This window comes from Suricata suricatta, chromosome 2 (genome assembly GCF_006229205.1).
Source record: "Suricata suricatta isolate VVHF042 chromosome 2, meerkat_22Aug2017_6uvM2_HiC, whole genome shotgun sequence".
Lineage (NCBI taxonomy): Eukaryota > Metazoa > Chordata > Mammalia > Carnivora > Herpestidae > Suricata > Suricata suricatta.
Genome location: NC_043701.1, coordinates 140,673,044 through 140,743,399, shown reverse-complemented (window position 1 = coordinate 140,743,399; position 70,356 = coordinate 140,673,044). Strand labels below are relative to the sequence as shown.

General features: G+C 52.0%; 2 protein-coding genes and 2 long non-coding RNA genes across 6 annotated transcripts in view; 2 read left to right on the top strand and 2 right to left on the bottom strand.

Moving 5' to 3' along the window:
- SH2D4B (SH2 domain containing 4B) overlaps positions 1 to 9,551 on the bottom strand; it is a 90,456-nt gene extending 80,905 nt beyond the window's left edge. Inside the window, exon 1 of the mRNA XM_029915695.1 lies at positions 9,354 to 9,551. Coding sequence (XP_029771555.1) covers positions 9,354 to 9,551 — 198 coding nt within the window. The remainder of the gene's footprint in view (positions 1 to 9,353) is intronic.
- A 2,226-nt stretch (positions 9,552 to 11,777) lies between these two features.
- LOC115272686 lies at positions 11,778 to 16,472 on the top strand. Its single transcript, XR_003900415.1, has 2 exons — positions 11,778 to 12,110; positions 16,283 to 16,472. It is a non-coding gene; the product is annotated as an uncharacterized LOC115272686 (long non-coding RNA).
- A 9,747-nt stretch (positions 16,473 to 26,219) lies between these two features.
- TSPAN14 (tetraspanin 14) lies at positions 26,220 to 69,603 on the bottom strand. 3 transcript variants are annotated; one of them, XM_029932040.1, is made up of 9 exons: positions 69,585 to 69,603; positions 53,444 to 53,541; positions 38,037 to 38,087; positions 36,110 to 36,256; positions 34,414 to 34,584; positions 32,438 to 32,563; positions 31,276 to 31,320; positions 29,051 to 29,170; positions 26,220 to 27,975 (listed from the first exon to the last, which is right to left on the bottom strand). In XM_029932040.1, the coding sequence occupies exons 2-9, from the start codon at positions 53,522 to 53,524 to the stop codon at positions 27,904 to 27,906; spliced, it is 813 nt and encodes a 270-aa protein (XP_029787900.1). In that variant the 5' UTR covers positions 53,525 to 53,541; positions 69,585 to 69,603; the 3' UTR covers positions 26,220 to 27,903. The 3 variants fall into 3 exon arrangements, with proteins under 3 accessions (XP_029787900.1, XP_029787902.1, XP_029787901.1); XM_029932042.1 differs by lacking the exon at positions 69,585 to 69,603 and adding an exon at positions 67,203 to 67,281; XM_029932041.1 differs by lacking the exon at positions 69,585 to 69,603 and adding an exon at positions 62,749 to 62,765.
- Positions 62,914 to 63,599, top strand: LOC115285600. Its single transcript, XR_003905600.1, has 2 exons — positions 62,914 to 63,176; positions 63,357 to 63,599. It is a non-coding gene; the product is annotated as an uncharacterized LOC115285600 (long non-coding RNA).
- Positions 69,604 to 70,356: the final 753 nt, after the last annotated feature.

The following is a 70,356-nucleotide window of genomic DNA, read 5'->3' as shown; positions in this document are numbered from 1 at the left end:
CCAGATCGTGCTTGCCATTTTTGGATTATAAGAGGTAGCTTGCAAGGATCTTCCTTTACCCAGCACGTCCTTACCAAAGTGTCCGGCCACACCAGCTGGATAGAGGACTTCTAGCATCTCTCAAGTAGATGCACACAGTAGGCATTTACTATGTGTGGGTAGAATCAACTATAAACTGTGATGGTTAATTTTATATGTCAACACGGGTAGGCCCTGTGCCCAACTGTTTGGTCAAGTACTAGTTAGATGTTGCTATGAAGATTTTTTGTAGAGGTGATTACATTTATAATTGGTTGTACTAGTTAGATTAGCTATGAAGATTTTTTGTAGATGTGATTACATTTATAATTGGTTGACTTAAGTAAAGCAGATATAATGTGGGTAGGACTCACCCAACCAGTTTAAAGCCTTAGGAGCAAAAAACTGAGGTTTCCCCAAGAAGGAATTCTGCCTCAAGACTGGAACATAGAAATCCTGCCTGAGTTTCTAGTCTGCTGGTGTGCCCTGCAGACACAGACCTGCCAGTCCCCACAATCAGGTGAGCCAATTCCTTAAAATAAATCTAAAAGGATAGACAGACAGACTGATAGATATAGAGTCCTAAGGGTAGGGTCACTTCTGATGAAATGGTGCCTTTCAAGGAATCCTACAGGGAGGTGGCTGTTCCAACAGCTGGTGTGTTCTCTTTATACAGGTGCTTTTTATTCTAAGCCGTGAACTTTAATCTTCTGGGAAAAACATACAAACAGAAAAGAACTCCATGAGGTGAGAAATGCGCTTTTGTTAATATTTATTGGGGAACTTAAACAAAGCAGGCTCTACGGGAGCATCTCATTTAATCCTGCCTACAGATCTGCAACATAGACCCTACTGTCATCATCCCCAGTGTACATAAAAAGAAATTGAGGCTCAGGAAGGCCTGAATAACTTGCTAAGGTAAAATTAATTAGTGGAAGACACCTACAGTTGGAGAGTGGTCAGAGCCACTGAACTGGGCCCCACTGGCCACAGTACCACTTCTGGCACAAGTGATGTGAAAGAAGGTTGGCATGGTGCGGGTATCAGGCGCAGTGTCAATAATGCCAGGCTGCTCTATGCAGCCTGAGTCAGCAACACACTTGGGGTCAGGTCACACTAAATCCCTCACGCATACACTCGCTTTAACCATGAGTGTAAAATGACTGCTGAAGTGTCCCCCCAAGCTCCAGGCCACATTCTTTCAGAAGACTTGGCCTCTCCTGTGAGAAGAATATGGGACAAATCCAAGTACTTCCACCAAGACCATAATGCCCCATGTACATTAGGACTTGGTGTGATCATCACTGGGAAATCCGCAATGCTCCACCTTCCACCCCACCTCCCCTCAGTATGGACACGGCCCAGTCATGTGCTAGGGAGGTCTCTGGACCCCATTATCTGGACTCTGCTCCTTATCAGCCCTCTAATTTATATCTGGAACAACATCTGAGGCACAAAATAATTTAATCTGTAAAAGGAAGGGGTACACATGTACCGAAAGCACGGACCAGATGTCCAAAGTCTTTAGCATCTCACAGAGCCCGGCTGCGAGAACCCAACCATGAAAGCCAGAAAATAGACATATCAGTGAAATAAAATAAAAATAAACGGCCCCAAGGCCTAATGTCATGTAATTTTACAAGAACATGGGAGAAATAGGTATGAAAATGAACTTGAGGAATTTCGCCCCCAAAGTCGAATGTGAAATCTGGTTCCAATGGGAAAACCCTAAGAAGCTTCGTTAATTTTCATGTGAGAAAAACCTGGAAAGCAGTAATGCTAGCCACTCAGAGAGATTAGCTGGTGGACAGGCAGTGTCTGCAACCTGTTCCTCTGATCTGGAGCTGAGACCTGGGATCGGGTTACAGGGAGCCACGAGATAAGCAGCTGGTGGCCTTTCTCAGAAACTGTCCGTGCTGACCTCCAACCCGGAAGGGGAAGCAGGGGGTGGCAAGCATGGTCAGCCCTGATGCAAGGGGAGAGAAATTAAACCTGAGCAGCTCGCCAGGCATCCCGCTTTCAAAAGGCAGGACACGGGCTTCCCTCCATCCAGAGCAGTGCCGAACTAGGTCTGCTCAAAGCCCTTGACCTTTGGGAGCGGCCAGGAAAGAGCAGGGAGCTACCCAGAAAGTCAGGTTCTCTGCTGGGCCACTGACCGCTGGCCGGCTGCGTGGCTCCAGGCATTGGTCTTTGGTATCTGCCCCCATCCCAGTGGGCCCAAGCTCTTCAGGAACCTGCAGAAATCTTGGAAAATGACAAGCACTCTGTCCTTTATATGTCCCCTCCAGCCGTTGTAGGAGAGGATCTCTTTCTCTGGATCCTCATCAACATTACTGCTGTCAAACTTCTTTGACATTTGCCTATTTTAGTGTTATGATTTGCACTGGTGAGGTTTACTAGCAATGTTGGGCTTTTCACTTTCTAAAAGCGCTACCACCAGAGATGGGGCAGGGCGGGAGGGTCATGGACCCTGGTGCCACTTGTCAGATGGAGCCGCCTGTCAGCACCGTATCGCTGGGCTTGGGGAAGGCAGGAAGGAAAGGGGGCCAAGGCAGTGAGCTGCAAAGGAACCAGAGGCCCCAAGCAGAGGTGGCTTGGGGACTTTGCGAGGTGGCTCCTCCATCCTCCACTTAGAACCCCTCCCCTCCTGCAGATGAGGAGAGAGCTGCAGGGAAGCCGTGTCACCGCACCACCGGGAGCCAACTCACCAGCACAGCTGTCCCACCTTTGTCTGCCACCTGCCGGCAGAACATGGGGCTAGCAAGCCAGAAAGTGGGGCCCCATTAGTCAAGTGTGCAAACCTGGATAGAGCACCTACGGATGGAAGGTTTCACTGTTCAGGCTGGTGGAAGAGAAAAGTCTGGCCCCAGCGCTCCCCCACCCAAAAGTACCAGCAACGTGAATACGCACACACACACATGCATGCACAGACGGCTCTCAGAGACTATCCAAAAATTCTTGATTAGGGGCACCTGGGTGGTTCAATCAATTGAGCATTCAACTTTTGGTTTCAGCTCAGGTCATGGTCATGAACCCAGGATTGTAGGATCGAGCCCCATGTTGGGCTCTACACTGAGTGTGAAGCCTGCTTGGGATCCTGCCTCTCTCTCTCTCTCTCTCTCTCTCTCTCTCCCACTACCACTCTTTCCCAATCTCTCTCTAAAAACTTTTTAAAATAATGAATAAACAAACAAATAAATAAAACTCTTGATTATACCAAGAAAATCATGAAGAAAAGTATTTTAAAATCCTTATATTTGTCACCTTCAGGACAAAATCTTTTAGCCCTGAAAGAGATAGGTAAGAGGGGTTCATGTACATTTTCCAAAATAAGTTCTATTTTTAAACATTTATTTATTTTAAAATAATTGAAAAATAAATATTTATCTATTTAAGTAATCTCTATGCCAAATGTGAGGCTTGAACTCACATCCCTGAGATCACAAGAGTCACCTGCTCCACAGCCAGGTACCCCCCAAAAATGAGTTTTAAAATGGCATATGCTATTTCATATACATTTTCTAATAGACTCTCTGAAAACAAAATGGTACCAAAAGAGTGGAAGGAAGAAAAGAAAAGGATAGAGGCAAATATACACCAAGAAGATACAAGGAGGAAAAAAGTCTTATCGACTAAACTAAAATATAAGTCAAAATCCTAAAACAAGGAATGAAACTGAAATGAGTTCTAAGTCTGAGAAAAGGTAACAGAATTGCCATTACTTCTATGTTATTATAGATCGTATTTCAGCTCCTATAATCTATCCCCAAACACATGTATATTGTGACTTTTATACTTTCACTGAAGATTCTCGAGATTTAGAGGAGAGGTCACACTGCAGGGTATACAGGTTTCCATTTAAAAAAAACAGTCCTTTGGGGCACCTGGGTGGCTCAGCCGGTTAAGCATCCGACTTCGACTCAGGTCATGATCTCACAGTTCGAGAGTTCGAGCCCCGCATTGGGCTCTGTGCTAATAGCTTGGAGCCAAGAGCCTGCTTTGGATTCTGTGTCTCCCTCTCTCTCTGCCCCTCCCCAGCTTGCTCTCTGTTTCTATTTCAAAAAATAAATTAAAAAACAATTTAAAAAATTATTAAAAAAACCTTTAACACCTGTCCCTCTGGTCCAGCTCCTGTGACACAGAACATGTACAAGCCATGCACCCACATCCCCCAGCCGTGGCCAGATGCCAACACCAAAGCCAACAAGGTTCGTGGCCTCACGGCGCTTTCAGGCTAACAGAGGAGACAGTCCATGAACAAGCAAACAGATACACATTAGAGAAAAAAAAAAAAAAAAGAAGGCAGCAAATCCATAGAGAGAGAAAGCCGACCAGGGGCTGCCAAGGGCTGAGGGGAGGAGGGGATGGGGAGCGAGTGCTTCATCAATAAAGGGTTTCCATTCTGGGATGAAAATGTCCTGGGACTTGATAGAGGTGGGGTTCGCACAACATTTTGGACATACTGTCACTGAAATGGACACGTTAAAATGGTACATTTTATGTTGTGTGTAATTCACCACAATTCTATTATTTAAAAGACATTAGTAGATGCAGTAGGTTCTGTAGAGAAAACGAGGCAGAGTGGTGTAAGACAGAGACCAGGGTGGGACTCACGGAGAGTGTGTGGTCAGGGAAGCACTCGGCCGCATGAGGATCTGGGAGAGAGCATTCCCCCAGGAGGGCTATAGACGGGTGGAGATTAGGTTGGAGAGGGGGTGCAGGCCAGCAAGAAGCACTCTATCTTCTCTGAGTGCACTGGAAGCCAGCAAAGCAGGGAGATGAATGGGCCAAGCAGGTATGACGACATTTCTTTGGCTGCTGTGTGGAGAAAGGGTTGCAGGGCGTAAGCAGGAAGCAGGGGGACCACTGAGTACATGGCTCCTCGAGGAACATCTGCAGGAACGTACAGGGTTCCAGGCAGGGCCCGCATTCAAGGTCAACACTTCCATGGTGGGTGGGGCTCAGGAGAAGGCACCTCATTGAGGCTAGGAGGGCCCAGGCCTCGCAGGCAAGGTTGCCATGGTCACTGGATGGTTCCCAGGAAACAGAGAGAAGGCAGATGCCCCAAGAAAAGGAGTGTGTCACACAGCTGTCCTCGGGCCCTGGACCAGGCCCACGTGGGGCACCAAGGCCGGAACAGATATGCAGCAGGACTGGCTTAATTATGACACATGGAGAGGATGCTGAGGAGGGTGTTTTAGAGCTGCTTCCAGTTGCTGCCCAGGCTAAGCCAACAGAGAGAGGTGGGCTTAGGATGGTCGCAATGAGGAGCATGGAGGCAGAGGGGGCTGGAGCAGGCCAGTGAGCCGACACAGGCAGACATGGGGATTTCTGGCCCGGGGCTGGCCAGGTGGGAAGGACAGCCACCTCCCTGAGCATGCAGGGTTAGTTCACAGGGGTGGCCAGGGTCAGCCACATTCAAGAAGCATGCAGGAAGCGGGGAGGGGAAAGATATGTGGCTCCCAGGCAAAGGATGTCCAGATGGATATAGAGGTGGTCACAAAGCACTCTGACACTGACACAGTCGATCACGGCAGAACGGACAGGTCCGGGTGGGAAAGCATCCTGGGTCGTGGCGGCAGTGGGAATACGCCTCTCCTGGGTCCTTGTCCCACACCCAGCTCCTCCCTTAAGAAACGGGGATGACGAACAAGCACAGAAGGGGCGGTGAGGCTCCACACCCTCTGACGTGTGGTGTGGGCTTTTGTGGAGAAAGGGCACCTAACAGGGGAAGAGAGTGGGAAGGCCGTGGTAGCGTTGGCTTGGCTTAAATCTAACAGGCACCCAGTGTTAGAGGGTGTCTCGCTAGAGTCCTGTCAGACATCAGATTTTGCCAGAAATGGGACGAAACAGCAAACACAATGGTAGAAAGCATCGAAGCTGAGGGTCAGTATCGTCCACAATGGGGTGGAACATCAGGAGATTCTCACCAAAATATGAACCTGCGTGGTCAGCAGGGATGATATGTGCACAGCCGTGACCATCACCTTCACCCCAGCTCATTTCTGTGTGGACCTCCAAGGTGTGTTCAAGGATCGAGAAAACCCCCGAGGTTCTGTAAGCTAGAACCATCTAATCCCAGTGTTTACTACCGCCCTCTCCAGGCACAACTGGATAGTGGAAACGTTCTCAGGGACGGGGTGTGCCATGCCTGGCCCCGCCCTCCAGGCCTGAGCCCTAGGGACAGCAAGGTCAGGTCTGCTAGGAGCTAGAAAATAGCCCCAGGAAGAGACAGTGGGAGGGAGGCCTTAAGGGACAGACAGGACGGGGGCCATGGGCAGGAGCAAGCAAGGCATCATTCCAGGCTCATCAGGCCTGAGTAAACTGTGCTCCAAGATCCCAAGGGGCACACAGCTCAACAAGGCAGATCCTTCCCTCTGGACACATGCAGGGTGGAGAGGTAAGGAAGAGAGAAGATCCAGCCAATGGAGCATGTCTCCACTTAGTCCTGCCCTGAGCCACCAGGCGGCTGCTGGACCCTAAGCCTCACTCCCGGCACACCAGTCTGCTGTGTTCCCTGTGATCTGTCCACCCCCAGTCTCAAGGGCCAAAGCTCTATCTAGTTCGAAAGTCAGCACTTAGTTGCAATGCACAAGAGGATGAAGACATATTCACATATTCACTTATATAAATGAACAAATGAATGCATGCACAGATCATTTGTTGAATTAAAGTCCGAGTTCAGAAGTGAATGAATGGAGGGGCACCTGGGTGGCTCAGGGGGTTAGGCATCCGACTTCAGCTCTGGCCATGATCTCATGGTTCATGAGTTCAAGCCCCTCGTCGGAGTCTGTGTTGACAGTTCAGAGCCTGGAGCCTGCTTGGAATTGTGTTCCCCCCGCCCCCGTTCTGTCCCTCCCCAACTTGTGCAGGCTCTCTCTCTCTCTCTCCCTTATTCTCAAAAATAAACACTTTTTAAACATTAAAAATAAAATTAAGGACCTCCTGGGTAGCTCAGTTGGTTGAGCGTCCGACTTCAGCTTATGTCATGATCTCGCAGTTCATGGGTTTGAGCCCCGTATCAGGCTTTGTGCTGACAGCTAGCTCAGAGCCTGGAGCCTGTCTTCTAATTCTGTGTCTCCCTCTCTCTCTGACCTTCCCTTGCTCACACTGTCTCTCTCTCTCTCAAAAATAAAAACATTTACAAACATTTATTTAAAAATTTTAATTAAATTTAAAAAAGAAGTGAATGAATGGAAAAAAACATCAGTCACCAGACCCAAGGTCAAAGTCAAGGGATGTTCTTCTCAACTCCACTTCTTAGCATTTAGGTGACTTTGGATGGATTGAGTCACTTCTGTGAGCAGTGGCTTCCCCATCTGAAACGGGGCCACTGGGCTTCAGGAGCACTCAGTGAGGGCAGGCATCTGATAAACATATGACACTCATAGGTCAGATGAGGGTTTATTGAACCCTTTGGCATGATCCCTGAACAGGCAGCAAGCTCTGTGCCTCCCAGACCCTTACAGCAAAAAAATTCTGCAGCCTTCCGAGGCAACGCCAGCCCCCCAGAGCTGGCCACGGTCCGCCCAGGCACTTCCGCAGGCAGGACTGACACAAAGAGCTGAGATTTGAACATGATCCTGACCTGAAATACACACACTCCTCAGTGTGTTTCCTCCTCTTCTCCGTTCTTTATAAATCAGAAAATTAATTACCCAGAAAAGAGTCTTCTGCACCAGAAACCCAAATGAGTTTAATGTATAATTTACACATGAAAATGTAGATGTCAATGTGTGACAAATTGCCATAAAAATGTTTTTGCAGTTAAATTTTTAGGCATCTGTCTTCCTCCCAAAAGAGCCAGCCTGCAGACGGTGTGAGGCCCCAGGGCTCAGGCCGGTGGGGCCGGAAAGGCAGTCTGTCATCCTCACCAGCTTGTGACGGGGTGGTTGCCAGGGCAGCCCAGCCCAGAAGGTGCTGGCCTGGGTACCAGCCACGGACAGCCAAGTCAGAGCTCTCCCCCTTGGGGTCTGTCCTGTGTCTCATTCAAAACAGGGATTTAACTGCGTGCCAGCTCTCCATTAGACCCCAGGATGGAAGACAGAATGCAGCATGATCTCATGCTCTGGTGGCTTTGGGACCCCTGGGAGAACCAGGCAAGCGGGTGATAAAGGATAGACAGCGTGGCGAGTCCTCAGGCAGGGGCGGGCACCACACTCTGAGCACCTGCGGAGGAATGAGTTCTTCCCTGCACAAGGAGCATGCCCCAAAGACTCCAGGGGATGGGGACTGGTCCTGGAGGAGTTTGCCAGGAGGCTGAAGGCAGGGGAAGGCGGTGGGCGGGGGGAGCGTTTCCAATAAGAACTACGTGTGCTAGAGGCTAGATAGAGCAAGCCTGTTCCCATGGGTGTGAGCGGGGTCTATGGCACATGGCAAGGACGGTCCAGCAGGGAGCCTGAAGTGGAGAGGAGGAGCCAGGTCACCAAGGTGCCTGCACGCGCAGTCCAGATACGGGCCTTGGTCCTGCATTGAAAACTTGAAACAGATCAAGTCTATGCCTCACTCTGCTGAACAGTATGGAGGCCAAGGGGAAGGTTGCTGGGGGGGGGCAAACGAGAGGAGGGATGAAGGGGCTGGGAAAACTGCAAAGTGCAGCGTCCACAGAGAGTACACCCCCAGCAGGACCCCCGAGCCCCGTCCCAAGCCTCAGCAGCCTGACAACCTTCATCACAGGTGCACCAGTCCACGGGCGCATGACCGCACAAAAGCCACCTGAAAGGCAGGCGGGGCTCCTGTGTCTTCTCCGCAGCTGCTACTGCCATTTGGGGCTGGTCATTCTTTGTGCGGGACATTCCCTGACACCCTCTCTCCAGAAGCCCAGCAAGGCTCAAGGCACAATCCCAAGCATCCTCTCACCTGAAAACAGGGAGGAGAGGCAGATGCGCTGTGCTGGCCCCCGCTGAGAGCCACCGTGCTCTGTACGCACAAGGGAGGGAGGAATTGTGTGACCTCCTTGCACCCTGGCCCTCCATCCTAGAACCACTGGAGAAGGTCAAGAATATGCTCTCTCCTTTGCCAGGCAATCACCAATCATGTCTGAGCCCAGACCGAGATCCCAAAGGTGTCTTCCTAGAACTTGGGCCTCCCTCAACAAGATAAAGCAAGTCCCCAGTCCCCAGCCCCATCAGGCACTCCGGGGAGCCCCCTCTGCAGCCTTGGAGCCTCACAGACCTGGTCAAAACACAGAGGCCGGGGGAATGGGGCCAGACACCCACCCGACAGGGCTTTCAAGTCCCCACCCTCGTCACACTAGCGCTCGCTTTAAAGAACGCAGCCCAGCCTCAAGAACTTTTCCACCTCCTGGGAGGCTGGGGGTTGACTGCTCCAGTGACGCCCAGCCACGTACCTCGCTTGACTTTCGGGGGCCTGAGGCCCTCTGCCTCGGCCAGGGCCTCCCAAGCCTCGTGCTCCCTCCAGCGTCGCAGCTGCTCCTCTCGCATTTTGTAGAAGAGGATATGCTTCTGCACATCACTGAGCTCGGCCAGGAGTTCAGGGTCGATGTACATGTCGTGCAGAATCTGCTGCAGCATGATGCCACCTGGGGTGCACACACCAGAAGGGCAGCCAGCCAGGGAGGCCCTACCGGATGGGGCACCCCAGGCTACTCCTCACCCCTGGCTCCTCGCTCGGGGGCCGCTCGGGGGCCACTCAGGGGGGCCCCTTCTCTGTGCAGCATCGTCACTCTGCCTCAGCTCACAAAACTCATCTCCTATGCCTAGGACGGCAGCAGGGGCCAGGCAGCAGGAAGCCAGGAGGCAGCTGGGACCCTGAAGGGGGGCGGGGCAGGCACCAAGAGCAATCTAGTCCTTCTGAAGGGTCACCAACTGTCACATCCCAGCAGCGCTTGTAGCTCGGGCTCCCCTGGGGTTCAGGGACAATGGGGAGGGTCAAAGCCTCCAGCTCTGCAGGACAATGCCCGAACCCGGCCCTGCCTGGGCCGACAGGTGTCGAGTGATCTGTTAGTGGAAGGTAACGATGACACCAGCTGTATCGATGACACTGCCCTGGCCAGCCAGGAACCGATCTCTCCTCCGTGGGTAAGAAGAGGAGGAGGCAGCTCTGCCTCCTAATTCCATGCCTTTTGAGCCAACTTCAAACGGGCCAGAGGAGCCAGCCAGGAGTTTCTAGGCTCCTCAGCCTCTCCCTCTTCCTGCTCCACCTTGCCAACTTCTTCTTTCCTAGGACCTGTGGCATCCCGAGGTAATGCGTTTAAAACTCTGCCTTCTAACAGTGTTAGAGCCCAGCAAGAAAAAAAGAAGAAAAAAATCAACAAGGACAAGGAAGGGTCTTTCCCAAGAAATCCAAGGACACCAAGGAGGCCAACTTCCTCTCTGCTTCCCCATGATGAGGTCCTAAAACTGCATCTGCCTCCAGGGGTCAGTTTTGGTTGCTGCTGTTATTGTTGATCTTTTTGTGTGTTGCAGGAGTCTGGAGATTACCAAACAGAGAGATCCTGGGTTTTCTCCGTGCCCTGAATCTGAAGCACCCAGGACAGAGTGGGATGTTGCGTTCACATGGGGAGCATGGGGCCCAGGGGTGCTCAGAGCAACTCACAGCTGCCCCCATGTTCCCACAAGGAAGCCGGGCTTCAGCAGGTAAGTTACACCTGCCTATGCCAGAAGCTGCTGCCTTGGGACTCTACCAAGTTTTCAAATTTGACATCCACTGGCAACTGTGAATCTTCTGATGGTTCAAAAATGTAACACCACCAGGAGAAAACAACTGAACAGGGTCTGGCACTGTGGCCTGGTAGGACTGGTGACCTTCATGTCTCCTTCCCTCCCCGTGGGGGCCAAAGGTGGATCAGGCACCCCAGGGTGACAGAACGCACGTGTGAGTGGGTCCTGTTCTCCCTCTGCTAGGTTAACACACAGCAGGAGGATAATCAAGCTGTTGGGATGAGTTTAAAGGCACAGGGTCAAAAACAAGTGTGAAGGGCCAGGCTGCCCCTCCCCCAGGTCTAGCCGGCTTGCTGCAGTGCGGCCCGACCTTGCAGCGTCCGCAAAGAGGCTCTGGCCAGCAGAAACTTGGGGTCCCATCCCACTCTCTTCTCTGTCATCCCAGCTCTGACATTCTGGTGTCCTGGTTCCCTCTCTGTTTTACACCAACGGCCTTCTCTTGCCCGGGGCACAGCTCTCTGAGCCCCAACCGTGACTGCGTGGGAGCACCCGAGTCCAGAGCAGAGACCAGGGGAACAGGGGCACGAAGGGGGACCAGCCTCCTGCTGGCAGCCTCCTCCTTTATTTGGGGAGGCGGACGGCAGGCGCCTACAGCGAGAGCAGGGTGGAGAGGACGCAGAGCAGGAAAGGGCAGACTGCGTGTGCGCCTCCGGGGTTGGCTCTGATGGCACGGTCGAGGTGGCCATCCTGCCGGGAGAGGAGGAGTGGCGACCTCCGGAAGGAATGACCCCCTGCTAGCGCCCGGTTTCATGCCGCAGGGGGCACGGTGCTCCGAGCCAATCCCAGGTCGAGGGGGCAGGAGGCCGAGGCTCGAGCGCCTCCTGGGCGCCGCGGGATCGGCTTTCCGGAAAGACGCGCTGGCCAGGAGCGGTGGCAGCTACACTGCCCACTCCTCGCCACCCCCCAGCCGCCCTCCCCCGCGGAGGAGGCCGCTCGGGCCGGCCTGCGGCACCCCCTGGCGGCCGGTGTGGGCTCCGCGGGGAGCCGGGAGCCAACCAGCTGGGAGCCCAGGGGACCCGGCGCGGAGGTGACGCCGGATCTGGGTGGAGGGGCGGGGACACGGTGGGTGGCTGTCAATGGCCGCCACCCCAGGGGCAGGGGCCAAGCAAATGAAAGGAGTACTGGCGACTAAAACTAGGCGGGGAACCCCTGAATCTACAGACTGTTGTCTGCCGCTTTTCAGAGGCTCTTTGTTTTCATTGCTCATTGGCCGGTGTTTAATACTGCATGCTAACGCAATTCCTTCTGGGGCGGGAGTACACGCAGGCAACGCCGCGGAAGGGACTGGAAACCACCTGTAAGGCCTGGGGGTGGGATCTCCCCAGTACGGACCACTAACCTGTCACAAAGGATGGGTCAAGCTGTCTGCTTTGGCGAGGGAAGATGTCTACGGCAGATAAAACGAAAACGGTACGTGCAGAATATTGTGCACAGTGTAATCCATTGTTTAAATTCTGTATGTGATTACTTTTGTGTCACCAAAAGGAACACACACGTGGTTTCTTGCTTTCTCCTTGGAAGGGGAAGGGAGACCACTATAGACAATTCTGTATTGTTTTAAAGTAGATGACTGAAACTAATTCTATTTCAAATTCCTAAAATGTGCTTCTAAAATATTGGTCTTCCCCCTGCCTCACCCCCACACCCAGGGCGGGAGGTGCAGGCAAAACCAGAGGGCCTGGCCAGGAAGGCTACAGTGTGAAGATGGATAAACCAAACATGTCACCAGACGTGCTCAAGCCCCTAAGCCTCTTGGGGACGTTTCTAAGCTCTGGTACTGGTGCCAAGAGGAGACCGGAAGAGCAGGAGGCAAGGAGGACAGTCAGCTGACTTTGGCCAAAGTCTAGGAGAGAGGTGATAAAGACAGTATGGGAGCAGCCGGTGGGGACTAAGGAGAAAAGACTTGGGAGACATTCCTTGTCCCTATCAGGTCATCTCTGCATCTGCTTAAAATCCTTGTAAAATTTAAATCAGATCATGGCATTCTCTGCTTGAAACCTTGCACTGCCTTCCATTTTACTCAGAGTCCAAGCCCACGTCCTTACAGGGGCCTGTCAGGCCCTCTGGCTTAACCGACTGAGCCACCCAGGCGCCCCTGTCAGGCCCTCTGGGATCTGCCTCTCCACACCCCTTCTCTCCCCCCATTAACCCTCCCAGCCCTCTCCCTCCGCTGACCTCCTGCACTTTCTACAAACACCCCAGGCATCCTCCTCCTCAGGGTCTTACCCCAGGCTCTTCCTTCTGCCTGGAAGCCACAGGGCTCATTCACCTCCTTCACCTCTTTGCTCAAACTTTTACCTCCTCTGTACTCTTGATCTTCTCTTACTCAGCTCAATTCTTTCCCTTATTACTTTCTTTGTAAAATACCACTTTATTTATTTTGTATTTTTAGCTCTCTCTCCCTATTAGATAACAAGCAGAGCTTCACCGATGCCCTCAGTGCCTATGACACTGCTTAGCGTGCAGCAGGTGCTAGATAAATACCTATCACAAAAGAGAATGGGGGTGCCTGGGTGGCTCAGTTAAGCATCCGACTGCAGCTCAGGTCATGATTGCTCGGTTCGTGGGTTCGAGCCCCACGTCAGGCTCTGTGCTGACAGCTCAAAGCCCAGAGCCCACTTTGGGTTCTGTGTCTCCCTCTCTCTGCCCCTCCCCTGCTCACCCTCTGTCTCTCTAAAATAAATAAAATGCTTAAAAATAATTGAATAAAATAAGGAAAAGAAAATGAAGGAAGGAACTGTCAAGGTAGAATTGATTACAGCCTGTGCAAACACTGGGGAGGTGTCCCAAACAGGACTCTGGGTGAGGTTGCTGGAGACTTGGACGTAGGAGACGTGAGCAGATTGGTTAAATCTATGGAGCATTACGTAGAATGATGGTCCTGCTATGGGCTGCTTGCCCTGGCCGTCCCCCTCCCCGCCCATGCCCTAATCACAGGGTCCCTTGAAGGCAGAGTCCAGCGATGGCCAGAGAATCCCATCATCTTAACCCCAGGAAAGCCTGGGCGCAGCCACCACAGAGGGATCGGCCACAGGAAGGTTCTCTCATATTCTACTCACCTCCCCTGGCACAGACACCTGGGGAAGCCACCTCCAAGAGCACACTTAGGATCTCAACCTGGTCTCACTTTTGCCATCCAAGGACTCAGTGAAAGTCTACAGTGGTTTCTGCCTTGTCACCAGTTCAGCTCCACTGAAAGATCATGGCCATGAAAACCAACTTTTAACTCCTCTAGTAAAGTGTCCCTGAGAAGTGCAACAACAACTTAGAAAATGCAGTGTTAAAAAGATCCCATCCACAGTGAGAACCAGAGATGAAAGACTGGGAGTGGACTTGACAAATGGATTTGACATACGGGTGGGGACCCATATGCGGAAAAGTAAAACTCCTCCCCGAGGGTGTGCCTAGGAATTCTGGGGGTATAAGAACACACACCACACTCACAGTCAGAAAGATCTAATGCCAGAAAATGTCTAATTCATCTGTCAGTCAGCCTCAGGTATGGCTCCCAATAACTCCCTGCTTCATGGTATTTGTGACCTAGGGTAGCATGTGACCCCATAGCATATGACATATGAGCCCACACATGTCAGCATTGGTCTGTGCCATCCATAGAAACTGCCAGAATGGTGCTGTTACTTTTGAGATTAGGGTATAAAGGACATTCTGCTTCCCCTTCGGGTTCTCTTTCCCTCGTCACTTTGGGACAGCCATGTGACAGGTGAGGAACTGCAGTCTCCCACCAGCAGTCACGTGAGCGAGGTTGGCAGGTGAAGCTGCAGCCGGGTCCCACACCTTCCCTGCCACCTCACCAGAACCACCCAGCTAAGTTGTCACTAGATTCCCGACCCTCAGAAAGGGTAGGAGACATATTTCTTTTATGCTACCCAACTTTGGGATGATTTGTTATGCGGTAATGTATAATGAATACAATATCAATTTATACATCTCATACAATTTCAGGCCAAACCTGGAAATTAATTGCGAAGTCGGGGAGAAGCATGATAAAATGATTCCCAAGTTGGACAAAAGAATGAGTAGATGAGAACGGCTTAGAAGACACGGAGGCATATTGAACTCTGCACTGCCCAATTCAAACCTATCAAGCAAATATTTCTGTTCTGACGTAAGAACAGGCAGAGTGAAGTGCAAAAGTCCAGATGCAGATCCAAATATATACGCAAACATTTAGTGCACAATCAAAATGGTAGCTAATATGGGGGAGGGGGATGAATATGAGTTCAATAAACAGACCAGAAATAATTAGCTAGATCCTTGTCTGTTACCTGTGATCCTACCAGGACATCCCTCAGTGGTCACGAACTCTGGGATTTCTTTGGCACACATAAGGGTAGTTACTGCGGCATGAGTCATAAGAGCAAACATTTCAAAGTAATTGATGGGTTCAGCATATGAGGTCTGGATTCGCAAATCATGGCAGGGCTATAGGATAAGATGCTATCCGGCCATTAGAACTGTGACTGAGAAGAATATTCGTTGGTGCAAAGGGTGCTCGTTCTGTGTTGCTAAGGCAGTAAAGTAATATGTGTGGTATGGTCTCAGTTTTATGAGGGAGGAGAAGAATATTTTAACCCGTACCGCTTTCTAAGAGTAGCCTAGGCAGGTCTAATTAAAAGGAAAGGCCTGTGATGTGGGAACCTCACCAGGTCTGGATACGCACATTTGGGAGGCTGCACTGGGGCGAGCCGGGGGGCTCCGCGTGACAGGCCGGACATCAGGTTCCACAGGAGCAGAGACGGCAGGGGCAGGAAAGAGATGGTTGGCCACACTACCGCAGGCTGTGGATCCCCATGTCCCAAATCTTCATCAGAATGACTTAATTCTCAAAAGGCTTGCCATGAGATTTTATGGGAAAGAAACAAAATAGCAAACCAATGAACCCCTAACTTTTATCCAATTCTGCCAGGACAGAGAAGGGACAAAGCAGAGACCACTAAGGGACATAGGAGTTGGAGGCACAAGGGAGCATGGGTCCCTGGAATTAGCAGAAATCAGGAAAGGGGGTTTGGAGCCACTATGGACTGGTAGGCTCTGAGCCCCTCTGAAGGGCAAGGGCCGCCACACTGACATTGGGAAGTGAAAAGGCAGCGGTATAGACAGTCACACAGTGACGATCACCGCAGCAGAGCCCAGGCTTGCAGCCAGCCAGGCCCGACCCCTGGGGCAGCGCTGCACGACTGCACGACTCCTTTTGCTCGCAGAAGTGGTCAGGGAACGACACGAGGCTTCTGTCAGCATTAAACATGTAAGGGGATGCGTGTCAGCGTCAGCCAGGCACACGGGAGGGGACCGTGTGAGCTCTGTTTCCCTGTTCCTTAATCTGGGACCTGGTTCTTCGCTAACTTCGTGAATCAAAATATGAGGTGGTTGTGGAGGGTCAAGGCCGCTAATCTGTCTGCCCAGCAAGCTTCCCCAAATGCCTTCTGGTGTCAAGAAAAGTCCTGAGTCCCAGACACATGTGTGACTCGCGCTGGGGACTGATATACCCACACTGGGAGAAATGGGCTGACTTTCTGCCACTCTTCTGACTCGGGGCTGCTGGCCTTCATGTTTCCCCACAGGGGAGAAGGTCTACGTGCAGTAGCAGAGAACAGGGCCAACATGCGGGGAGAAGCTGAGAAGTGACAGAGGGAACACCCTGGCCATGTGAAGTCCCGTCCAGGCCCCCAAGGCCCCGCTTCCTCTCCGTCTGGGAACGTCCCCTTGTCCCTCCCTGCCCTGAGAACCAATAAACCCCCTCCTTTGGCTTAACCTTGCTTGAGCGGAGATCACTGCAACCCATGTGTCCTGACCACCCCAGTGGCTTGGCTGTCTCTGCTTTTGTCTCACCAAGGACGCTTCAGGGGCGGACAGCACAGGACGTCGCGAAGGTGAGGCACCTGGGGCAGAGCCTCTCTGAGGGCGCTCCCCGAAGGTCTGCTTCTCACAGGAGTCCTCCCAGACCCCAGGTCTCTCCCTGAACACTGCCCCCGTCCCATTCCTCTGTGTCCCTCCAGGAATCCGGTGACACAGCAGAGAAAGAGGCGGTTTCTAGAGGAGGCTGAGTCCCTCATACCTGCCCACAGCTAGGGGAGCGGGACACCCTGGGTCCTCGGGGTAGAGGGAGTGTCGGGTCAGCTGCCACCTCGGCCCCTGCCATCTGACACAGACAGCTGACCTACACTGCCCACATCCCTCCCCGCTAAATCTCTCCTAAAGCCCCAGTCCTGCTCATTAGAAAATGCTCCGTCCAAATTCCCCTGGAACAAGGCCACTGAGCACAAATAGAACAGATTGGCCAAGTCCCAGCCCAGGACTGGCTTTTATTAACTCTAAGGGCAGGAGGCAACTCTGGAGCCCCCAGATCCGCACAGTCTGTCAGCACTGCCCGGGGCGCCTCTCAACCCCACACGCAGTCACGTCCAAACCACAGGCCCAGCCACCCCAGGCCCGAGACTGCCCTGACCCTCGGAGAGAAGCAGAGCACTTGCCTTGTAAGCGGCTTAGAACTCCAGGCAGGTTCTCAGACACCAGGAAACCCTGAGCGCCCACCCCACCCGTCCTCACGCCCCATGCCTTTGGAGGAGCACCCAGGGAATAGTGGCTAAGATGTCTTACTCGCCCACTGTGTGGCAGCAGGCATGATAGGGCTTTCCTACTCTCTCTCATTTACTTCTCAGAGCAAGATCATGAAGCAGGAAATTGTAGGATCCCAAGGTCAGCTAATGGATCCAAGACTTAAACCCATCGTGCTGAGCCCGTAACATGTTCCTCCCCTCCCAGCCCGCACACCCGGCTCTTGTTCTGAGCTGGCCAGTCCTTCCCAGGGCCATGCAGCTGTGCCAGTACCTCCCCCGTGGTCAGCCTGGAGGGCGCAGAGAGTTCCGTGGGCCACGCGCCCCCTGATCTGCTCTCAGGGGGCATCCCTGGCCCCAGGGAGCCCAGTCACCTGCCCAGCGTAGTGAGGCGCCCACCACCTCCAGATCAATGAGCAGTGAGGTGGCTGAGCAGAGGCGGTGAGCTGGGCAAGGCCTCGGTCCCTTGCAAAAGGAGATTCTGGAAGTCAGGAAATCCAGGTCCGGTCTTCATTTCCCTAAGCGGTGGGACGTGGGACAGGGACCACTGGTGTCCTCCAACATTAGACCTTCCTCTTCTTTCCGAGCATGGAGCTAGACTTTTGTCAGCCCCTTGTCCCGTTTTGCTTTTTTAAATTTTTTTTAAATTTTAATTTAGAGAGTGTGTGAGTGGGGGAGAAGGGCAAAGGGAGGGAGAGAGGAAATCCCAAGCAGGCTCCACACTCAGCAGGGAGCCCGACACAGGGACTCAATTCCACATCTCCAGGATCATGACCTGAGCAGAAATCAGGAGTCGGACGCTCGACGGACTGAGCCACCCAGGCGCCCCTTTGCCAGCTGCTTGTAATTCAACGTGGCATCTGAGTTCCGGCCAATGGGGTGTGAACACAGGTGGTATGCAGGCCACTCGGGCTTCACTCCTAAGACTCCCCCCTCCCTCCCTCCTCACCCTCTTCCCCACCAGCTGACTAGAAACGACTCCAGAGACCTGACATTTATTTTCCAAAGCCGCCAAAGTGCAGGAGAGTCTTGCTCTCAGGGATAGTCTATTCTGACTCCACCCTCAAGCAACGGTCCTCAGGTCCTCGAACTTGAGCGTGCATTAGAATCATCTAAGGACTGGTTACAAAGAAATTACTGGAGGGATGCCTGGGGGGCTCAGTCATGTCAGGATCTCACAGTCCGTGAGTTCAAGCCCCTGCATCAGCTCTGTGCTGACAGCTCAGAGCCTGGAGCCTGCTTCTGATTCTGTGTCTCCCTCTCTCTCTGCCCTTCTCCCACTTGCTCTCTCTCAAAAATAAACATTAAAAAATTTTTTTGAAAGAGATTATTGGGTGCCATCCCCAAGTTCCTGACTCCACAGGCCTGACTGGGACCAGAATGTGCACTTTTGACAGGTTTCCAGGTGACACTGCACCTGTTGGTCTAGGACCCCACCTCGAGAACCCCAGCACCGCTGCCTAAGCTGCAGTGTTGGAAACACTATCCCCATTTTACTGCACACACGGCACGGGTTCTTGGCTCCCCCATTAGCACTGGGCTGCTCTGCGGATCCCTTACAGAGCACCTATTACAGATTCTCTTTTATACGAGAATACCACCAGAGCCCGCCAAGCCCCTGCGGCTTCCTACAATCACTCTGCGATTCACAGGGAAGGGAGGCAAACTCACTTCAAAATGCAGTGATGCTTGCAAAGCGACTCAAATGCACACCTTACAAACAAGAGTCCTTCCAGGAATCGTGCGGAAGCAAAAAAGGGAAAAAGACCCTGGAATCCGTCCCAGTGGGGGTTCCGCGGAGTGAAGCATTCAAGGACCCCTCCTGATCAGATGAGGGGGCTGGCATTCTGTTGGCTGCGAGGGAGCTGATCGCATGCTGGGAAGCCAGGTGAGGTCCACTCTCTTGGATTTGGCTGTTGGGGGAGGGGGTGGTGAGGCCCTCAGCTGAGATGGGGGAAAGTAGAGGAGAACAGTTTGGGGTGTAGACAGGACCTGGTACTGGGGGAAGAAGACAAACTCGGTGTTGGACGTGGCTCCTGATGTGTCCGCAGGAGGGCCCAGGGGGACAGGGCTAAAGCAGTTTTGCTGACACGTGGACTCAGGGCAGCAGACATAGCCTGAGGACCGGCGCCATCCCTCCCTGGCCAAGAGGGCAGCCAGTGCCCCCAGGACGCCTCCCACAGTGGCTGACCTTTACTAAGGGCACGCAGGGGATGCTCCAGCCCCCAGAATCCATTTCTCACAGTGAGAGATCGGCTCGTTTGGATTCCCTGCCTGGGTCCTATTTTTATGTTTTTTATTTATTTTTGAGAGACAGAGAGAGACAGCATGAGCAAGGGAGGGTCAGAGAGAGAAGGAGACACAGAATCCGAAGCAGGCTCCAGGATCTGAGCTAGCTGTCAGCACAGAGCCGGATGCGGGGCTTGAACCCATGAACCCTGAAATCATGACCTCAGCCGAAGCTGGACACTTAACCGACTGAGCCACCCAGGAGCCCCCTGGGTCCTATTTTTAAAAGTGAGCTGTGCCAGAAAGACTAGAGGTGGAAGGAAATCTTTGGAATGAGCAAAAAAGATTCTGGGTGTCTCTGGCAGAAAACTCCAAGTTGTTTAGAGCACATTCTTCCGGTTATCTGACTCTAGGCTTTCGTGACCTTTGAGCTGCTTTACAACTTAGTTATGAGTTAATGCAAAATACTTCTTGTCTATGGATGTGCGTAACTGGACACAGCTGAATGAAGCCCAAGTAAAGCCGATCCCAAAAGTCCTTTTCCACATAGATCTCCGTGATTTCTCTTTCGAACCAATTGTTAATCTTACCAGCTTCCTCATTTAAAGGCAATTTTTGACACGTGCATAAGCAATGTTTTGGGTGGGGGGGGCTATCTCTAACCAAAGGCTCACTCAAGTCAGCCGCCTCTCTCAGAGATGGGAAGACGGGCAGTGGTCCACACAGCCCCAAACCCACTCCCAGTCCCACCTGTGTCACCCCCACCAGGAGGCAGGTGTCCAGCCTGGACTCCCATACCTCCTGGGACAGGGTGCAAAGTCCCTCCTAGAGGCCACTCCAACTCTTTCCATATAGGACTACAGTTGTGATTTTAAAAAGCCAGAAAAAAAATCTAAAAGCCCCGTGTTTGGGGCTTTATCTCCTGCAAGGCCAGCTTCCGGGCCCTGTCCTGTTTCCCATCCCAAGCTCCTCGAACCCCTTTCTGCCCACGTCTTTCCTCCTGGGCCCCCTGAGGGCAGGCTGTACCACCACGCTGGCTGTCCCATGGGCTGGCATGCAGACAGCCCGGGTCCCCTGTGAGGGGGAGGCCACTCGGCTTCCTCTGGGAGCTCCAGGGGCGTCTGGAGTAGCGCTAGTTTCTGGCAGGACCCACACTCCAGGCAAGAAGCAACACCCTCCCTTGCCCCTCCCCACCCCCACACACCTGTATGCACAGAAAGCAAACAGACCTTGACCTCCAAATGCCTGGGGAGTCTCCCTACAGACCTCCAAGCCTTGTTCCTAATATGACAGAGGGTCCCTCCACTTCAGCCGGGCTGGAAGCCTGAGCTGCGACTTACGACCCAGGCAGCTCAGCCTGGGGGTTGGGGGGAGGGGCTGGCAGCTATGGTAACTGCCCTTCAATAATCTTATCAGCAGTCATTTTGAAGCCACACACTGAGTAATCCGGACCTATGTGAAAACCCTCTACCCGCCTCATCTAATCCCCAAGACAACCCCATGTAGGGTATTATTATCCCCACTTAAAAAGCGGGGGGAGGCTCAAGGAGGTTCAGTGACTTGCCCAAAGCCACGTGGCTAGTGAACAGTAGGTGGCTGGGGAGTCATGCTCCCCCCCTAATTAACTGAATATTCCCAGATACTCGGAGACATAAAGGTAATCATCTCCATGTCACAAATGAAGAAACCAAGACACTAAGTTTTAGTGGGGGTTTTTTTGAGCCCAAACTCAAACTCAGGCCTCTTCCTGCCACAGCACGCGTCCTAACCCAAAGGAATCTGGGTCCATGATTTTCCTTCCTCTCATGTAATGGCTTTGGTCTCACCACCTGGCGGGTGCACGGGAGATGGAAGAGCCCATCCCTATCGCCACTGGGGACGCACTCCCACAGAGCCAAGACCTCCTCCTCTTCCCCCCAGCACTCCCTGCCTCTGGGGAGGTGGGGAAGTGGCTGTGCAGGCAGGCAGCGCCCAGCGTGGGGACTGCCCTTTTCCAGGAGCAGGATCGGCCTAGCCGCCAGGGGGCGACAACGAGGCAGCGAGCTGTCCGGACGCCAAAGCCCCATCCCAAGGAACCAGGCATTCAGGGAGATGCGGCTGCTCCTTGACTTGGCAAGTGGCACATCCTAGAGCCTCAGCCAGGCTGGCACATGCCAGGCTCGTGTCAGCCCAGACTCCACAGCTCCCCGCCTGTGCAACCTCAGGGGTGGCACTGAATCTGAGTGCTTGTCCTCACTTAGAAGCAAGGATGATGCCACAGAAAACAAACACTTCCCACTGGACCAGCCATCTCCCAAGGCAAAGGCAGATGCCTAGGGCTCCCGTGCCCCTCTTGCTCAGCCTCTCCTTGGAGCTTGAGCTGTTATAGGGCCACAGGCTACGTACTGGGAGGAGTCCTTGGGGAGACATCAATCACCCCCTGGCCCAGAGCCAGCCCATCCTTCCATCACAGATGCTCGTGATCACCGCACCCTCACACCAGCCCTGGCCTGGCAGCAACTCCCATGGCCCAGCCCCCAGGACCCGATCATTACAATGTCAGCCCACCTCCCTGGAGAACTCCTTTAAACACTTGTTTTTCTTGCAAACCCTTCTAGGAAGTAATTAACAACGAAATACCATAGTTTTTATAAGCCCTTGTAATAAGAAAATACCACACCAACCAAAACATCCACCCACAGAAGCATCATGACTGTGGCCTCCTCGATGCCCACCCCCTTCCACAGAAGTCTGTTGTCCGGTCATGTGGTTTAAGTGGGAAGGACAAGCCCAGGGGCCCCCGGATAGGAGTGGGACCCTTCCCTCAATGGCTTCACCACCATGCTGTCCCCATCACAGTAAGGTGTGAGGGTATCTGTGACGGGTGTTCCCTCCCTCTGCCTTGGCTGATGGGGACACCATGGAAGGCACAGGACAGAATAAAAGAAACCAGATCCTGTTTGCGTCACTGAGCCACTTGGATCAAACCAACCCTGAAACTCACCCCACCTCTGGACTTTCCAGCTTCAGGAGCCAAACACTTCCCCTCATTGTTTAAACCAGTTTGAACTGGGTTTTCTGTTACCTATGACTGTAAACATACTCCCCTGGATAGAGCAAGGTTCATTTGCGCACCAGCAGTCCTGTGATGGGCAGTGCGACTGTGAAAATGCACCGTGGATGGGCACACGGTCGAGGACAAAGATTTCCGAGATATATCAAGTGAATCAGTTGTTGAATACCACTACATAAAGTTGGATTCTCATTTGTGTGAAAAAAGATACTTGAACATGCATAAACATTGTCTTAAGGTGTGTGTATGTGTGTGCGTATGTGTAATGACTAGTTGGGTTTGTTGTTGTTGGTTTTTTTTTTGTCTTTATTTTATTTTGAGAGAGAGAGACTGAGAGTGAGCGGGGGAGGGGCAAAGAGAGAGGGAGACAGACTCTGAAGCAGGCTCCAGGTTCTGAGCTGTCAGCACAGAGCCCAATGTGGGGCTCCAACCCATGGACTGCAAGATCATGACCCGAGCTGAAGTTGGCCGTCTAACTGACTGAGCCACCCAGGCACCCGGTGTAATGACTAGTTTTAAAGTCATGGGAGGGGATAAAAGTATAATCCAAGGTGATAATTTATTTTTGGTAGTTATTAAACCATGCCTTTGAAGCCCCTATGGAAATACGAGATGCAGAGCACAGGGAGAAAGTGGAGTGAAGACATGGTCTCAGACTTTTGTGAGGACTGCTTTACTTTCCTCCTCCTCCAAAGTCAGGCTCTCTAAAATTCGCACTTCGCCAGGCCAGTATCCACTTAAATGTGGCCATGACTTTTTCTAAGTTATCCCACAGGCCTTATTCTACAGCGCCCACTGCAGGATTTCCTGAGGCAACCTGGAGACCCCAAAAGCACTCCGAGAAAGAACATACCTTTATTCCGCAGCCTCAAAGGAGAAAATGCCGGGTCTCGCTGAATTCTCAAAGAGCTACAACAGCACCTAGGGTGAATGGCTCTCTGGATTTAGAGAGCGCCCAGAAGGATGAGAACTGCAGGAGGCCCAGGGGCCCCGGAAGGCCAGGCAGCCACCTCCCGAGGAACAGACACAAGCCTGTGGAAGCGTCTTTACCAAGATCCATCATTTGGGACGAGTCACCACAGTTTAGGGGCAGACAACCTAAAAACCCTGTGGACAGACACCATGCAGGACCCTAGAGCTGGAAATGCCCACCCAAGAACATGATACAGCCATGCCACTCACCTGGTTTAGCTGAAGGCCCTGCACATCCGGGTGACAGGGCCAACCAAGCACTTGGTGCCTGGGCAGGACCTTCCTAGGACAGGAGGATGCCTTGGGTGCTGGGACCACTGCAATAGCACCTCCCCTTTCTTTCTGCCTCCGCAGTCCATGCTCTGAGGCTGCTGACCAAGCGCAAGCAGGTGGCTCCCAGCTACCAAGACTGAAGCCTTCTCTGCTGGCCTCTGACCCAGCCTCCTCTTCCGGAGATCTCTCTCCCTGGGGTCCCTACATGCAGATGCCTACACTCATGCATGCCCCTCACCACCCCTACATTGTATCCCTTCGAGAGAAGGCCATGTCTGATTCCTCACTGCCCAGCACAGAAAGCCATCCATGGGCTTGCTGGGTGGACAGCAGCTCTGGCCTTGCAGAGAAGTGAGCCTGCTGCCCAAAGCCAAGGCCTTAGGTGCAGGCTGGGGCCGAACACCTGGAAGAGCTGTACCTTGGCTAAGGCTGAGCACCATATTCTCCCAAATCCAAGTAGAGAGGCACGAGCAAGCCCTCCCCTGCCGTCTCCAAATGCCTGCCGACCTACGACAAAGCCCTGTTAGCTGCACAATCTTCAGGAAACTGCTTCTTTCTGGGCTTGCCCTTGGTGTAGCTCTGTTCATCAGGAGCCTGACATCCAGAAGTCAGGGCTGGTAGACACCAAGCCTATTCTAATAGGTACAGGTTCTGAGGGCCAGGCTTCCAGAGTCCGAATCCAGACCTTCCAGGAATTCCCCTGTCTCGGAGCCTCACATTTTGGGCACAAAAATGGCTTCCTCAGAGCTGTTCTGGTGACGGAATGAGTTTTTTAATTGTTAGGTACCTGGAGCACTTCCTGTGTTCCAGGATCCGTTCATTTTTGTTATTCACTTGGGGAAACGGAGCACAGGCTTCCGCTCAGCTCCCAGCCCTGCCCCAAGTTGGGCGGCGGGAACGCCCAGAGACTGGTGAGCTGGGTGGTGGCAGGCGAGGCTCGCTGGAGGTGTGACAAGGATGGGCAGGACAGGGTCAGAGGCCTAGAGAGCCTGGGCCACACGATGCTGAGGAGGGGCTGGTCCAAAGTACTGGAAGCTACAGAGGCCAGCAGAGGCTGGTGCCTGGGCGAGCAGCGTTCAGTCCAGCAGGGCTGCGGCTGGGAGGGGCACTGAGAGTCCAGACAATAAGCTTCTCTGGGAAGGAAAGGAAGGCAGGCCAGGGGGCCAAGGCAAGCCCCCTGAGATGGGGGAACATGACGGTGTGAGTGGGAGAGGAGGTGGGAAAAAAATAACACAGCTAAGTCCTGCAAGGATGTGAGCAAGAGGGGCAAGGGAAGGCCAGGGAAAGGCCCGGAAACATTAAAATCAGAGTACATGGGGGCAAAGAAGGGAAGTGCAAGGGTCACACTGGCCTCTACCCAGCGTGGGAGGGCGGGGAGTGAGCGGGGAACAACCAGGAGGCTGCACAGCGACTTCATGCAGAGGCCAGTTCGTCGGAGACGGCCACACGTGCACTGCTTCCCCAGTTTCCCTTCTCTTCTCTCACCCAGCCACCCAGAGTCCAAGGAGATGGCTGAAACAGCCAAGTTTTGTAAATTAATTGACAACCAAACTGAACTCTGAAGAGTTACAGCTGGACTTCACCCTGAGCTGGGCTGTGACCTGTAAAGAGACTAGCAAGGGGTCCAGCCACCAGCTCGATGGGATAGATGGGATGGCAGGAGCCGCCGCTCTTGGGGTCCACACACCAGCAGCAGGAGCCTGGTGTCACCATCTCCCCCGGGGCAGGAGGGGTCAGAGGTACGTGGCAAGGTGGGCACTGCTGCTAACCCTTCACAGACGGGCCAGCGGGTCCAGGACAGCAGTGCCCAGATTCCGACCCAACGCTCCCAGGCACTTTTGCCCAGATCATACTGCCCGGGGCTGCACAGAGAGAGGTTAATGCCTTTCCCCCAGGTCCACAAAGTCAAGGCTCTGCCTGGAGCTTCTAGCTGGCTGTAACCAAGCCACAGCCAGCTTGTTCCGGTTATAACCCCTGTACAAAAGATAATTGAAAGTGACACATAGACTCTAAAATATCACGGGGCGCCTGGGTGGCTCAGTCAGTGAAGTGTCTGACCCTTGATTTCGGCTCAGGTCAAGATCTTTCAGTTTGTGAGATCAAGCCCCACATGGGCTCAGTGCAGAGTGTGCAGCCTGCTTGGGCTTCTCTCTCTCTCCCCCTCTCTCCCTGCCCCTGTCCCATGTGTGCTCTTCTCATGCTCTCAAAATAAATAAACAAACTTAAAAAATATCTAAAAAAATTACTCAATGAAAATTACTTCAGATGGTGCCAACCATCAACTGGCTTTACCATCCACAGTCCTGTCGTGCCCAGCCACGCCCAACCCCCCTGGATCCCTCAATGGCCGAGCTTACCACGGAGATACTTAAGGCCATCACAGCGTCACTCAAAACAGAAACAGCCAAGACAACAGCATTAATACAAAGATATATTCCATAAAAGAGTTTGGCAGTCAAAGAAAAGCATTACACTTCCTGAAAACACAAGCATCCGTCTTCCTCTAGTCTACAGAGAAAATTGTAAAAAAAAAAAAAAAAATCATAGCATCATTAACAAACACCCACCAGGATACACCACACTAGCATGTACACTTCGCGAGTAAGTGAAGGTAGCACTCAATCCCTGAACGATGAGGACAGAACTGGTACGAGGTCCAGAGAAGCATTAGAAAGTAGCCCAGAGATGCACAAACGCCCCAGCTATCCCTGGGGAGGGGGTGGGGGGCACCGTTCAGTACATCAGACAGACTTCATTTCCATGAGCAAGCCCCAGGATAGCCCTGCCAGGAAGGGTGGACTTGGTCACCACAGATATCCTGTTTGGGGACAGTGGGGGGAGGGGAGGTCATCACAAAAGTTAGGAAAGAAAAACAAACCATCCCGAGCTTATGCACAGCTGCGGGCTGGGGTCTGCAGCTCTGCACAGGAGCCCGGCTAGTTTCACTCCGGGGGCGGGGGGGAGGCAAATGCCAGGCCGGCCAGCGGCCCTGACCGCGTGGCGAGAGCTGCCCTGGTCAAAGGTTCCGGGCCGGCTCTCTCTGGCTGGGGCTCCTTGGCCTCACGGTGGGGAGGGGGGTTCAGGATTCAAGTTCCGGATGACAGTTTCAGTAGCACCAAGACCAGAAGACAAGTGAGGCCAAGCGGGGGAGGGGAGTGGGTGGTGGGTGCTGGGGGGTGCACGGAGTAAGGGGGAGCGTGTGTGGGCACCTGGGTCACTAGGGATGAAAAGGAGAAGTTGATGGCATTGGTTCTTGAGACACTCAAAGGAACTGAAAGGGATGGCTTCAGTCCCAGACACCGTGTAAGGCTGCTTAGAGGGAATGCCAGAGGAAATGAAGAAATGGTGTGAGAACATTCTTATCCCTATAAATAAACTATTTACATGCTTTAAGAAAAGAGCCGACTCTCCGAGGAGAACGCTACCCATGCCCCGTGCCATCTGGGCATAATGCTGTTGAGACTCAGGGCAGCAGAGGAGGCCCTCCGTGGCACCGGTCCACACATGGCTCAGGCTTACTTGAACGTGGCTGAAGATCCTGCAAACGTCCCCGAGTCGTGCAGACACCACAGGCTCCACGGGCACTTGTGCTCCTCCCCCTCCCCAGTTTAGGCGGCACGCTTCTGCCGCTGTGAGAAGCCTTGTCCGTGTCTGCTAGTCCCCCCAACCCATGTCCCACTCACAGCAGATGGCAGCCCTCCAGGCCAGCACCGATGACATGAGTGGGGAGGCCAGGGTGCCCTGCAGACACACCTGGTCTCCAGGAGAACCGACTTGGGCCCTCTTCACAGCCTCAGGAGCTTTCTGTCCCCGAGAATCACCACCCCTGCTTGAAGACATGTTGTCTGTCCCTGGGTAGACCCCATGTGTCAGGGTGGGGGAGGGGTGTTTGGTCACAAGTCTGTGCAGGTTAGAGGGGAGCCCCCTCGGTCTTCAGCACTAGCACACAGAGGCAGGAAGGTCATGACAACACTGATACCGAAGACAGGGCGCCGGCTCCGGCTGGGTGCATCCACGTCCTCCCTCTGGACATTGAGTTGTCAACAGTGAAGGGCTCTGGCCTCCACAGCGTGGCTCAGCTCTGCTCGCTCACCTCTGGCCCTCAGAAGTGATGGCCTGCCTTCACTGCCTCAATGTCCGAGATCAGGGTCTTCGCCAGAAAGATGCCAAATATCTGAAACCAAAGCCGGCAGAGGCTGTCAGCCTGGGGGCCTGACGGGAGGGGGCGGGTGCAGAGGGCAAGGTGGCCCGAGGGCCCTGCACTGCAGGCCAGTCCCACACCCACACTGCAGACACTCAGGACTCGGCAGAGAGAGAAACAATAGGGTCTGTGGCAAAACAAGACCTCCCCACCGGTAAGAAGTGAGCCCTGGTTCTGTCTTGCTATATCCCAAGGGCCTAGAAGGGGCCAACGGCAGGTACCACGGAAGCAAAACGGACACTTCGCTCTGCCTCCCACATGACCATGCACGTCACATCCCATAAGCTGGGACACACTTTGTACCCGACGTTAAACCTAAAATAACAGAGCCAACTGACTGGATTGGATTCAAAACAATAAATCTTGATATTTCCTGTAAAGCTGGGCTTCATAATAAAAACAATGTTCTCCCTGATTTTAGCTGTGCTGATATCTGATGTTGGTGACCAGCATAATCATGTAGGAAGACTGTTTTTCTACCAGGGACAGGCGAATGTGAACTCAGAGAACTTCAGAATGCTGCTTTCTATTTCCCCTTTAAATTCTCGCTGTGGTTTGGAGGGAATGAGCCAGTCCTTCTGAAGTCTGACTTCTTTGCCTGTTTTGCAAGTAAATTTGGTCTTTCCTCTTCTGGATGCTTCTGTGTCTAAGCTTCCCTTTGAGATCACTCAACGCACATTACTGGAATGAAGGAGGAAGGAGTGTGCGGATGGCTGGCCGCCCCGGGGCCACTTCAGTCACCCTCTTCATGGCAGTGTCAGGGCCAAACATTTTCTAAGCAATGCACTTTCCCCACAGGAGCGGCGGCCGTCCCAGTGGCCACCTGGGCGCTGCCAGCGTCTCCTCCCAAGCCCTGGACACCCTGGGGAACTCCTGGTTCCTCCGAGACGTGGAGTTCTTGGCTTTCCCCCACCTATTCTCCTGCAGCCGCCAGCCGGCCTACTCCCCACAGGGCCACCAAAGTCTTTCCAGGCCTAAAATCTGGTTCAAAGGGAACAGGCACAGCCCACAGGGACAAAGGAAGCCACAAAGGGCAGGGGAGACGCACCTGTAGCAGGGAGATGGCGATGAAGACGCCGGCCACGATGTAAATATTGCGCGGAAGCCAGCCCTCCAGCGCCTGGATGCACCCTTTTGTGAAGATGGACTCGTCCCACTTGCTCTTCAGCTGCAGGGAAACACCAGTGACCTGAGCCCAGCACACACAAGACGTTCCCACTCCAGGCCCCCAGAGGGCTCCCGTGGCGGGCAGGGCGAAGCTGGGTGGCAGCCAGGGTGCTGGAAGGCAGGCGCCAAGGACAAGCAGAACTCCCCAGGAGAATCGTGCCTGCTTGCCTCGGTCTCTGCCCCCTCCCCAGGCAGGGTGCTTCTTGTGCCCTGCCCAACCGAAGGCTCCCCAGCGGTGGGCTTCACCCACACCTGTCAGGGTCTGCCCAGACTGAATGACGGACTGGTTTGGCACCCCTCCAGAGCCCACACTGGGAGGGCGGGGAGGGGCCTGTGGACTCCGAGAAGGAAGATGCACCTTTAGAGAAACTGGAAGGGCACTCAGCATCTTCTGAGTCAGAGGAGGTGGCTGGAGGAGGGGACTGTGGCTTCCCAGGGTGTGCCACCCACCCAGGTAAGCCTGGCTCCAGGAGCCAGAACCAGCAGAACAGTCATAAGCAAAGGGGCTCCTTCCGGTACTGACCCCTTCATGGAGACGCCGGCCACCCAGGATGTCCCCACGGTACACACAGCCCACCCTCACCCCTACCCACACACATACAGCCTCACCCAAAGCACCACCAATGGAACAGTCATTCATTTTAGTGGTGGGAGGGGCTCCACTACATCCCCCTCTAAAATTCAGATATTGAAGTCCTAACCCCCAATTCCTCAGAATGGGACTGCATTTGGAGACAGTGTTTAAAGAGGTCATAAAACCTATAACCCTAACCTTAACCCTAACGCTAACCCTAAACAACTCTCAGAAGAGGTCTCTGAACTGCAGGAAAATAGTCACACACTCTTGGAATGTCCCTAACCCGAACCCTAACCGTCATTCTGGCCCTAAACCGAACTCTAATCCTAGATCTGAGGAAAAAAATACGGAGATAGATAGTTATGTATAAAAGACAGATGTGTTTATCTATATACACGTATGCAGTTTGAATATTACTCAGCCATAAAAAAGAATGAAATCTTGCCACTCGCAACAATGTGGATGGAGCTAGAGAGTGTTATGCTAAGCAAAATAAGTCAGAGAGAGACAAACGCCATATGAAAACAAGTGGGGGTAATACACTGAAATGAGGTTAGCAGGGTGGGCCCTAATCCAATATGACTGGGTGTCCTTATGAAAAGAGATCAGGACACCAAAAGACAGAGAGGGAAGACCAGGTGGGGACACAACAGGAGAAGACAGCCACCCACAAGAGGCTTCTGACCACCTTGTCCACACCTTGATCTTGGACTTCTAACCTCCAGAGTTCTGAGAAGACATATCTCCGTTGTTCAAGGCACCGTCTACGGTACCTGATTATCCCAGCCCTGGTGCCGCATGCAAACAGCATTGAAACAGACAATGCAGGGCACAGGCCCATCCCTGTGCAGTGGGGGTCACCGCGGAGGGGGCTTCAGGCCTCCCAAACTGGAGGTACACATCCCTAGTGTCCATGACCAACAGGAGGGGTGCCTCTAGACTCCCCAAGACCCGTCCTTTGGAACAGCAGTCACTCCTATCACCAAAGACCACTGAGCAAGGTCTGGGCGGTGGGGAGGAGGGAGGGAGGATGAAGGGGAAACTCTTATCTCTTCACATCCAAGTGCACACCCGCTGTGGCCTAAAGAAAGCTCTGGAGGACTGAGCCTTTCTCCCGCCCGGAGACCCGTCTCCCTCCTGAGTGTCCCCACTGCCTCCACATGGCGGTGAAACCAAGCCACGTGCTCCTACAGCTTCATCCTGAACCCCTATGTAACACACACCTCTGGGACTCCAAGGAGCCATTAAAATGTAGTGCTTGTCCCCCAAACTTTCATCTGATCTCCTTCCCCTAAAGCAGCAACTGCTGGGTTTTGTGACCGCAGCTCCTGGGGCTTGGCATCACACCCATCGTCGTTCCCGTGAATCTGGGCACCAACTAAGGAGGTGAGTATCCTACTCAGCTCGGTCCCAGCTCGGATGGCACCTCCCTTAGTGTCCCCACTCCAATTTGCACTTGTGCTAAATCAGGAAGCTGGACCACAGGGACTAAACCTCACAAACGCAAAGCTGTGTGCACAGGCGCTCACCTGGGTCCTGACATCATAGCCACACTGCGTGTTCACAACTTTTTGCTGTAAGAGAAGTGGGAAACAATTGGTCATTTTTGTTCTCTTGAGAAGCCAGGGGTAGGAGGCTCTAAAAAAGTCACAGCCAAACATCAGTGAACCCCTGCACAAATTCCATTATAGCTCACGTCCTGCAATCCCGATGCCAAGTACCATTCATGCCAGAACACAGGTTGGCAAACTATGTGTGAAGGGCTAGATCATTAGTTCAGACCTACCTATGTAGCAACCACTCTGCTCTCGTAGCAGGAAAGACGATGTCGACCATATATAAAGGAATGTGCATGGCCGTCTTTCAGTAAAACTTCACTTATGGGCACTGAAACTTAAGTTTCATACAACTTTCATCTGTCACAAAATATTAACCTGCTTCTATTTATTTTCAACCATTTAAAAATGGCTGAAACTATTCTCGGCTCACAGATCATCTGAAAAGTCAGAGCAGGCTGGATCTGGTCCGTGGGTCATAGTTTGCCAATGCCTGCGGTAGGGGAGCAAAGTTCCACTTGCTCAAAAGTTTTGTGGTCACAGTGGACCTCCGGCACTGGCCGTGCAACCTCAGCAGACCCAGCATCCCTGGGCTGGGGTGTCAGTAGCAAGGATACCCTGCCTACTTGGAGCCCCGGGGCCCAGGACCAGCCCACGCACTAGTATGTACAGTGCATCAAGAGCTGGAAATGGCTCAGTTCTGCTCAGGCTCAGCCGAGGCAAACATTCAGTGCTCCTTCACAGGTCACCCCATGAGCCCCCATTTCTGGACCCCAGGAACCAGGGCTGTGGACTGGGAATGGAAACAGGTAGGGGGTACCGCCACCGCCCCTGGGCTTCCGTGCACTGGGTGTTTTCTCCAGAGAACAGGGAAGAGGGCGGCCCAGTCACTGCATTTCATCCAGGCACCCTGAGCGACAGCCCCTCGAGGGAGGGACACCACCGGTTTTCCCCTGCCTCACCCAAAACACTAGCGCCAGGCAGGCCATGCAAAAATGCTCCTGGGATTTTACACAGAGGATTTCAGAGCAGTGGTGCGTGGATGGAGCACAGGGCACTCATTCAGTCTGAAGAGAAGCACCCAGAGCCCTGAGAGAGTCGGGAGTCCCCCATGCGCCCGGGTAGGCCGACTCACCGCGGGGTCCGGCACGCAGCAGGAGAAGGGCACCCCGCACTTCTCGCGGCTATAGCTGGCGCCGCTGCAGTTGAAGTAGACGTTGAGGTCCCAGTCTTCAGGGCCATATGCACCGCAGCACTGGTTCTAGGGTCACAAAAGCAGAGAGCCATCGCGGGCTCTGAGCCAGGTCTGTGGCCGCCCACAGGGTACCAGGGATGAGAGGTTAAGCGCACATCCATATACTGCACAGAGAAATCAAGGCCTGCCCCACTGACCTCCCGTACACAGAGAGCTGCTCAGCGTGGGGACCCAAGTAGCCCTCTAACAAGGAAACCAGGAAATCTTGGCCATGATCCCAACACGCAGGACTGGCTCCCCCTTCCCTCCACCTGAGCATGGCACTCAGGTCCAGACCCTCCTCCCCCTGGACCTTTCCCCTCCTCACCTCCCCTCAGCCCAGAGCAGACTCCTCACTTTCCTGAGGCCACTCAGTCCCTCTGCCGCCATTCCCTGGCACCCCCCGAGGGACCCCCTCCTTGTGGGCAGTGAGTGTCTTCCTCCCAAGGAAATTTCCAAGCTGGCCCTAGCTCCTTTACGTGCCTCTCTACAAAAAACAGCTGCTGGATGTCTACTCCCAAGGACAAAACAGTGACTGGGGTCTGGCCCTGACCTGGGGTCTCTGCCCTTGCCTTCCCACTGCCCCCCCATTATCTGGTGTTCTTACAAAGACCGTCACCACTCATCTAAAAAACTAAAACTGAATGTACAGAAAACAGTACAGTGAGGTCAATGTCATCCCAAACCAAGAGCAGATTCTGTCCTTATGGCTGGTGTGGGTATGGCCGTGATTGCAGCAAACACACAACTAAGAATTCCAGTCCTCTTTCTGTCTAAAATAAATGCCATCTCCCCCACCTCACAGCTGCCTTAATGATCGTGACTATTTCACCGGGAGGAAGCTCCATAATGTACCGAATACTCCTCTCTGGATAACTGATTTTCAAGAGGAGAGGACAGCAGTGGTGAACATGGTGATGCCTTCCAGGCCAGAGCAGAGCGAGAGTGCCCTGCACACAGGACAGACACCTGCACGCCCGCGGTGATGTGTGAACGTCAGAACCGCACCGTGAGGGACGGACAGTAGGAAATGGCTGGGAGGCGACCTTGCAGATGAACGCAGGTCACTATTACGACATAGGAAGGGTCTCTGGTCAATGGTTTTGCCAGATCCCAGGACACATGACAAGGGGGTAAACAGATTTTAGCTAACATGAGAGTAGACTATGGTTATTTTTTAATACTTTCTTATTATTCTCTTCTCAGAACCAAAGTGTTTCATAAGAAGTCCCCGAGGAAGCGAAGCTTCCTGGCAGAGCATAGGCCGGTGGTGGGGAGTGGGCTCCTCCCAGGGCAGGGATGGCGGTGCTCCAAGCCTCCAGGTGTGGCTGCACGGGGGGGACTGAATGCCAGACGAGGAAAGGCCAAGGCCTGGGACAGCTCAGACACTCCCCTGGGGACATATTCCAGGGAGGTTACATTCCTCTCCATCTGGGGAAGCTTCCTCCAGGCAGTGCTGGCCTCTTAAACAGGAAGGGGAAAAGGTCCCTGAGAGGAAGGGAACAGGAATAGCCTCAGACGGTGAGTCATGGGCCAGAGGAGGGGGAGTGGGGGAGATGCTCCACCCCTCGGTACCCACAGGGCCTAGGGACCTTCAGCCGCCTGCGTGGCCAGGGCTTGAGAGATCTGGGCCCCTGGGAGGGCAGGGTGGCCATGGGAGCAGCTGGACTGCCCGCCCAGTGCTGATGGCCAGGAGCACACTGCAAACACGCCTGCACCACCAAGCAACCATAAGTGCAGCTCAATGGACCAGAGGCAGAGGCGGCCCCTGTCAGGGCCTCCCTGCACTCCTCCCCCCCACCCCCCCACACCACCCAACCTAGCCACGACGGGGAAGCCCACGCTCTACTGGGGAGGCCAGCATGGGTGGTGCTTACAGCTTTCTGGAGGGAGTCGATGAGGTTCTGCAGGTCAATGTCGTCCCGGTAGGATCTGATGTTGCTCTCGAAGAACTCCCGGAACCGGTCCCTCACCCAGTCCTGGAATAGGAAGGCCAGCACGGCCACGGCCAGCTCCAGGAAGAAGATGAGCACAATGGTGCCGCAGAACTGCGTGGGGACAAGGGTAGGACAGTCAGCACACCTCCAGCCTCCGGGCCAGGTGCTCATCGAACCCTCGTCGGACCCAGCACCACAGCCTGCTGCCAGAACACCAGCGCTGGAGCCCCGGGAATCCCATGTTCCTGGCTAGCAACCCTGCCCCGCGTGTATATGGAGATAGGCATCCCTACTCACATCCCTGCAGCTCAGCTCAGAGTCAGATGAGGGAAAGGGCGAGAAAGCTCCAAGCCATAGTGTCACCCACTTCTCGGGAAGGAGCCTCCCGTCCCCCAGCAGGAAACCCCACCAGGGAATGAGTGGCTAACCTACTCCACCAGGCTAGCAGCTCCGTTAGGGCACAGCCTGGGCCCCAGACACAGTATCTGACCACTCTCCTCACACACGCAACCATCCGAGTTGTTCGAAATCTAACCTGTCATCCACACTGCAGGGACAAGGACATGGAGGCTCCCTCGAGCGTGTGGCTTGCTTGAGAGCACACCGCTCACGCAGGACACCTGCGCTCCCTGGCAGGACTCTCCACAACTCCGGAGCTGCCGATGTCCCCACAACCTACCCTGCAAGTGTCAAGACCTTTCCAGAAGCACAGCGCTCCTGGCCACGACCATGGTGGCATCCCGCAAGGGTCCACCGCAGCCACGTGCCCCTCCCATCAGGCAGACCTCCAGCCTACGGCACGAGTGCTCCCCCCGCCATGGTCATCACTGGTCACCCTGCGCTCATGCCACGGTGGGCAGAGGTCTCAGAATAAGACAGAAGGGAGAGACCCAAGAGCGCACACACATGTACACACATGTGGAGGAAGGCCCTCCAAAACAGTCTCCATTCACACAGAAGGAAGATACCAAACAGAATATTTTTAATAGACAACAAAATAGGGGAGAAAATAAAACAAACACGTGTTCTGCTTTTTAAATTAAGCCCAAGGAAGAGATGCTTGATCTAATAATTTCAACAAATAATATACTGCAAAACATGATTATGTGTTTTCCCCACCAGGTGCTATTTAATTTCAACTAAACGCATTTCGGCATGAATTTGTATCTAAATATAAAACCAAATTCTTAGTAACATGCGGTTCTGCCAGGAAATGAAGGACTGTGCCCTGCACATCCCAACAGATTCACACCCCCTGGAGGAGGGAAATGATTTCCTAACTTTACTGGCAACATCTTTTGATCTTAGCCAAGAAGGGCAAAAGTGAGCAGCCAACAAACAATTCCTTGAGAAGTTCTGAGGGAAGTAAAAAGCGAGGGAGGAGAAGAGGAGCCCCCCCGCTTGGCCACTTCTTCCCTCTAGGAGCCGAAAACCAGAGCGGACCAACTTCTCCAGTACGAGGAGCTGGCTCACCTGAGTGTTCCCTGAAATCTTACCACTAGGTGGACAGCAGAGTCCCAAAGGCTGCCTCCGGCCCGCACTGCTGTGCCCTCTCCGACCAGATACAGTACAAGCCTGCCCAGCAGACCCCGCACCTCCAGCCCCCCTCTCCCACCCCGCATCCGGGGCCACTCACAAACTTGAGCAGGCAGATGTTCTCCCGCAGGGCCCCCACGCAGCCAGCGAACCCCAGCGTGAACATCACCACGCCCACCATCAGGACCAGCACCACAGGGTCGATTCCATGCAGCCGGGTCACTTTGGTGAGGTCGGACAGCACCCCCTGAAAGAGGCAGAGAAAGGAGGGCAACATCAGCCTCGGGGAGTCAGGGGTGCCCCGGCGGGGAGGGGGGCTAGGTTGTGTCCAGAGCTAAAATGAGGACAGGGACCTGTCTTCTGAGGCTCAGTCCTCCTACTAAAAGCCAGACCAGAGCACAGAGATCACAGACTCCTGCCCCAAGATCCCTGCCCACCTCGGCTCCCAGGACCCTCACATGGAGCATTCCAGGGCTCCACCTTGGCTGTGAATTCCAACCAGGCGGACCCCACGCTTTTTCTGTAGCCTGCAGGGTGCCTATGCCAGACCTGGAGTGGGGAAGGGGTGCCTGGGGAACCCTATGGCCTTTGGTCAAGGCACCTTAGGGCCAGAGCCTTACACTGGCCTCTGGCCATTTGGCAGCTTACTCTGCACTCAGTTCATGGAGAAGCCCACTATTCTGACAGGAAAACAGCTTCAGGAGGAAGACTCTCGTGGAGAACACCCACCAGAGGCAGACGAAGGCAGTGCTGGCCATAAAACCTTTGGTGATGATAAGAGGTGGCCTACATCTGGACTATCCAAAATGGTAGCCACTGGTCACCCGTGCCATAGAGCACCTGAGTGGAACTGAGGAACTGAATTTTCATTCGTGTGTCATTCTAACGAATTTAAATACATCCAGTCACGTGTGGCTGGTGTGAACCACAAAGGACAGAGCACTTAGTGCTCCAAGAGTCAGAGGAACTGCTGCTGTGCAGGCGGTGGCCACATGGTGGCACTAGGAGTCATGGTTTGCGCCAGGCTACGGGGTTTATCAGTAGGGCAAAGTGACATTGCACCTCAGCTCCTGCCCCTTAGGGGTTCACAGGCCACCTTGAAGATGTCAAACCCAAAGGCAGGCCCTTTTCAGCTCCAAAGGCCATGGCAAGAAAGCCCAGAGATCTAAGCGCCCCTGCCTCCTCCTCCGGAAAGCAACGGGAGGGTCCACTGAAGGAACAGAGGGTCCTGGGCCTGAGCCTCAAGAGGCTGCTCTAGTTCCCAGGCAGAAGCCTGGCTCGGTCCACCTTGCTCCTTCTCTCTCCCCTCTTCTGCGCTCCCTGTAGTGAGGGTCCTCTCCAGCTCTCTCACTGCCCCCCCAGTACCCCTCCCCCCGCGGAGCAGAAAGTGGTACCACAGCTCACGGGACTCATCCCCCCCTCAGTTTCAATGCCCCTGTCCTTCCAGACAGTAAGAGCCCGCTCTCCCTGCCTCACCTCTCTTGCACAGGCAGGGTAAGGAGGTTAACACGTATGTAAAGACCTGCCCCTGCCCCACAAGGCACCCAGGGGGCGTGTGTTAACACAGCCCTGCTCCTTGATCTCAGGACAAGAACCTCAGGAATGAATAAACATAACTAGGTTCAGGGACCTGCTGGCTCCCAGAGGCATAGACAAGAGCAGAAGGTAGCCCCAGACTGGCCCTGGACACAGCTGCAGACAAGCCCCTGGGCTGTCTGAGGCTTCTGGGAACAGGAGAGTAGGCTCCCCACCTCCATGGAGCTCAAACACCCAACCAGCCGGGCCCTGGCCTCAAGCAGCGACCCCTACCATGGGGAAGGAGAGCCAGCCACAGGACCCTAGGAGTTTTCATCATAAGCCCAGGAACTATCTCCAAGAGCTGGCTCTGTGAGGATTAATGGCTACAGACCATACTCATGTGCAAGAAACGTTTGTCAGGGCGGAGTCTGGAGGAAGGAACAGCTTCTGCTGAACCAACCTGGTCTGGGCTACCTGACCCTCGGGGGCCCCACGGCAGGGACACCTACCTTTTCGCTCCATGCCCACAGTCCGACTCCAAGGAAGACAACTCCAGCCAACTGGAGGGAGGGGGGAAGGAGTGAGAGAGGGAGAGAGTTAGTCAGGTCCCAAAGCAGCCCCATGAACGTGCTTCTTAGAGGAGCGTCCACACTGCTAGTCAAGGGATGCTCCCGGCTCCTATCCATGCAGGCGGAACGGGGGCGAGGCAAGCCCTCCGTCCCTGCAGACAACAGGAACTCCACTCCAGAACAAAGGGATGGCAAGGCTTTTTGGATAACCCAGACCTACCTTCCCCAAATATCTGGACAAACCTGAACCCCAGTGGCCCCCGTGCTCCGGAGACCAGAGGTGAAGATCTCAGAGCAGTGTCTGTCCTGCAAAGACTATGCAGTCAGAGACCTTGATCGGGCCCTGCCCTGTTGCTTCCATCCTCTGAAAGCCCACCAACTCATTTCAACGCAGAATCTAGTGTATAAGATGATGTCGCCCTCTGCGACAGCTCCCGGGGTGCGTTCATAGGCTCCCAGAGTGGGTGAGCCTCTCTCCATAGGACTGGGCACAACCGTGGGGCATGCAGAGCCTGGGACAGCTATGCTCTGCACATGTGGGCCCCGTGATATTAGTTACTGGGCTATTAGTTACTAAATTAAAATAGGTCTTTGCTAAACAATGCATTCTCCCCAGAAAGAGCGCCCCCCCGCATATACCACACGGTTCCTAAACCAGAGAAGATCTTCCATACGACACAAAACAGCTGGTCTCTGAAAATTCAGCTGCCTATTTTTCTGCGTAAGTACTTTATACCATGCTGGCATCTGGCTGCGCTCGTGATAAACATCAGGGCTAGGTTTGTCTAGGACTTACCTTTCCAAGGCATATTCTCACACTTTAAGGCATTCCGGCCTCCTTTGTGTCCGCCCCCGCCCCCCTTCCGGCCCCAGGAGGCAGGAGCGGGAAGGAGAGGCCCTTTAAAGAAAGCTCCGGGAGGTCTCAACCTCTTTTGAATCACAGACCACCTTCAGAAAGTGCTTACGTGCCCAATATTCTGGATGGAATTTCAGAGAGTTCACAGACCCCTCGCTGCTGGTTCCCACAGCAGTCTGTGGGCCCATGTGCGGACGCCCTGCCTGGCCCTGATCTGTCTGTTTTACAAAGCAGAACAGAGGCCCCGGGAGGGCCAAGATCAAAACACCACACTGTGGAAAAGGGCCTAGATCCCGTCATTCAACAAGTACTGCGCGAATACATCCTAGGGGCCCAGGGGCCGGGCGCATTCTCAAGTCCTGGGGCCTTGCAGGCAAAGCGGGGGGCCTCACACCCCAGGGACTGACACACAGTCCCCGTGTGCTCCACCCTGGGTTTTCTACTTTTCACTCCTCCCACTTAATCAGCTAGTTGCTGGAGGCCTTTGTTCTTCTTGATGGGGTGCGTGACCACATCCTTTCCCTCCCGAGTGTCTTAGGCTGCCGGGCAAGCAAGCCCAAAAGTGACCCATCACTGCCCACTGAACCCTGTAGGCTCCCCTCCCCACCATTCTTCAAGGTCCCCAGTGACTTACCCTCTTGCCAGACGTGGAGGTCTAGTCTCTTTATTTTTTTTTGCTTTATTTGACCTGACCAGACAGAGATGGTTGTTCCCTCCTGCCTTAAGGCGCTCAGTGTAGGGGGGGGGGGGAATGAAGCCCTGTCATTCCTCAGTCTCCCCCGCTGGCTTATCCCCTTCCACGATGGCCTCAGTCAGGGACCCCTTGCCCACCCTGCGTCTAGATGAGGCCATAATTCACATGGCCTGAAACACCATCTCTACATAGCTGACCCGCAAATCCCAATCTCTAGCCATAGCTGCTTCCGGATCAAATACCTTACGTCCACCTGACTTGTCCACATATGACGAGTGACATTTCAGTCCTAACATGCCCGCAAACGGAGCCTTGCTCTCCCAGCCCCAGCCAACTCTTCGCCTTCTCATTAAGTGGTACCACAGCCACCTACTCCATGGTTTAGATCAGAAGACCCACACCTCACGCTTGGTGCCCCTTTCTCCCTGACTCCCATTCACCCTGGCCTCTCTTGGTGCCACCTTCAAAATACACAGTGTATCTGACGGGCTTTCTCCCTGACTCTCTGCTCCCACCTGCCCATGCTCCACCCCTGCAGGTCTGATCCTGCAGGGGCCTCCTCACAGGTCCCTAAGCACCTAGAACAATCCTTTAAAAATTTAGATCAGGTAACTGCCCTCCTCAAAACTCTCCAAGTTACTTCCTTTTACACTTAGAATAAGATTCAGACTCCTTGCCATGACCCACAAGGACCTAGGCAGTCAGGCTTTGGACCACACGACTCTACTCTCCAGGCCACCCTGGCACTGTCATTGTTTCTGCAACCCACCAAACTCATCCCTTCGCTCAGCCTAGAATGTTCCTCCATGTCCCTGTCACACATCCTCCCTCACTCCACTCAGGTTTCCTCACTTCACCTCCTCAGAAACACCACCCTTCACCATCCTCGGGGGACAGCTCTCCATCCTTCAGTCCTGACCTCCCTTCCTGCTTGACTTTCTTCGTGGTACGTCCCCTAGACCACACGGGCTGTATGTCTGTCTACTGTGCCTCTTCCACTTAAGCCCTGAGCTGCCTTCTGTTTTGCTCAGGGTTGTATCCCAAGAACTTGGAGAAGGACTTGGCTATTTGAGGTGCAGGCTGGGCACAACTGAGTGAGTCACCGGGGCTCCAAGACCAGCGCCATCCTTGTCCGTGGCCTCCTGCCCTCCTCCCAGACATGCTCTGGGGTCTAATTCCCTCCAAATGCATTCAGAGCAAATGAGAGTCAAGTCAAAGCCCAGCCTGGCCCAAGTCCATGATCAATCCCTATGGAGACATTAGGATCGGGACAGGGCCTGGAGGCTTGCCCTTCCCTATGCCCCTGCCAGACGCTTTCCACGAAAGCCTATCTACCACCTGGCACCATGGGCAAAGGTGAGAGAAGTCGGCCCTCAAAGGCCCCTGGCTGAGTCTCGGCCAGCTCCCTCCCACTGAGGCACAGATTCCCTTCTTTCACAATGACTGGGAACTAAGAAAAGGGCTCATGGTTTGTTCCATTCTGTTTTAAAGAAAGAACTAAAGTTAACTTGCACCAGAAAGACGGGAACCGGCAGGGTGGTGGGATCACATGTCAAATCATGGGTTCCGTGAACACTGGCCCCAGGCAGGAACTCTGGGAGCCAATAGTCTTTCTAGAGATGAGGAGACTGAGGGAGGACCAGACAGGGGAAGTGGCCTGTCTGGGAGCTCACCTGACAGCCCCGTGAAAGAGCCAGACCAGGACACCTGCCAGCTTCACCCGGCTCCCAATGGGGCCTCTTCCCTGGGTCTCTCTGGGGCAAATGGCCCATGGGGCAGGGCTATTGTCCCTGGCTGCCAACCATCTGGGGATGACAGTTCAGCTGGGCACTTTCCAGACTCCGACTAACCCTTCTTTATCTCTCTTTTATGACCTGATCAAATTCCCTCCCAAAGGATGGGGCCTAATTCCTGCTAAGCCCAAAGGGAGGCCGGCCTTAGACCGTGAGGTATATACACTGCTGCAGTCACCATGCCAAGTAGGGCCGCTCTTCCTGTGTTACACGCTTACTACACTTAAAGGGCCCCTTCCACACTTCACACCGCTGGGACTACTACTCCATTTTTCAAACCAGAAAGCTCAGAGGCAGAACAATTAGGTTCTTTGCCCAAAAACACACAGCTGGCTGGTGGCAGAGTCAGAACCAAACCTGGGCATCTCTGACCCTCCTGCCAACAACATTATCCCCCCACCCACAGGGCGGCCACCCAGGCCAGAAGGAGCAAGCAGCAGCCAGAGCCCTCCACCTGGGCACAGGGGCCCAAAGGCGCGGGAGTTCTGAGGAAGGGGCTCTGGGCTGTGCCACTCTGAAGCCAACAACCCGTCTCCTCAGGTGGTAGGGATCATCCTGTGTCCCCACTAGATTGGGTGGCAAGGAGCAGGGCCTCCCTGGGAGCCACTGTAAGTACTACTGACCTCTCCACCCTAGGCAAAGGCTCCCCGCTAAGGAACAGGTGAGGGGACCTCTTGGGACACTCCAGGTGGGAAGCCACACAGAATCCATTCACAGCATAAGCAAGCCCGTGGCACCTCACCTGCACACATTCAAGTGCCAGTGGAGGTGTAGACACCTGGCCAGACGCTGCTGGACGGGAGGAGAGTTCCAACACCAAGCAGCTCAAAAGCAGCCCCTGTTCCCCCACAAATAAGAGGCCTTAGCCTCTTGCAAGACTGCATTTCAGTGTGTGTCAACGTACTTGGGCAATGCTTGCGGGCCCCAGAGGCCTCGGTGCAGTGAGCTCAGGCCCAACGCAACCCTTTCAGGCTCTGCCCCACTTGGCCTCTGGTTCTTGCAAATCCCCTGGCTGTCAGGGGCTGACATTCACAGGTATGCCTGCAGGAGTCCCAGGGAAAAATCCAGAAGGAAACCCCAGAGGAAGCCAAACTCAAAGCAGACCAGACCCATGTTCAATAAACAGCACAAGTCGGCTGGTCCTGGTTCTAGTCTCTACTCTGCAACTTCTGGGAGACAGGACTTCACGCCAAGCCCAGGGGCTCCTATGTGCCTATGACTTCCTCTGCAAAATGGGGACAACCCCTCCCGGGTCACAGGAGGGTTCTAAGGACCACACGTGACATGCTTACCCCAGTGTGTGCAGCCAGTCCAACTGAGCCTGGCCCTCCTGCGGGGGAGGGCAGAGGGCAGAGCAGAGGCATTGAGGGGCCTTCCGGATGCTACCGGCATTTGCCGGACTGAGGACTCTCTGCCCCAAAGGCCCAGTAACTCAGCTCGAGACTCTGTGCTGAAACAAAGGCCTCCTTTCCAGAGGCATCTGTTTTATTGGGTCTCAGAAGACAATGGTGAATCAGAGTTTAGGGAAACAGGGTCTCAGAAGGCTTTTTAAGCAAAATAAGAAAGAATGATGGAAAGAAAACAGGACAGAGAGCAGAAGCCATAAGAGAATCTCAAGCTGTTTCTAATTCAGCCTGTGGCTTTGAGCAAGCTATCCCTCTCTTGGACCTCAGTTTGCCCATCTGCAAAACCGAGCAGTTAGGAGGCCGATAGTCTTCAAAGGCCTGTACACCTCCCACTGCCTAAGCTTTGCCATCATAGATCATGAAAGGTGGAGACCCCCATGGTGGTTCTGGCGCTTTCCAGAACAGATTCTGACTCCAGAGCCGGTGAGTTCTGAGAAGCCAGAGATCCTCGCGGTCACTTGAAACACTTAACGATACAAGTTACTGGCCGGAAAGAACGCCAGAGGACACACACGCTAGACCCAACCTCACCCAGGGAGCCCAGGCTGCTGAGGGTGAGTCTCAGGATTAGCTGTGGGGTTAGGAAGCCTCACCCCCTCAAGACTGTAGCCACTCTGAACCCTCAGCAGTGCAGAGATGCCACTTTCAAGTAGTCCCATGTGCCAAGAATCTAAACTAAGCCACTTCTCAGAGGGAGTCTGGAAGGTGTGGGAGCCGGAAGGGATGCGGGAGGCCAGCTTCCTCATTACAGAGGGAAGCGGGGCCCAGGGCAGGATGGTGCCTCGCGAAGGGTCACACAGCTATCACACACCAGCTTTTCCTCTTGCCGGAAGGGCGGTTCTGAAAATAAGAAGCATGTGTGCCCTTCCCAGCACAGCCAGTAAACACATGCTAGGGGCCCCAGTGAGGAGAAGTAAGGACTACCCAGGACTCTGGGGGCAGTTTCCACAGATGTCTCTGAGTTTCCTGATAACAGACAGCCCACCCCCACCAAGCCCCGCCCAGGAATCAGACTGTGTCAAGGCCTTTGAAAGGAAGGAAGGAGGAAGGGCAGAGTCATCCAAAAGAGGTTATAGGCAGCTCTCCAGGCAACAGAGAGAAGGAACCCCAAGCCAGCCTCAGCCCCACCTTCTCCCAAGGCTCTGCCGTTGCTGGCACAGCTCAGTGATTAACAGTAGGCAGAAAACCAAAACACTAAGGCCAGCAGTTGACATTTCTGTAAAAGGCCAGATAGTAAATATTTTCAGCTTTGTGCTGGATGATCTCTGTTTCAACTACTCAACTCTGCTTTTATAGCAGGAAAGCAGCCATAGATAATACGTGAACGAATGGGCAGGGCTGTGTTCCAATAAAGTTGTATGTGCAAAAACAGGCAGGGAGCCAGGCCTGCAAGCCGCAGTCTGCCAAGTCCTGCACTAGACTATCACCCTAGAACCATCTGGACGTCAAGACGAAAGGCAGGATTTCCTTTTGCTCGGCCACACGAACCCTAGAGCATCCCTATAATTTGTGTCTCCAACCTGGCATTGTTTTTGTATTACCTGTGCAGGTCATAGTAACCTGAAAACTGTGAAAAATCACAACTGATACAGTCCCACAATGGAATATTATACAACAGTGAGAATCAATGGTCTGCGACTACCTACAATGGCGTGAATGAATCTCACACACAATATTTAACAAAAAATGCCAAACTCAGAAGATACTACACTGTTAAGGGGGTGTTATGGATTGAATGTCTGTGTCCCCCAAATTCCAATGTTGCTGCCCTAATTCCCAATGTGATGGTGCTTGGAGGTGGGCCTTCGGGAGGTAATTAGGGTTAGATGAGGTCATGAGGATGGGGCCTCCGTGATTAGTATCCTTATAAGAGGAAGAGAGACCAGAACTCTCTCTGCCCTGTAGACACAGCAAGAAGGCAGATATCTGGAAGCCAGTGAGAGAGCGTCCCCAGAACCCAACCAGGCTGTCACCCCGAACCCAGACTCCCAGCCTCCAGAAATGTGAGAGATTAAACTTCCGTCATTTAAGTCAGCAAGTCTATGGTATTTTCTTAGGGCAGGCTGACCTGACCAAGAGAGGATTGCTTAAGTGGAAAAACTGCATCTAGCATCTAATCAAAAGCTACTAGAAAGGAGGGCCTGGCTGGTCCAGTCAGTACACCTTGCTACTCTTGATCTCAGGGTTGTGAGTTCAAGCCCCATGGCAGGTGTGAAGCCTACCTTAAGAAAAAAAGAAAAGGTACCAGACAGGGAAGAAAGGAAAATAAATGTGCTCTCTAACAAGGACAAATATTCAGTAACTAGAAAAAGCCACAAACATGACCGAGAAGATGGAATTAGCTAAGATTTTAAAACAGATATTGTAGGGGCACCTGGGTGGCTCAGTTAAGCATCCAACTTGTGATTTCAGCTCAGGTCATGATCTCATGGTTCCTGGGTTCAAGCCCCATGTGCAGATCCGGGCTGGTGGTGCAGAGCCTGCTTTTCTTCCTCTCTTGCTCTCTCTCAAATTAAATAAAAACTTTTTAAAAATATTTAATAATTTTTTTTTAAATAACACAGATATTGTATATACTCTCAGGAACTTAAAGGGAAACATAAACATAATTAGGAAAAGAAACAGAAAACAGAAGATCCAAATGGAACTATTAGAAATAGAAAGTACAAAACTGGGCATGAAGAATTCACTGGATGGGTTTAACAGCAATTAGACGCTATGGAAAAAAAGATGAGTCAAGTTGAAGACAATGCAATAGAACTTAGTCGAACTCACGGGCTGGGGCTGGGGGGAGAACTGAACAGAGTCTCAGCGACCCGTGAGACTCTAAGGGGCCTGAGAAGAAAAAGGGGAGAAGTGTATATTTGAAGAAATCATGGTCTAAGTAGTCCTAAATCTGATGACAGCTATAAACCCACAAATCGCAAAAGCCCAATGAACTTCAAACAGAATAAATAAAGAAAAGCACACCCAGCCCCTATCATAATAAAGCTGAAATCCAGGAATACAGAGAAACTGTTGGAAGTGAGCCAGGTGGGAAAAGACAGGACACATCACATACAGATTATGCATATACAAGGTATTTTAACCAAATGAAATGAAAACCTATCAAAATACGTGGGATGCAGAAAACAGACAGCATCAAATACCTATACTAGGAAAGAAGATCTAAAATCAGTGATCTAACCTTCTACCTTAAGCAGCTAGGGAAAAAAAACAAAACCCCAAAGTAATCTTAAAGTAGGTAGAAGTGAGGAAATAATAAAGACAGCAGCAGAAATCAATGAAATAGACTGGAGACAGATGGCGGGCATGGTTGAAGAGCGATGTGAATATCCTTAATACTGCTGTGCATGGAAAAGTGATTCCAATTATACATTTTTATGTGTGTTTTACTACAATTTTCAAAGGTAAAATTTAAAATAATTTCTAAAGGGGAGCCTGGGTGGCTCAGTCGGTTAAGCTTCCGACCACGGTTCGTGGGTTGGAGTCCCGTGTTGGGCTCTGTGCTGACAGCTCAGAGCCTGGAGCCTGTCTTCAGATTCTATGTCTCCTTCTCTCTCTGCCCCTCCCCCACTTGCAGTCTGTCTCTCAAAAATAAATAAACATTTAAAAAAATTTTTAATAAAATTGTTTTAAAAATCTTTAAAGATATCGATGAAACTAAAAAGAGAACGGAGAAACGTGACCTAAAAAAACCACAAGAAGTCAGGTGAGAGTCTGTCCTAAGAGTGGCAGAAAGCAGACAGACAGCGGCCTGAGGAAGGGGCACAAGGGAATGGCAGCAAGAGAGCACAGGAAAGTTTCTCAAGTGCTGGCAAGGTTTTCTGTCTTCACTGGGGGGATGGCGGTTATATGGAGTACACAGCGTCAACTCACGGAACTGTACTCAAAGCGAGCATTTACAGCTCAATAGAGGTGATATTTGAAAAAGTGTTTCTGGGGGAAAAAAAGAAAAAAGAAAAAGGCACAACCAAGATAGGAAGAGAGCACTCCACACACAAGACAGACAGAGCAGTTACACACACCACCAGCTACTCAGATTGGACACCACCCGGTGAGCACGCAGGGATCAGGGGCCATACGCGCTGGGCAACGATCGCAGGGCCCCGTGAACAGCCCTTCCTCAGAAATCCCTGCTGTGGCCCCAGCCTCCCATGTGCTCGGATGAGATCAGGAGCTGAGCCCTACAGGGAGGGAGCACCAGGCTGTTCTGGTGGAATCTCGGATTAAACAATCTTGCCCTCTGACTTGGCAAGTGCCAATGTAGAAAAATACACACTCACATACCCCATGTGCCAAGAGATAACGCAGTCTATTTCCTATGAATTGGGGCAGCCCTTTCTAGAGAAGCAATTTTGCCAGTGTAAATATGTCAGTCAGGTTAAAACAGCGTACACACCTTCTGACCCATTTAATCTCACTCCTGGGAATCTACCCCAGCAAATAATTTCCCTGTCCTGCCCAAAGGGAGGAATCTGTATTATACCCAACTAATCACTGCATCCTTATCTAGGATAGTAAAAAAAAAAAAAAAAAAAAAAAAAAATTGGAAACAACCGAAATGTCCAATATGGGAATTTCCAAAAATACAATCGGGAAGACTCGGCGGCGGCCCAGAATGATCTCGGCTAGGTGATGCTGATGTGAAAATGCAGACCTCATGACCTCAAAGACGCTCTCACAAAGATGGGAGACCGCACGCGACTGCAGGCAGGACGGGCCTGAGGAGGGAACTCGGTAAAGCGGGGGTGCCTTGGGTAAGCTTCTAGAATTTCCATGCAATTACAAGTTTGTTAAATAAAATGTGAAGAGAAAAAGGGCACCGCTTCTCAGCAGTGAAAGCGAAAATACACTGCGTGTATTATTAAAACACTAGACTTTCCCTTTTTTAAAAGTTTATTTATTTTTGAAAGAGAGAGAAAGTACAAGTGGAGGAGGGGCAGAGAGAGAGAGAATATCTCAAGCAGGTTCCACACTGTCAGCACAGAGCCCGACGCAGGATTTGAACCCACAAACTGAGATCATGACCTGAGCCAAAGTCAGACATTTATGTGAATGAGCCACCCAGGCGCCCCTGGATTTCCCTTTCTGATTGTACCTAATTACCCGGAGATAGAAGCGGAGAAACCACACTGAGACCGGGGGTCAGGCCTTGGGGTCTGGTGTTACACGGACAGAGTTCTGCTCAAATAAGAGCAATTCTCCATCAGCCAGAGAGATCCAGGGACATTAGCTCACGCAGGATGTGGGGAGCCTGCTATCAAAGGAGGAGCACAGTCAAGTCCAGACACAGAGAAGACAACCCTCCACCCACAAAGAGGCTGGGGGCAGGGGGAGGGAGAAGACGGGTTTGGTCCTTCCACAGCAAACTCGTGTTGCCTCTCTCGGGCAGGGTGACCGCATGTCCTGATGTGCCTAACAGTCCTGGGATACATCCGTTCTTCTGGTAGAACTGTTACTAAGCTCTCTTTCACTCTTAGAAGTTTCCCGACTCGAGCCATAAATTACATGTTCAGCCTCCTCCCAGGAAGCCTTTGTCACTTTGAAGGCAGGTTCCTGAAGCCACGCTGGTAACAGAGTACAGGTGCCCATGACTCTCCTCCTCTCACTGCCCATTGGGCTCGGAAGTCAATTCTAGTCCTTCCAAGCAGGGAGGCTGCAGCCCAGACCTGCCCGGGTCTCTAAGGCGGCCAGTGGCAGGGGGCTCTCCGGTCGTGTAACACAGGCTTATTGTCTGTGCCACAAGGGGCCTTGGTTCTCCACTTTTAATCATCTCTGAAATAGATCCAGGCAAGGGCTTTATCTAAACCTCTACAGACTGAACTCGATGCTGCAGTGGGAAGCAATCCAGGGGCCATAGACATCATCTGTATCTCTCCAGAGGATTCACTCGGCAAAACCAAGAGGGCTCAAATTCTTTTTGGAATCAAGTGGGGTGAGAACAAAGAAAAGGGCTCTACCCAGTGCCGCCTCCAGGGTATACCTGTCCCAGCTGCCCCTCCCTTGCAGGGCAGAAGAGACGAACTGTGGGAAAGTATACACCATATGAAAGGTAAATGCCATAAAGATTTGTGAGAGCATGGCTCAGTGGCACTCAGTACACAGCACTGTGCACTGTGCACTGCCTCCGTCTTGCAAAACTCACACTCCGTACCTACTGACACAAATGCCCCACTCTCCCCTCCCCGGCCCCTGGCCACCAGCATTCTTCTTTCTGTCCCCATGCCTCTGACTACAAGGTCCTGCACATAAGTGGAATCCTACAGTATTTGTCCTTTTGTGATGGGCTTATTTCATTTGGCATTATGTCCTCAAACTCACCCATGTGGTAGCATGCATCAGAATTTCCTTCCTTTTTAAGGCTGAAAAATATTCCATTGCACATTAGGAGCACACTTTGTTGATGTATTCATCTGTCAGGAGACACTCAGATCACTTCTATCTTTCAGCTGTTGTGAAGAATGCAGCTATGAACACAGGTGTGCAAACATCTCTCTGAGACCCTGCTTTCAATTCTTTGGGGTCTATTCCAATGGTCGAATTGTTGGGTTGTACGGTACATCTATTGTTCACACTCTGAGGAGCCTCCATACTGTTTTCCAGAACGGCTGCACCATTTTATGTTCCCACCGATGACGCAGGAGACTTCCAATTTCTCCACATCCTCTCCGACATCTGGTTTTGGTGTGTGAGCGTGTGTGTTTTAATAACAGCTATCCTAATGGGTGTAAATTGGTATCTCCTTGCGGTTTTGATTTGCATTTTCTTAAGTCAAAATGATATTCTGCACTTGAAACAGGCCTCACTCATACAACCAAAGAATGACTACAATTAAAAAAAAAAAAAAAGGTAGAGGGGCACCTGACTGGCTGGCTCAGTCAGTAGAGGATGTGACTCTTGATCTTGGGGTCATGAGTTAGACCCCCATATTGGGTATACATACATACATACACACATACATTTTTTAAAGATTTTTTTAAACATTTATTTCTTTTGAGAGAGAGAAACAGAGCGTGAGCAGGGGAGGTGCAGAGGAGAGGGAGACACAGACTCTGAAGCAGGCTGCAGGCTCTGAGCCCTCAGCACAGAGCCTTGCGGGCCTCGAACCCATGAGCAAGATCATGACCTGAGCCAAAGTTGGACACTCAACCAACTGAGCCACCCAGACACCCTACATACAATTTTTTTTTAAGGAGAAGGTGCTAGTGCCCTCACAATGCTGTGCTGTCTGGCGGCACTGTTTCCCGGACCGCCCTGTGAGGAGAAGCGCACGAGGCCCGGCCCCACACTCGCTTTGTACACGCACATCAGCTCCATACGAATTTCTCACCCCAAGTGAATGTGAACAGTCCCTTGGAAAAAATCTCAGTCCCAAACTGCTGGGAGGGAGCTTAAAAAAAACAAACAAACCAAAACAAACCAAAAAAAAAAAAAAACCCTAGTGAAGGCGACAGGTGTGTGTTAGCACACAGATAATTCTGAATGGGGCCAAGTGCCCAGTAAGACCTTGTGTTGGTTCCAGCACCTAGAACTAACTGGTCAAAGAAATGACAGGTCGCTTCTGCATGTCTGAACCCGCCTGTGGGGCCCAGGTCTGCCAGCAAAGCCGTAGTCCTGTCTCACTGTTCGCTGTGAATTCATCAAAACAAAATAAATACAAAAACTCTCTGGGCAAAACAACCTGTGCTTTGCTTCAAAACAATCGAGGGTGACAGGAGGGAGATATAAACTACAGAAGACTGGCTAATGAGTTGGTTAACTGTTGAAGCCAGGTGATGGGAACATGGAGGGTTTGTTAGGCTGTTCGATTTTGGTATTTTCTCTATTTAAAAGAATACTTCTTGGAGGAGGCAAAGTTTGGCATAGGATTTATACACTTTCAGCAACCTTAGGAGGCAGGCCACAGGGCTGTGCCATCGATACTTCACAATGACAACGCAAAGACTACTCAGCATCACTCAGTGCGGCTGAAAGTCCAGACTGGTACCTGGGTGCCCCCCACTGCACCCACCGTGCCCTTCCCTGAGGGCTCTGCACCCCACTTCTCAGGCTTCACCCCCACACTCACACTCCTGTGCAGAAGAAGACAGTAAATCACACTACCAGGGACCTAGCAGGGAGGCGTTGGGCCACCCTCCCTTTCCCAGCCAAGCTCTCTCGTGCCTCGTCTTCCTGGCGGTTCCTTTCTGTCCCCTCCTGTTCAGCGCCAGTGCCCGCTCACTGAGAAACAGACTGTCATCAATCGGCAAAGCGCCCGTAACGCTGTAGTGCCCTCCGACCAAGCCGACTTGCTACAACTGTGGATTCACGAACCCTATTCAAATCTGGGGCTGCCGAGGTGTTACTGGGAAAGGTGGCAAAGCTTCCTAAGAGCAAAGATTCTGTTCTGGGAAGAGTGTGAGCAAACAGGGCATTAGTAGGCCCTCGGCAGAGAAGTGACAAGTTTCACTCTAGCGGAAAAATTCAGGATGACCTTCAGAGGTCAAGGTGCCAGAAGTAGCAAGCACAGCCTGGGGGTGGGAGAGAACAACACTGACAGCAGGGCGTACTAGTGTCCCAAGCGTCAGACTGCCTGCCTGCCACATGGGCCTCCACCATTCACCTGCCCCGTGGGTGGGGCCACCAGGTGGGGCGGGGCCGGGAGCACTGCCAGTCCAGGAAGCCACGATCCTCCCATTAGGAGAAGCCCAATGAACCACATCAAACGTCCTGTATTGCCTTCTTTCAAGGAAAGTGATGAAGTTGCTGGCGACAGGCTGTCGGAGCACAGAAAAAGATGTGGGGTAAACAGCCAAGCCACTAAATCCCACCCTGTTTCTTCAGGACCAAAAAAAAAAAACAAAAAACAAACAAACAAACAAAAAAAAAACCCCAAACTTTGATATAAGCCATCAGGAGATGAGGCTATAATATCAAGGGTGAAAGCTGGGAAGTCTTACGTAAGTCTACTTTGTTCTCAAGAGTTCGAGTCCAAACAGAGCATGCCAAAATCCATAGGAGAGGCAAAACATGGCATCACGGCCACTTGTTCTGTCCCTCCCTCTCCACCTGCCCCCACACAGATACTGATAAGCAATGCTTGCTTAAGGTGCATGATCACATCCCTCACCCACCTGCACAGACTCGGTGTCTGCCTCTCCCTGCACCAAGCCCGCTGGCGACACACACGTGCTAGGATACCTCTCTTAATGCCTTGACCATCTCCAGCCAGTGCTCGGTTTTTCTGCTCTTCTTTTAAGGCAGAGCCCTTCAAAGGTCTGTCACGAGTCACGGTCTCCACTGCCTCACATCCCACTGGCTCCCTGGCCAACTCCAGGCGGGTTTCTATCCCCCAGAGCACACGGCAGGTCTGGTCTGGGTCACCAGCAACCTCCACTTTGTCAAAGCCAATGCCAATTTTCTGTCCTCATCCTATGTTACCCCCTGTGGCACAGCTGACTGGTCCTCACTACCTGAGAGGCTTCTAGAATACAGTCTCCTGTTCTTCCCTCAGCCCCCCCCACTCACAGCCGACTCTGGAGCCGACTCTCCTCTGCAAGGTCCCCTCTAGCATCCCAGGACTTGATCTTCATACCCCTCCCTCTTCCCAGTCAGCACACTCTCCCTCAATGACCCCATCTAGCCTCTATCTGATGGCAGTGAAGTCTTTCATCTCTAGGATGGCCACACACCTAGGAAATGAACATCTCCATGTGGCGAAGAGACCATGCTCACACTTCTGTCCCAAAATTCTATCTTAGAACACGGGACTACCATCCATCCCCTCACTCTGCAGAATCATTCCAAAATCAGACCCAGCTTAGAACCTAAGAGTTACTAAAAGTAGAAAAGAATCCCAACTATCTACTGAGAATTATAAGGTCCTACACGCCCTGGTTCCTTCATGTCTCTGTCCCCACTCATGTCCCCTTCTCCCCTGTACTCACTGAGCCGCAAACACGAGCCCCAAGTCCCTTGCCCCTGCCAAGCGCATTCCTGCCTCAGGGCCTTTACAGATGCTGCTCTTCCTGCCTGTAGCTTTCTTCACAGACCCCCACCAGCTGCTTCTTCACTGTACTCTGGTCTCAGCCCTTAAGTCACCTCCTCAGAATGCCCTTCCCTGACCACCCTAGCTAAGGAGCTTCCCCCACTCTGTTGCTCAATAGGCTACTGCCATTACGGGTTACACGCAAGCGTGACAAGAAACGGGGCTTTATTGCCTTTGTCCACTCTTGCTTCCCAGAGCCTAGAAGAAGGCCTGGCCCATAGTCAAAAGTGCACTACATGCCCTGCTGCCCATGTCTCATGGGGAACATCCCCAGGCAAGAAGTGGGAAGACAGACGTGCATGTGAGCCAGAGCTTCAAACGTTCCTAAACCTCCGAGGCTCGGGTAGGGGCCCATTAACCTGGTTTTCAATCACCTTGGTCTTGCCGGTCACTGTACTTAACAGTCCATGTTATAATGGACTTGTCGCTGCTTCTGCCAGGGGGCCGGGCTCATGAGCCCTGCCCGCCTTCTCCTGCGCAGCCTCACCAGGGGCCTGGCAAGGCAACAGTTGGCGAAGAATCATGATCTACTGAACCAAAGACGGAGCGGCCGCTCTCGGTGACTCACCCAGAAGACGATGTTGTAGCTGAAGAGGAGGTACTTGTACCAGCAGCTGACCTCGGCGTTAGAGTATCTGTAATAGTGCATCTTCCGAGAGGCAGGCTCTGTGGACAGACGGGGGAGCGATGAGATGACAGGGTCACGTGCGGCGACACCTCCCCCAAACCTGCTCCCGAAGAAAGAGCAGAGGGGAAGTTCACACACAGCCTCCAGAAACCTCCCCAGACCATCTCCCCTGTTCGTGCACAAGCCCAGGCCTCAGTTTACGCTCCTGCCAGTGACAGACTGGGCACAAACCACGCTCCTTCAACTCTCCAAAAACAGCCAAAAGAAGAAGAGATTTCGGAAAGAATGGAGAATGCAGACGTTTAAAGCGTCCCCTGAATTCCAGGACTTCCCAAACATCTGTCCCCTCATCTGTCCCTTGGGTGTTGATGGCTCTACTTCTCGGCAGAGGAAACAGGAGTGAGGAAGGAAGGTTGTGGGACTTTGCCCGAGGATGAGACAAAAAAAACCCGAAAGGGCCCAGGATCTGAACCCAGGAGAGCGGGGTCCACAGTTCACGTCCTCTCCACCCACCACTACCCAGGGCAGAGGGGCCAGGAGCAGAGAGAGTCACCAGAGAAATGGGGGCGGGGGGGAAGGAGGCACTGAGAGGCACACCTGGAAAGAAGAGATGAAAGGCACACATGATCTAACCGAGGTCAGTAAAGAAAAGTCAGAATTAAGACTCCATATCCGTTCATCTAACATTTTCTGAGATGACCTTCCAAGCTCTGTCTGTCCTGATAGAGGTGAGGAAGGCGGAGAGACCCGGGAGCCTACAGCAGCCAGCATTCACCCCATGCCCCTCTCTCCTCCCTCTCCTGCTTAGCCTGCCCTCCAACTCTCCCACCACCACTGTTTTGGCCTCCGGAGGCATGAGTAAAAGCTCAGACTCCAGAATGCTCTGTGAAATGCACAGAGGGTGAAGTGGGGAGCACTCTTTTTCATCTGTGTTCATCCCCCAAAGCCACTCAGAGAAGCCTACAAAAAGGAGGGTACCCTCAAAAAGGGAAATCTGAGGACCTGGCCCGCCTTTCCAACTTTCCTTCTTGAACCCAAAAGCCATTCAAGTGGGCCCCTAACTCCCCCACCACCCCCTGCTGCCAAAGCAGAGACTGAGTGCTGAGTGGTGGGGAAGGTGGTGGGGGGCGGGGGGGACAGGCGGGCACCTCGGGCTGATCCTCAGGCAGCAGGATCTGGGGTTCACGGGAATGCGCACCCCCAGGCCCCCGTTCACCTCCCACTTCCTGGGGTAAGAAGAGGGGCAAATCATAACAGGGCCCAAGGCAAAAACAAACAAGGCCACTCTAGCAGTGAGGACACAACCCACTCACAACTGCCGAAAAGATTCCGGCTACTGCCAACTCCCTTCCTGAGTGGCAGCCTCAGTGGCCTGGCCACGGAGTTCGTAATGTTCTGGGAAAGTGGTGCCAAGCAGGGACATGAAAACCACAGCCCTCTGGAAATGGGTGCTGTGCCGGCTCAACCCTTCTGCCCACAGGGAAGAATCAACAGGCGCTGAAGCCTGGACACCACCATTGGCTCGCCCTCCTCCCTCTGGGAGCGATGGGCCAGTCTGGCCTGTGGGACCTCAAAACCCAGCCAGGATGCGGCAGTGACCCTGCAGCTCCACCCCCCCCCATCCCCACAGTCAGAAGAGCTCTATCACAAAACTCCCCTCAGAGGATGAGGATGAAGGTGATCCCAGGTGTCGAAGGACACCGCTGGGTCCAGGGCGCACAGTCCGGGCCATGCAGGGCAGCTCCAAGGAGACTACCAGGGGCTCTCAAGCTGAGAACCCTTCCTTCAGCAACACGACCCAGCCCTCGGCAAGTTCCTGCCCTCTCAAGGCCTCAGCATCCTCAGCTCAAACTGACACGTATGCTAAACACAGATCTCAGGCTCTCTGCCCTGCGGGTTCTGAGAAGTGGGTCCGGGCTGGGGCCCAGGATCTGCATGTTTGACAACGTCTAACTTGCCTGATGTACTAAGCATCAGTCTGGGCACCAAGGACCGCAGTCCCTCTGGGGACCCTACAAAGGCAGAAGGATCCTGCTAGCTGTGGGGACACAGGACACAGACTAGGGCTATGGTAGTGACGGCTCTTGGTAGGCAACGAACTAAAAGGGAACCAACACTCACCTATTTGTGTTTCACAGGTTACAAAACCCCCAAAACACTAGGTTTTTATCCAACTACAGATGACTGGCTTCATGCCTATAGGGGAAAAAAACTAAAACACTTTTTTTAACCTAAAACTCAGGTAAGTTTCTCATAGATAAACAGGCAACTTGGCTGGAAATGCCCCAGAAGGCAGCAAAATGTTCAAAGTGGTAGAAACCCTGTTTCTTTTTATGGACAAGACAAGCCTGCTCCTTAGAATTGTCCAACACGGCCCCCTCTTTGTGGTATCTAGAGACACCTGGAAAGTGGATGGCCCTACGCTCCGTGGGACTGAAGCCCAGAGCCTGGGGAGGACTACTCAGGCATGGCACCCAAAGTCCTAGAGGGTTCTCCTTGGACAGCATTTAACCTAACCATGGTCAGGCTCTCGCTCGAAAGCTTGAAGCAGTAAACAAAGCCAGTCCCCCTTCTACCTCCACAAAGAAACCAGCCAATTAGCACATGTCTGCATGTTTTCCACAGTATTGGCAGCCTCACCCTGGCCCTCTGCTTGGGGCCTTTGGGAAAGGATTACCCAGAGCTGAAACAGGGCCAGTTAAGCCTGAAGGACACAGAAAGGCCACAGGAATTTCATGGGCATGCAGGCCCTGGAGGGGAGAGTTGTCTGCAGGGCACCTGGCCTCCCTCACCACAGGTTCTACCCTCTTTCACATGGCCCCAAAGGCCTCACCTTCCAAAGACACACAACCAAAAAAAAAAAAAAGCTCTGCTTTCACAGATGTCGGGGTCCAATCCCACACCCAGAGAGTCTCCACAACCATGACATACATCAACTCCAAGCCTGTACCCTCCTAGAGGCTCAGAGACTTAGAACTGCACTAGCCAGGTCCACACCAGGAAAGGACCAGGAACCCCCTAATCACCCATGACAGCGTGCAGCACACTCAGACATGTCCCCTGAATGCCTGCCCTGCATGATCCAGAGCACACATACCAGGCATTGCACTACGCTTGCTGGCCCAAGATAACCCTGTGAGGTCTAGGGGTGGGGATGTCCCAATGACACCATTTCCCCATCCAACTCACAAAAGAGGAAACTGCTGAGAGGAAACATTTCAGTCTTTTGTCATCCACTTGTTTATTCCTCCCCATGGGAAGAAAAGGCGCTCAAGTAGCCACGAGGCGAGGAGAGTGACCCCACTTCCCCGCCCCCAGTGCGTGTAAGGAGCAGGGAGGAAAGGCTCTCACACTGCCGTCTGCTCTGCTGTGGAAGCAGGTCCTGAAGGTTGCAGTCACCAAAGATCCCAGAATGTAAACTGAAGCAGGTGAAGCAGGAAAGATCTGGGTGGACCCCAGTCTAAGCCACGCCCTCCAACGCAAGGCCCTGGGGCCCTCACTTTGGAGAAGGAAGTGGGTCTAATTCAGCAGCTTCACAGCCTCAAAGCCTTAGCCACCTGAGTGTTACCCATGCCGACGAAGCGCCCCCAGAAGGTGACAAAGGCACTGGTGCCGAAACTAAGGCCCAGAGCTGACCCAACACGCAGCCACAATGACCCCAAAGTGACCATGGTCCCTGACAGCTCAGCTTATTTGCTAAACCAAGTTACATCAGAGGAAGGCAGAACTTAGCTCTCTACCAACTCAGGAACGCAATTAAAACCAACACCTTTTAGAGACACCTGCTGGCTCAGTCCATAGCGCATGCAACTCCTGATCTTGGGATTGTAGGTTTGAGCCCCATGTCCCATGTTGGCTGTAGACATTACTGAAAAATAAAATCTTAAAAAAAAAAAACAAAACCAAGACCATTTACCTTAAAACACACACACACACACACACACACACACACACACACACACACACAAAGATTTTTAACAAAATAACAAAATATCCTAAAAGATGGATAAACTTTTCAGAAATACTAATTATCACTGAAACAGAAATGAATCTCCAAGAGACAGTCTGTGTTTTCTACACAGAAAACAATCATCAGAAAAATTTAATTCCAAGTCCTCAAACTGCTTCAACTCCAGAACAGAGTAAAACAGAATAGAGCATTTACATGGCAAATAGGAGGCATGTTGTCAGTCAAAATAGCAACTTCTCAAAACAGTGGGGGAAAGGTTGGTGTTAAGATAGCCTAGCAGTCTGAGAGCTAAATAAATCTAAATATTAAAGGTTGTGGGGCGCCTGGGTGGCTCAGTCAGTCAAGCATCTGACTTCAGCTCAGGTCATGATCTCACGGTTTGTGGGTTCGAGCCCTGCCTTGGGCTCTGTGCTGACAACTCAGAGCCTGGAGCCTGCTTCAGATTCTGTGTCTCCCTCTCTCTGCTCCTCCCCTGATCTCACTCTGTCTCTCTCTGTCTCAAAAATAAATAAACATTAAAACACATTTTTTAAAATGAAACACAAATGCTCTTTTTGGCACCTGCAGCAATTATGACAAAGGATAAAAATCTACAATATATAAAAATCCATGCTTAAAAGACTCCAGTTTTAGACACAAGGACAAAAGAGACAGACCTTAAATGAAAGAGAAGGACAATACAATTAACAGATGAGAAAATGGTCAACATCACTGGAAATGAATCCTAAGGACAATCCAGAGATGCTACCTCCTGTTACACTTTTTAATTTGACAAAATAACCACATAGCTACTGCTGGCAAGCCCGTGGTGAGGATGGCAAGTTCGTAACTTGCTGGCAGCAGAGTAAATGGTTACCACCCTTTGGTAGCAATATTGTTAGAGACACTCAAAACCAAGAAAAAAAAAAAAAAGAAAGAAAAAAGTCATACCCTTAATCCAATAAAGTCATGACGAAGAATTTGCCTCCAGAAAATAAACGAAAGAAAAAGAATATGCATTAAGTATGAAATCTGAACATCATGGCTTGCAATTACGGAACAATTTGTAAACATGTGGTTGGAGGCCAAAATGGAATATAAAAGAATGGAAACGGTTGCATGGGGTGGTGGACTTCTAAGTGATTTTCTAGAAACGTTTCACTGCTGCACTTAGCCATTACCACTTCTGCATTATAAATGTAAATTGGCCATTGCCGGGTGGAAGGGTGTGCCAGCCTCCAGGGACGCTGGAGGCCCCCACGGGAGGACCTCTCCAGTCCTTGGAGACAGGGCTTGTGTCTACTTTGGGATTATGTCAGCCTGTAAGACTCCTTCCTTCTCCCTCTCCCCGTTTGTTTTTAATTTGAAAAAGTAGCACGTGCTCCACTGTAAAATATCTGAGCAATTCAGAAGCATGAGGAGTGAACGGGTACTGAGAAACCATCAGACAATGGTTTTCACGTGTCCACTATGACCCACAGTATGAAACACATGAACAAAATCAAGCCAGTGCGCGCCTACTCACGTGCACAGCTGAGCTTCATGAAAATATACCTCCCCTTTTGTGCCCCATGAATTCTAGATTTGTGGTTTCAGGTTTTTGTTTTTGTTTTTTCCAAAATCAGGCCTGCACATAACCTAAGAAGCAACTACCTTACGTAAACGTTATGTTGAAAAAAAGCAGATCTTAGGCTCTTCCCCCTTCCAGGGGATCCTTTCAACTTTGCAGCTGATCTTGATCGCTACACCCCAAAGAGCTCTTAGAAATTTCTGCATATAACATGCTTGTGTTACTGGTCCTTGGCTTTTCAGTTTTAGGTACTATCTACCTACCTCCTACCCTGGAAGGTGAGGATGTAACTTTTTTTTTAATGTTTCTTTTTGTGTGAAGGAACAAGCACGTATGCACTGCGTGCGTGCGAACACACGTGGGCGAAGGGCACAGAGAGGGAAACTAGGCAGGCTCCACACTGTCAGCAGAGAGCCTATACCGACTCGAACTCACGAATCATGAGATCATGGCCTGAGCTGCTTAACCGACTGATGCTTAACCGACAGAGCCACCCATGCGCCCCACTCCAGTTACTCCCATAGAAACTTTCTGTATCCTACCCCAACTCCCTCAATCTTCTCCTTTCCTGCATCTCAACTCCAGTTACAGTTTTTAAACTCTAGCAACAGCTAGAGTGACTTTCAGAGTTTACATTATCATGACCACTTCTGCCATCAGGGCGAGCTGTCTAAATCATAATTACTTTTCCTGCACAACTTTTTGTTCTCTGGAGTTAAATATTCTCTTATTTTTGTTTCCTATAAATTTATCCATATTCAACCCCAAATTCAATGCCGGTTGTCCAAGTCTCCTCTCCCTAAGTTTCTTTACAGCAGACGTTCTATTTGTATGTCTTCTTCCAGAAGAAAACTCTCCTGGAGCTTATGGGGCTGCTTCGATCTGGAATTCCCTTTACCTCAATTTGGACACAGCCCATGAGAGATCCAGTCTTTGCTCCCCTTGGTGGAGAAACCTTTCAGTGCAAGAGGCAAGTTTTCAGACCCTACAGGTTTCACAACATGTTTGTTTGTGGACAGAACTGGGAATCAGTTTCACAGAGAATGACAAAGGCGTCGCCCTACATCTTCTACATTCTAGGTTCTGCGAAGCCGTGAAGCCGCTCAGATTCCCCATCTGTGTGTGGACGTGTTTCTTTCTCTGGGTAAAGTTGTAGGATCATCCCTGTCTTCCCAGCATACTGAAATTTCAGGGTACTGATCTGGGTCCATCTTCACCCACTTGGATCAACATCTGCTGAGTCCTTCCAATATGGAAAGCAATATCCACCTAAGAATTTTTTTTCTTGATGATTTCCCAGTCGTTCTTTCCCTCTGTTCTCTCTCTCTCTCTCTCTCTCTGTAACTCCTATTAGTGGATATGGGAACCCCGCCTGATCCTTCGCTCTATTATTCATCTCTTCATCTTTTTCATTTTCTGGAAGACTCCTTCAACTTTATCCTCTAATTGTTCTTTCTGTCCTGCCTTTATTTTTTAAACTTACAATAATTTTGTTTTCAATGTATTTTTTGTAGTATCCTGTTCCTACTTCATGGATCCAAAATTTCTCTGCTCTCTGAGAAAAATGTCTGATTTTTTTCAAAGTGTTCTTCCCTCGAAATAGCATGTTTCTTCCAAGTCGCTTTTTCTTTTCTATTTGTTTTGTTTCCCTTCACGTTAGGCACTTTCTTCAGATGTTAGTAATCCTTGGTAGCCCACATAATTAAGTAATCCTCAAAAGGAAGAGTAAATGCCTAAAAACTAAGTGGAAGTGCTGAGTCCTGGAGCAGGTGAGTTTTTGTGATGGTGAAGGTGATCGGGCCGGGCCACTTGCTGGGAAATCCTTGTTGTTGACCTTGTTAATTCTTTCCTCAGGCCAGTCAGGATCCCCTGTGAGGTCTCTTGTAAGCTCCTACCTGGAAGTCTGGGGGCTGGCTTTCATCAGTGTTTAAGAAGCCAAATGAAAGTAGAAGGCTGGGGAATGAATATGGTCTCCATATGCACCTGCAGGAATACCTTGAGTCTCACAGGCCCCTGGTTTTTCCTTCTGCAGAATTAATCTCCAGTGTCCAGCTAGAAGGAAGAGGGCATCACCGAGCATCATGGAGGATGGAAAGCAATCCAGGTACCTAACCCAACCACGTCAGCTGCTTTCAAATAATTCTTACATTTAGCCAATCGGATGCTCATCTGCACTACCCCCAAAAACAACACTGTGGTGACACCAACTTCTCTAACTACTTTTTAATTTTTTTTAATGTTTATTTATTTTTGAGAGAGAGAGAGTACATACATGCCAGTGTGAACTGGGGAGGGGTAGAGAGAGAGGGAGAGAGAGAGAATCCCAAGCAGGCCCAACACTATCAGCAAAAAAGCGCAGCTCAGGGCTCAAATTCACGAACCATGAGATCATGACCTGAGCCAAAATCAAGAGTCGGGCGCTTAACCAACTGAGCCACCCAGACGCGCCCCCCACAACTTCCCTATTTTAAACTGGGTCACTCATCCATCTATTCCTGGCTTGCAAATTTCTTCTTGTTGTTGTTTCCTTTCCCGGTTCCCCATCCTCATACTGATTCCTTTTTAAAAATCGCCTTCGTCTTAGTTTTTGTGAGGTTCTGTGAAAAAGCAAAATGAAATGTGTCCACTCAATCCACCAATTTTACCCAGATGTCTAGGAACACTTCAAAAAAATTTTAGTTGCCATCTTTTTACTGAGCAAAGTGAAAAACCAGGAAGCGTAACTTATTACAATAGCAAAAGAAATTTCGCAGACATAACTAAGACTGACTGATCAACTGACCTTAAAAAAGTGAAATTATCAGAGTGGGTCCAATGGAATTATGTGAGGCCTTCAAAAGCAGAGCTTTCTACCAGCTGAGGGCAGAAGTCATCTGGAAGGTTCTGAGCATGAGACGGACACAGTACATCATGCTGGATCTGAGATCCAGGAGCCACGGGCATGGAGCAGGAGAGGAGGGTAGGCCCTGGCTGACAGCAAAGCAGCAGGGCCTCAGTCCTACAACAGTCAGGAGCTGAATTCTGCCAATACCTGGAATGCGCCTGGGAGTGCATTATTCCCCAGGGCTTCCAGAAGGAATGCAATCCTGCCAACACCTAGATGTGGGCCATGGGAAACCCCAAGCAGAGATCTCGGCTGAACTATGCTGTACTCAGCACTGTCCACCCATAACCTGAGCTAGAAACCTTCCCTCCCACACTGCCCCCAGCCCCCAGCCTTGTCGTCTCCTCTCTCACTCATTCTCCAGTCAGCCATTCACCAAAAGTCAACCTTTCCACCTGGCTTTCAAGGCTCCCAGCACTGGCCCCTGGCCAGTCACAGGCCCATCCCAGGCAAGGGCAGCCATATTCCCAAGGGAGCTGGGGACCTGGCTGCATCTCCAAGTAGCACACCTTAAGCCTTGGACATTCCTACCACCCAAGCAGGGAGCCCACTGGGTGCTGAGGTACATTCTCAGGCCAAAGAAACAGGGAGGCCCAAGGCGATGAGTTGAGAACAGGAATGGGGAGTAGAAAAGGGGAACAGGTCCGGTGAGAGAGGGGGGTCATGAAGGCAGGCCAGAGTAGGCTGCCTCATTGCCCACAGGAATGATGCTGGGGCCTCAGGCCCGAGGCACAGATACCCAATAAGGGAAGGCTCTGATCCACAGGTTCTCAACGTCTGAGTCACCCTCAGAGTCAGAAGTGTCTCTGTCCTACTCTAGCCCATTCCCCTTAGGACCTAACTCCTCATGGCCAGGGTCTGCCAGAAACAGTGCAGACCGGACATGGTGGTAGCAGCCGCTCAGAGGTATCTAGAAGTCTGGCTCCCTCAGGGGAAGACACTATGAAGTCACACAGGGGTAAGGGTGGGCCAGGTGGCCCTTATGGCGTCACAAGCACGGAGCCCCTGGCACACAGGTGTGGGAAAGGGAGGTTCCCAGAGTTCAGAGACCAGAGGCCCAAGGGATGGCCTGCATGTGGCGGTCCAGGAAAGCCTCAGCTACCAGCTCTGAGCCCCAGCAGCCTCCCCCATGGGCCTAGGGTTCTAAGTGCCTAGTTTCCTGTATGAAACCCTGAACTTAGCAAACACCATGATGAGTTTCCACCACCAAAACCCACAACCCCAAACCTGCTGAGTCTAAGGAGCGCCAAGGGGCCTCCTTGCTGATCTGGTGAGAGGAGACCTTTGTCTATATCAGTGCCATCGCTGGGAAGGAAGCAGAGGGAGGGACAGAAGTGGGTCAAAGGAGGGAAGCAGGGAGGCGAGGGCTCAGTGGGAGGAGTGCTGGGCCCGGAATGGAGGTCACCTAATCCAGTGATTTTCAAACTTACTATTTTTATTACTTTTTAAGCTACAGGAGCTGCTGTTCAAAGAAATCCTGACCCAGAAACCCAGCATGAAGGCAGGCAGAGCAGGTCGCTGGTCTCAGGTGTCTGGGAGGAAAGAGGAGGCTCCGTGAGGAGCACACCTGAAAAATCATGGGTCTCGTCCAGCTGATCCCAAGTTCCAAAGAACATCAGCATCACTCAAGGAGCTTTGTCCGAACTGCCCATGGAAACTAGTTCAATAAAATTGTGGCAGATCTGGAAAGTCACATTTTTAAGAGCTGTCCTTCACAGCAGTCAGTTTGGAGGAACTCTCGCTGGAAAAATCTGGAAGAATCTGAGCATCAGGATAAATGGTAATAGTAACAGATGTTTAACTCATTGAATAAAATAAGAATCCTTGAGGGCTCTTGTGGGGAAGAGCACTGGGTGTTGTATGGAAACCAATTTGACAATAAACTATTAAAAAAAAAAAAAGAATCCTTGAGTCCACTCTTCTATAAATAAAGGATACATTAACAAATGAAGGAGAAAAGAAAGCACTGTTTTTTTAAAGGTTTTATTTCTAAGTAACCTCACCATTCAATGTGGGGCTTGAACTCACAAACTCAAGAGCTCAAGAGTCACCTGTTTGACCAAGTGAGCCAGCCACGGGCCACAAGAAAGCTCTTCTTTAGCAGAATGCCAAAGGATAAATGTAGAAGGAACTAACAAAGGTAAAATATCACCATTTGGCAACCATGATGGAAGGATCCGTCAAGAATCTTCCATCAAGGAGCATCAGTGGGTTCTGTTTTGGTCTGTTCCAGCTGCTACAACAGGGCTGGGCAGCTTATAAAGAACAGAAATTTATTTCTCATGGTTCTGGCAGTCTAAGATCAAGGCACCAGGATGGTCAAGTAAGGGCCATCTTCCTGGTTCAAAGCTGATACCTTTTCCTGTGTCCCCTACATAGGGGAAGGAGCAAGGGAGCTCTGCCGTGTCTCTTTTAAAGGTGCTAATCCTCTTCCTGAGGGCTCCCCCTCATGACCTAAGTTCCTCCCAAAGGCCTGTCAAATTAGGCATTAGATTTCAATATGTGAATCTGGGGGATACAAACATTCAAGACAGTACCGGGCTCTAAAATCAGCTGATAGAAGTTTGATGAGAAACAGCATGTTTACATCGTCTCAAAGCATCTCCCCATAGGACACTTATTAATTACAGAGAACATAACAGTTACTCAGCAGTGGAGAAACCCAGCAGATACCGCCTCGTTAACAAAGTCATCACTTTTTTCATCACCAGTCATGAGTCAAGCCAACATCCATCCCGCCTGAGGGGATGCACTGAGGATGACACCTCATGTCTGGTGTTCCTGATGGGAATGCATAACATGAGTCCAATCATAAGGAAGAATCCAAGAAAATCAAATTAAAGGAGATTCCACAAAATAACCAGCCTCAAGTCAAAAAGTAGAGCTTCTGGCCATTTTTCTCAAACAAAAAACAAACAAACGAGCAAAACCCAACAACGAAAAAGAAACAAAGCTCTAGGACACTAGGACAGAAAGCAAGCCGGGGGCCCCGAGATCTTGAACATGATTCATCAGGTGCTCATCCAACTGCACTAGCACCACGGAGGCTGTGCAGGACTTCCCCGCCCCTCCGCCCCGCAGGTGAGGCAGGACTTAGTCACCCATGGCTGCTGCCCCTCACTTTTTCTCAGAAAGCTGGGTGTGAGAGGCCTGGCACCTTCCTGGCTTCTCAGCTGCTCTGCCCTCTGCTGGGGAAGGTGAAGCTGCAGCTCAAAGGATGGGGGGTGGGGGTGCCTGTCCCCCGCCCCCCCCCCCCCCCCCCCCCCCCCCCCCCCCCCCCCCCCCCCCCCCCCCCCCCCCCCCCCCCCCCCCCCCCCCCCCCCCCCCGCCTCGATCATCACGGCAGGCCTATTTCTGATACCCTAACTGCACTTGAAATGCCTACACCTAGAAGCTGGTTGCACACAAGATGTGGAGCATCTGGGCCCAGTTCATGACGACATCTTCAACGTGGGCAAGAACCCAGGAGGCCAACATGCTGGGCCCTCTGTCCCCTCCGCAATTCTCAGGGTCTGAGGCCAGGGCTCCCTAGACTGAGGATGAGGTGGCAAGCAATCCTTCAGCGCACAAACTCGCTAGGCCAGTCCCTCCCAGTGACAGGGCTTTTGTTGTGGGGAACAGAACACCTCGGACTTGATTCTACACGTCTGGACACCTGCTGTGTGCAGGGCACCCCGGATGAGGCTATGGGGATGAAGTGCTCACAGCAAGGCAGATGCCTGACTCAGGACTTGGGCCACACTTCCTCCTACCAAGGGCGCAGTGAGTCAGGTAGGAGCTGGAGGGTAGGCTGGGGCACAGGAAGGAAGGACAAGGTGGGAAGCTGGTCAGGGAAGCCTCTACAAAGCTGATGGTTTAATCGCGAATGACATGAGGGCCCCACATCTAGACAGTTACCAACTTGCCCGGAGATGGGGACACCACATTGCAATCCAACACAGAGGCCACCAACTGTCACTCGCCCACAAGGCTCTCTAAGGCGATTATCCACACCGCCCCAGGTGCATCCCCGGCTCTCCAGGCAGCACCATGACATGCCAGAGTGGCTGTCCCTGCCAAGGGGAAACAGGCAGGGCCCTACACACCACAGATGTTCCAAGTGATGAGCGGCCCCACTCGCTCTGCTCCCATAACGGAGTGTCCGCCGCCCTTCCAGGAGCTGCTCCAGTGCGGTGCGAAGATTTGAGCTGCGTGTCCAATGCAGACCTGAGATGTTCTCCGGTGCAGTCTGCCCCACCCCCACCCCACCTAGCTCTCCCCCAACAAAACACGATGCTGAACTCAAGAATTACACACACTGACTCCTTTTCCTCCAAATTTCCATGCCTGAAACACATAAAGATTGTGTTTCTAAAACGTTAAAAAAAAAATCCCTCTACGCTAAACTGCACAGTCCTCTCCAGTAGACGGTGTTTTAAGACGACCTGCCCACTTCTCTCCAAGGACAGCACTGGGAGCACCCCGCAATCCTGCTCCGGGCAGGGAACTCTCCGAGGCCAGGGCAGAGCCTGGCTTCTGGCCTCCTCCCAGCAACGCAAACAGCCGAGGGAGAAAGGTTCACAGAGCAAAGAAAACAAACTTCCCAAACAAGCTAAGAAAAGTGAAGCCTACTAGAAAAAAACAAAACGTCGTGCACTGAAAACAGAAAGAGGAAAGGAATGGAGGGGAAGGGAAGAGAGATTTTTAAAAAATGCAAATCAATGGTGGGACACTGCTGTAAAGGCTGAGAGGGGTCTGCCAGGAGATTAGCGGTGGCTCAGTCCCTACTCAGAGTCCCCTGAAGGCCTGGGGTGGGGGGAGCTGTGCAGGGAGCCCATTCTCCCCCAGCCCCGCCTCACTCACCCCCACACACCCCGCCAGAACACAGGAGGTGGGTAGGCGACCCTAGTGACATCAGGGAGGCCAGATCAAACTTTGCTACAGAAAATAAATGTATAGTCCCCTTTCTGAAGTACTGCTTTTAACTTCGATGTACACCAAAACATCTTTCTATGGGAGGTTTTGTGTTTCTACAAGAAAACAACATTTACAATGTGATTCTGGTCCTGCTGTCCAGCTGGGACAGACGGGGCGGGGCTAGTGGCACCAGATGGCTGAGAGAGGCTCCCTGCCACCCTTTCACAAAGGAGGGCTCCAATTACCCCCTGGGATCTGTGCCCCAAAGATGACCTCGCCCGCAGGCTTGGGGGAGGTGCCCGCAGCTGCCAGCCGAAGGGAGGGGGCTTTCTGGGGCCCCAGCCCAACCTCAGAGACACCCCCCCCCGCCCCAACCCCCTCCCCAGGCACCCAGGGATACCTCTGGAAACTGCACACTCCAGAGGGCACGAGCGAGAGCAGAGGAGGTGTTGGAGCTGCCAGACTTGTTTCAAGCCGACAACTTTCAGGAGGGCAAGAGGGCGAAGTCTGCAAAACCACAAAACAGACGAAGGAAGGTGCTAGAGCAACAGGCAGGCAGAATAAAGGTGTCTGAGCTAGGGCTTCTCAAACTTGAAAGTGTATGCAAATCACCTGGGAATTTTGTTAAAATGTCAAGGCTGCCTCTCAACAAGCTTCCCAGGTGCTGCCCCGGCAGCCCCCAAGACAGGCCTGGGGGCTGTGCTTTAAACAGAGAGGGTGAGATGCCCGACAGAAAAGCCAAGTCCTGGGAGGAGAGCCCCCCCCACCTTTATTGTGAGTACATTTCTGGGGATGTAATCCGTGTTCTCAGAGCAGTGCGTTAATTCTGCGATTTCTGCGGTATTTTGGTGCATTGCACAGGGTCCGCACAGGTTATTTTTATTCCCATTTCACAGCTGTGCAAGCTATTTTAACCAAATGACTTGGTGAAGCTGGACTCGCTGCCTCTTGGGCATCTTCCAAGACCAAAGGCCTCCTTGTGACGCAAGGCATAAACACAGAGCCTACAGCAGTGACACAGGCTGATCCAGGCGTGGCAGACAATGGGAGGAAAGCCACTGGGCCGGCAGGCACAAGAGGCCCAGGGGATGGTGGCTGGGTGGGGAAAGGCAGATAAGGGGCCAGAAACCAACCCTAAGCGGGCACCAGAGAAAGGATGGTGTAGACTTCTGGAATCTACAGCAACAAAGAAACAAAATTTAAACCTCTCTGCCCCCTCCAGAAGAGAAAAGGGGAGGGATATTTACGTACAGAAGGTGTCTCTATCCCAAGGGTTTTGTTTTCGCTTTTATTTTTAATTTTGTTAATGTTTATTTATTTTTGAGAGCGAGCAGGGGTAGGGCAGAGAGAGAGAGAGAGAAAGAGAGACGCAGGCTCTGAAGCAGGCTCCAGGCTCTAAGCTGTCAGCACAGAGCCTGAATTGAGATCATGACCTGAGCTGAAGTCGGAAGCTCAACCGAGCCACCCAGGCACCCCTGTTTTTCACTTTTAACAGCTTGGCCTCACTTTGAGGGATGGTAAAATGAAGAGCTTTATTTTTCTCCTCCCTTCCCCCCCTGCAACTCCTCTTTCATGGAAGGGATGTGGCCTTTCCAGGAGACAAGTTACTTACTCACTCCCGCCCCGGCACACCCAGCCCCTAAGAACTGACAGTATACAGTAGGTCTTAGGGTGAGTGGGTTTCCAGGTGAAAAACGATGGACTTCAGTGGAGGTGACCCCCTCAAGAACCTTAAGAAAGAAATGGCCTCCGTGAATCCCATCTGATAACACTTCTTCCCTCAAAAGATTCCGAGCTGGCAAGAGGGGCTCTCAAGGTAGTGAACAGCCATTCTGGAATCAGATTCAAAGAATTCAAAAAGGCACAGCTAGAAAGTTTCCAAAGTTCATCTGTGCAACCCTTCCATTTTTCAGAGACAGGCGCCCATGGAAATGAATTGCAAAGGCCACCTAGGAAAGAGCCAGTGGCACAGGTGGGACTCAACCCCAGCCTTCTACCTCCACGTGCTTTTTCCAGAGCACTGTGCCCCAATCCTGAGCCTTCCCAACCATGCCTGGGTCCGGCTACCGGTAAAGCAGCGCCTGTGTTTCAATGCATTTGAAAGTAAACACCGCTCTTTTTTCTGAGTCTTATACGACTTTTGCTGAAATGGTACCCCAAAGCATAACCCTCTCCAGGGCTGGAACTCACCTCCTAATGTGTGAGATTTGGCAAATGAGAGAGAAGTCAAGCAGGGTCTGCAACCCCAAAACTTGCCTCTTTGGCATAAGGATCAATCTGGATCTGGTTATTTTTTTTAAAACAGCAGACACTGAGAAGCTCTGAAAACTGGCCGTGAAGTTACCAAAGGGAAATTTACATTCACAAGAGAACTCTCCATTTGGAAGGGTGGTTTCCTCTCAGCAACAGGAAGATAAAGGAGACACAAACTGAAATCTACATAACAACCTTACCCCGTTTCCAGGTCCTTACACACACACACACACACACACACCCCAGCCCCAATCATCTTTCTTGTGTCTTACGCTGAAAAGGTGATGGCTTAGACCATTTTGGGAAGTTTTCCTGGCTCTCTCATGCATGCAGGAGGTGGACATGTTACTAAACTTGTTTTTCTCCTGTTAATCTGTCTTTAATTACAGGAGGTCTCAGCCAAGACTCAAGAAGGGCTAGGGGGGTGCGTATTTTTCCTCCCCTACAATCAGCCAGGCTGATCTCAAAGATGGACAGGTTTTGAAAGGGTGAAATAAAATGCTAAATAAAAGAAAAAAAAGAAGGGCACCTGGGTGGCTTAGTCGGTTGAGCATCCGGCTTCAGCTCAGGTCATGATCTCGCAGTTTGTGGGTTCGAGCCTTGCGTCAAAGGCTAGCTGAGAGCCTGGAGCCTGTCTTCAGATTCTGTGTCTCCCTCCCTCTCTGACCCTCCCCTGTTCACGCTGTCTCTCTCTCTCAAAAATAAATAAAAAACGTTAACTAAAAAAAAAAATAGAGAAAGTTACTAGCGCTCATGCAAAACAACACTACTTCTGAGACAGGTGACTATTACAGCTGCGGTTTAGAAAGCAGGAGATTTCTGGTTTGGGGCGGGCGCTGTTATATCCAAGTTTCCAATATCGCCCCCAAAACTAGAGACTACCAGGGAGACGCATGCAAAAGCAAAGGGCGGTTTTATTATGGGCTTATAAGCTCCCGCTCACAGACTTCACCAACACAGTGGATCCATGCTGAGAGCCCCGAACAAAGGGGGGGCAGGGCCTTTACGGGTTTGGGAAGGGGGAGTTACAGGAAATTGTGACACAGGTACAGGGGTCCAATCATTATAGCATACCATCATTGGCAGTAACTTTAACCAATTACAGAGTGGACCCAGGACCCTCACGTAGGGCATAGCTTCTATCTTTAGGCCTGCCCTTAGAAGTGTTAGAGGTGTTAACTGGCCTTTCCTGATTGGGTGTTACAAGGGTTGTCCCTCCTTCCTTGGGAAATGTGTGCCCTTCTATTGTCTAAAGATTCTGAGAAGCCGACACCTAGGCCTCCAAGGTCAGAGGGGAAACT

Excerpts from the sequence above, each read along its gene's own strand:
- TSPAN14 (XM_029932041.1), bottom strand. Across the intron at positions 38,088-53,443 it reads GCTACAACATCGTCTTCTGG|TTGGCTGGAGTTGTCTTCCT; the intron begins GTGAGTCACCGA and ends CCCTCCCTCCAG. Across the intron at positions 36,257-38,036 it reads TGTGGGCATGGAGCGAAAAG|GGGGTGCTGTCCGACCTCAC; the intron begins GTAGGTGTCCCT and ends TGCCTCTTTCAG.